We start from the raw sequence: 72,089 nt of genomic DNA, 5'->3' as shown, positions 1-72,089 counted from the left end.
TAGCCTTATTTCTGTGGAATCTGAGAACAGATATTTCGGATACCTTTGAAGACTATAGGGCCAAAGGATATAAACTCCGATAACAACGAGAAAGAAGCTTTCTGAGAAACTTCTTTGTGTTCTGTGAAATCATCTCACAGAGTTACAGCTTTCCCCTCAAGAAGCCTTTCGCTAAGACAGTTCTTGTGGAATTGGCAAAGTGATATTTGGAAGCCCATAGAGGGCAATTGTGAAAAAGGATATATCCTCAGATGAAATCTGGAAAGAAGCTTTCTGAGAAACTGCTTAGTGTTCTGTTAATTCATCTCACAGAGTTGCATCTGTATTTCGTGGATCTCTTTGCTAGCCTTATTTCTGTGGAATCTGAGAAGAGATATTTCGGATCCCTTTGATGAATATAGGGCCAAAGGATATAAACTCCGATAACAACGAGAAAGAAGCTTTCTGAGAAACTTCTTTGTGTTCTGTGAAATCATCTCACAGAGTTACAGCTTTCCCCACAAGAAGTCTTTCGCTAAGACATTTATTGTGGAATTGGCAAAGTGATATTTGGAAGCGCATAGAGGGCTATGGTGAAAAAGGAAATATACTCAGATGAAATCTGGAAAGAAGCTTTCTGAGAAACTGCTTAGTGTTCTGTTAATTCATCTCACAGAGTTACAGCTGTATTTCGTGGATCTCTTTGCTAGCCTTATTTCTGTGGAATCTGAGAACAGATATTTCGGATCCCTTTAAAGACTATAGGGCCAAAGGAAATAAACCCCGATAACAAAGAGAAAGAAACTTTCTGAGAAACTTCTTTGTGTTCTGTGAAATCATCTCACAGAGTTACAGCTTTCCCCACAAGAAGTCGTTCGCTAAGACATTTATTGTGGAATTGGCAAAGTGATATTTGGAAACGCATAGAGAGCTATGGTGAAAAAGGAAATATCCTCAGATGAAATCTGGAAAGAAGCTTTCTGAGAAACTGCTTAGTGTTCTGTTAATTCATCTCACAGAGTTACATCTGTATTTCGCGGATCTCTTTGCTAGCCTTATTTCTGTGGAATCTGAGAACAGATATTTCGGATACCTTTGAAGACTATAGGGCCAAAGGATATAAACTCCGATAACAACGAGAAAGAAGCTTTCTGAGAAACTTCTTTGTGTTCTGTGAAATCATCTCACAGAGTTACAGCTTTCCCCTCAAGAAGCCTTTCGCTAAGACAGTTCTTGTGGAATTGGCAAAGTGATATTTGGAAGCCCATAGAGGGCAATTGTGAAAAAGGAAATATCCTCAGATGAAATCTGGAAAGAAGCTTTCTGAGAAACTGCTTAGTGTTCTGTTAATTCATCTCACAGAGTTGCATCTGTATTTCGTGGATCTCTTTGCTAGCCTTATTTCTGTGGAATCTGAGAAGAGATATTTCGGATCCCTTTGATGAATATAGGGCCAAAGGATATAAACTCCGATAACAACGATAAAGAAGCTTTCTGAGAAACTTCTTTGTGTTCTGTGAAATCATCTCACAGAGTTACAGCTTTCCCCACAAGAAGTCTTTCGCTAAGACATTTATTGTGGAATTGGCAAAGTGATATTTGGAAGCGCATAGAGGGCTGTGGTGAAAAAGGAAATATCCTCAGATGAAATCTGGAAGGAAGCTTTCTGAGAAACTGCTTAGTGTTCTGTTAATTCATCTCACAGAGTTACATCTGTATTTCGTGGATCTCTTTGCTAGCCTTATTTCTGTGGAATCTGAGAACAGATATTTCGGATCCCTTTATAGACTATATGGCCAAAGGAAATAAACTCCGATAACAAAGAGAAAGAAACTTTCTGAGAAACTTCTTTGTGTTCTGTGAAATCATCTCACAGAGTTACAGCTTTCCCCACAAGAAGTCGTTCGCTAAGACATTTATTGTGGAATTGGCAAAGTGATATTTGGAAACGCATAGAGAGCTATGGTGAAAAAGGAAATATCCTCAGATGAAATCTGGAAAGAAGCTTTCTGAGAAACTGCTTAGTGTTCTGTTAATTCATCTCACAGAGTTACATCTGTATTTCGTGGATCTCTTTGTTAGCCTTATTTCTGTGGAATCTGAGAACAGATATTTCGGATCCCTTTGAAGACTATAGGGCCAAAGGATATAAACTCCGATAACAATGAGAAAGAAGCTTTCTGAGAAATTTGTTTGTGTTCTGTGAAATCATCTCACAGAGTTACAGCTTTCCCCTCAAGAAGCCTTTTGCTAAGACAGTTCTTGTGGAATTGGCAAAGTGATATTTGGAAGCCCTTAGAGGGCAATGGTGAAAAAGGAAATATCCTCAGATGAAATCTGGAAAGAAGCTTTCTGAGAAACTGCTTAGTGTTCTGTTAATTCATCTCACAGAGTTACATCTGTATTTCGCGGATCTCTTTGCTAGCCTTATTTCTGTGGAATCTGAGAACAGATATTTCGGATCCCTTTGAAGACTATAGGGCCAAAGGATATAAACTCCGATAACAACGAGAAAGAAGCTTTCTGAGAAACTTCTTTGTGTTCTGTGAAATCATCTCACAGAGTTACAGCTTTCCCCTCAAGAAGCCTTTTGCTAAGACAGTTCTTGTGGAATTGGTAAAGTGATATTTGGAAGCCCATAGAGGGCAATTGTGAAAAAGGAAATATCCTCAGATGAAATCTGGAAAGAAGCTTTCTGAGAAACTGCTTAGTGTTCTGTTAATTCATCTCACAGAGTTACATCTGTATTTCGTGGATCTCTTTGCTAGCCTTATTTCTGTGGAATCTGAGAAGAGATATTTCGGATCCCTTTGATGAATATAGGGCCAAAGGAAATAAACTCCGATAAGAAAGAGAAGGAAGCTTTCTGAGAAACTTCTTTGTGTTCTGTGAAATCATCTCACAGAGTTACAGCTTTCCCCTCAAGAAGCCTTTCGCTAAGACAGTTCTTGAGGAATTGGCAAAGTGATATTTGGAAGCCCATAGAGGGCTATGGTGAAAAAGGAAATATCCTCAGATGAAATCTGGAAAGAAGCTTTCTGAGAAACTGCTTAGTGTTCTGTTAATTCATCTCACAGAGTTACATCTTTATTTCGTGGCTCTCTTTGCTAGCCTTATTTCTCTGGAATCTGAGAACATATATTTTGGATCCCTTTAAAGACTATAGGGCCAAAGGAAATAAACTCCGATAACAAAGAGAAAGAAACTTTCTGAGAAACTTCTTTGTGTTCTGTGAAATCATCTCACAGACTTACAGCTTTCCCCACAAGAAGTCTTTCGCTAAGCATTTATTGTGGAATTGGCAAAGGGATATTTGGAAGCGCATAGAGGGCTATGGTGAAAAAGGAAATATCCTCAGATGAAATCTGGAAAGAAGCTTTCTGAGAAACTGCTTAGTGTTCTGTTAATTCATCTCACAGAGTTACATCTGTATTTCGTGGATCTCTTTGCTAGCCTTATTTCTGTGGAATCTGAGAACAGATATTTCGGATACCTTTGAAGACTATAGGGCCAAAGGATATAAACTCCGATAACAACGAGAAAGAAGCTTTCTGAGAAACTTCTTTGTGTTCTGTGAAATCATCTCACAGAGTTACAGCTTTCCCCTCAAGAAGCCTTTCGCTAAGACAGTTCTTGTGGAATTGGCAAAGTGATATTTGGAAGCCCATAGAGGGCAATTGTGAAAAAGGAAATATCCTCAGATGAAATCTGGAAAGAAGCTTTCTGAGAAACTGCTTAGTGTTCTGTTAATTCATCTCACAGAGTTGCATCTGTATTTCGTGGATCTCTTTGCTAGCCTTATTTCTGTGGAATCTGAGAAGAGATATTTCGGATCCCTTTGATGAATATAGGGCCAAAGGATATAAACTCCGATAACAACGAGAAAGAAGCTTTCTGAGAAACTTCTTTGTGTTCTGTGAAATCATCTCACAGAGTTACAGCTTTCCCCACAAGAAGTCTTTCGCTAAGACATTTATTGTGGAATTGGCAAAGTGATATTTGGAAGCGCATAGAGGGCTATGGTGAAAAAGGAAATATACTCAGATGAAATCTGGAAAGAAGCTTTCTGAGAAACTGCTTAGTGTTCTGTTAATTCATCTCACAGAGTTACAGCTGTATTTCGTGGATCTCTTTGCTAGCCTTATTTCTGTGGAATCTGAGAACAGATATTTCGGATCCCTTTAAAGACTATAGGGCCAAAGGAAATAAACCCCGATAACAAAGAGAAAGAAACTTTCTGAGAAACTTCTTTGTGTTCTGTGAAATCATCTCACAGAGTTACAGCTTTCCCCACAAGAAGTCGTTCGCTAAGACATTTATTGTGGAATTGGCAAAGTGATATTTGGAAACGCATAGAGAGCTATGGTGAAAAAGGAAATATCCTCAGATGAAATCTGGAAAGAAGCTTTCTGAGAAACTGCTTAGTGTTCTGTTAATTCATCTCACAGAGTTACATCTGTATTTCGTGGATCTCTTTGCTAGCCTTATTTCTGTGGAATCTGAGAACAGATATTTCGGATCCCTTTGAAGACTATAGGGCCAAAGGATATAAACTCCGATAACAAAGAGAAAGAAACTTTCTGAGAAACTTCTTTGTGTTCTGTGAAATCATCTCACAGAGTTACAGCTTTCCCCACAAGAAGTCTTTCGCTAAGACATTTATTGTGGAATTGGCAAAGTGATATTTGGAAGCGCATAGAGGGCTATGGTGAAAAAGGAAGTATCCTCAGATGAAATCTGGAAAGAAGCTTTCTGAGAAACTGCTTAGTGTTCTCTTAATTCATCTCACAGAGTTACATCTGTATTTCGTGGATCTCTTTGCTAGCCTTATTTCTGTCGAATCTGAGAACATATATTTTGGATCCCTTTAAAGACTATAGGGCCAAAGGAAATAAACTCCGATAACAAAGAGAAAGAAACTTTCTGAGAAACTTCTTTGTGTTCTGTGAAATCATCTCACAGACTTACAGCTTTCCCCACAAGAAGTCTTTCGCTAAGCATTTATTGTGGAATTGGCAAAGGGATATTTGGAAGCGCATAGAGGGCTATGGTGAAAAAGGAAATATCCTCAGATGAAATCTGGAAAGAAGCTTTCTGAGAAACTGCTTAGTGTTCTGTTAATTCATCTCACAGAGTTACATCTGTATTTCGTGGATCTCTTTGCTAGCCTTATTTCTGTGGAATCTGAGAACAGATATTTCGGATACCTTTGAAGACTATAGGGCCAAAGGATATAAACTCCGATAACAACGAGAAAGAAGCTTTCTGAGAAACTTCTTTGTGTTCTGTGAAATCATCTCACAGAGTTACAGCTTTCCCCTCAAGAAGCCTTTCGCTAAGACAGTTCTTGTGGAATTGGCAATGTGATATTTGGAAGCCCTTAGAGGGCAATGGTGAAAAAGGAAATATCCTCAGATGAAATCTGGAAAGAAGCTTTCTGAGAAACTGCTTAGTGTTCTGTTAATTCATCTCACTGAGTTATATCTGTATTTCGTGGATCTCTTTGCTAGCCTTATTTCTGTGGAATCTGAGAACAGATATTTCGGATCCCTTTAAAGACTATAGGGCCAAAGGAAATAAACTCCGATAACAAAGAGAAAGAAACTTTCTGAGAAACTTCTTTGTGTTCTGTGAAATCATCTCACAGAGTTACAGCTTTCCCCACAAGAAGTCTTTCGCTAAGACATTTATTGTGGAATTGGCAAAGTGATATTTGGAAGCGCATAGAGGGCTATGGTGAAAAAGGAAGTATCCTCAGATGAAATCTGGAAAGAAGCTTTCTGAGAAACTGCTTAGTGTTCTGTTAATTCATCTCACAGAGTTACATCTGTATTTCGTAGATCTCTTTGCTAGCCTTATTTCTGTGGAATCTGAGAACATATATTTTGGATCCCTTTAAAGACTATAGGGCCAAAGGAAATAAACTCCGATAACAAAGAGAAAGAAACTTTCTGAGAAACTTCTTTGTGTTCTGTGAAATCATCTCACAGACTTACAGCTTTCCCCACAAGAAGTCTTTCGCTAAGCATTTATTGTGGAATTGGCAAAGGGATATTTGGAAGCGCATAGAGGGCTATGGTGAAAAAGGAAATATCCTCAGATGAAATCTGGAAAGAAGCTTTCTGAGAAACTGCTTAGTGTTCTGTTAATTCATCTCACAGAGTTACATCTGTATTTCGTGGATCTCTTTGCTAGCCTTATTTCTGTGGAATCTGAGAACAGATATTTCGGATACCTTTGAAGACTATAGGGCCAAAGGATATAAACTCCGATAACAACGAGAAAGAAGCTTTCTGAGAAACTTCTTTGTGTTCTGTGAAATCATCTCACAGAGTTACAGCTTTCCCCTCAAGAAGCCTTTCGCTAAGACAGTTCTTGTGGAATTGGCAATGTGATATTTGGAAGCCCTTAGAGGGCAATGGTGAAAAAGGAAATATCCTCAGATGAAATCTGGAAAGAAGCTTTCTGAGAAACTGCTTAGTGTTCTGTTAATTCATCTCACTGAGTTATATCTGTATTTCGTGGATCTCTTTGCTAGCCTTATTTCTGTGGAATCTGAGAACAGATATTTCGGATCCCTTTAAAGACTATAGGGCCAAAGGAAATAAACTCCGATAACAAAGAGAAAGAAACTTTCTGAGAAACTTCTTTGTGTTCTGTGAAATCATCTCACAGAGTTACAGCTTTCCCCACAAGAAGTCTTTCGCTAAGACATTTATTGTGGAATTGGCAAAGTGATATTTGGAAGCGCATAGAGGGCTATGGTGAAAAAGGAAGTATCCTCAGATGAAATCTGGAAAGAAGCTTTCTGAGAAACTGCTTAGTGTTCTGTTAATTCATCTCACAGAGTTACATCTGTATTTCGTAGATCTCTTTGCTAGCCTTATTTCTGTGGAATCTGAGAACATATATTTTGGATCCCTTTAAAGACTATAGGGCCAAAGGAAATAAACTCCGATAACAAAGAGAAAGAAACTTTCTGAGAAACTTCTTTGTGTTCTGTGAAATCATCTCACAGACTTACAGCTTTCCCCACAAGAAGTCTTTCGCTAAGCATTTATTGTGGAATTGGCAAAGGGATATTTGGAAGCGCATAGAGGGCTATGGTGAAAAAGGAAATATCCTCAGATGAAATCTGGAAAGAAGCTTTCTGAGAAACTGCTTAGTGTTCTGTTAATTCATCTCACAGAGTTACATCTGTATTTCGTGGATCTCTTTGCTAGCCTTATTTCTGTGGAATCTGAGAACAGATATTTCGGATACCTTTGAAGACTATAGGGCCAAAGGATATAAACTCCGATAACAACGAGAAAGAAGCTTTCTGAGAAACTTCTTTGTGTTCTGTGAAATCATCTCACAGAGTTACAGCTTTCCCCTCAAGAAGCCTTTCGCTAAGACAGTTCTTGTGGAATTGGCAAAGTGATATTTGGAAGCCCATAGAGGGCAATTGTGAAAAAGGATATATCCTCAGATGAAATCTGGAAAGAAGCTTTCTGAGAAACTGCTTAGTGTTCTGTTAATTCATCTCACAGAGTTGCATCTGTATTTCGTGGATCTCTTTGCTAGCCTTATTTCTGTGGAATCTGAGAAGAGATATTTCGGATCCCTTTGATGAATATAGGGCCAAAGGATATAAACTCCGATAACAACGAGAAAGAAGCTTTCTGAGAAACTTCTTTGTGTTCTGTGAAATCATCTCACAGAGTTACAGCTTTCCCCACAAGAAGTCTTTCGCTAAGACATTTATTGTGGAATTGGCAAAGTGATATTTGGAAGCGCATAGAGGGCTATGGTGAAAAAGGAAATATACTCAGATGAAATCTGGAAAGAAGCTTTCTGAGAAACTGCTTAGTGTTCTGTTAATTCATCTCACAGAGTTACAGCTGTATTTCGTGGATCTCTTTGCTAGCCTTATTTCTGTGGAATCTGAGAACAGATATTTCGGATCCCTTTAAAGACTATAGGGCCAAAGGAAATAAACCCCGATAACAAAGAGAAAGAAACTTTCTGAGAAACTTCTTTGTGTTCTGTGAAATCATCTCACAGAGTTACAGCTTTCCCCACAAGAAGTCGTTCGCTAAGACATTTATTGTGGAATTGGCAAAGTGATATTTGGAAACGCATAGAGAGCTATGGTGAAAAAGGAAATATCCTCAGATGAAATCTGGAAAGAAGCTTTCTGAGAAACTGCTTAGTGTTCTGTTAATTCATCTCACAGAGTTACATCTGTATTTCGCGGATCTCTTTGCTAGCCTTATTTCTGTGGAATCTGAGAACAGATATTTCGGATACCTTTGAAGACTATAGGGCCAAAGGATATAAACTCCGATAACAACGAGAAAGAAGCTTTCTGAGAAACTTCTTTGTGTTCTGTGAAATCATCTCACAGAGTTACAGCTTTCCCCTCAAGAAGCCTTTCGCTAAGACAGTTCTTGTGGAATTGGCAAAGTGATATTTGGAAGCCCATAGAGGGCAATTGTGAAAAAGGAAATATCCTCAGATGAAATCTGGAAAGAAGCTTTCTGAGAAACTGCTTAGTGTTCTGTTAATTCATCTCACAGAGTTGCATCTGTATTTCGTGGATCTCTTTGCTAGCCTTATTTCTGTGGAATCTGAGAAGAGATATTTCGGATCCCTTTGATGAATATAGGGCCAAAGGATATAAACTCCGATAACAACGATAAAGAAGCTTTCTGAGAAACTTCTTTGTGTTCTGTGAAATCATCTCACAGAGTTACAGCTTTCCCCACAAGATGTCTTTCGCTAAGACATTTATTGTGGAATTGGCAAAGTGATATTTGGAAGCGCATAGAGGGCTGTGGTGAAAAAGGAAATATCCTCAGATGAAATCTGGAAGGAAGCTTTCTGAGAAACTGCTTAGTGTTCTGTTAATTCATCTCACAGAGTTACATCTGTATTTCGTGGATCTCTTTGCTAGCCTTATTTCTGTGGAATCTGAGAACAGATATTTCGGATCCCTTTATAGACTATATGGCCAAAGGAAATAAACTCCGATAACAAAGAGAAAGAAACTTTCTGAGAAACTTCTTTGTGTTCTGTGAAATCATCTCACAGAGTTACAGCTTTCCCCACAAGAAGTCGTTCGCTAAGACATTTATTGTGGAATTGGCAAAGTGATATTTGGAAACGCATAGAGAGCTATGGTGAAAAAGGAAATATCCTCAGATGAAATCTGGAAAGAAGCTTTCTGAGAAACTGCTTAGTGTTCTGTTAATTCATCTCACAGAGTTACATCTGTATTTCGTGGATCTCTTCGTTAGCCTTATTTCTGTGGAATCTGAGAACAGATATTTCGGATCCCTTTGAAGACTATAGGGCCAAAGGATATAAACTCCGATAACAATGAGAAAGAAGCTTTCTGAGAAATTTGTTTGTGTTCTGTGAAATCATCTCACAGAGTTACAGCTTTCCCCTCAAGAAGCCTTTTGCTAAGACAGTTCTTGTGGAATTGGCAAAGTGATATTTGGAAGCCCTTAGAGGGCAATGGTGAAAAAGGAAATATCCTCAGATGAAATCTGGAAAGAAGCTTTCTGAGAAACTGCTTAGTGTTCTGTTAATTCATCTCACAGAGTTACATCTGTATTTCGCGGATCTCTTTGCTAGCCTTATTTCTGTGGAATCTGAGAACAGATATTTCGGATCCCTTTGAAGACTATAGGGCCAAAGGATATAAACTCCGATAACAACGAGAAAGAAGCTTTCTGAGAAACTTCTTTGTGTTCTGTGAAATCATCTCACAGAGTTACAGCTTTCCCCTCAAGAAGCCTTTTGCTAAGACAGTTCTTGTGGAATTGGTAAAGTGATATTTGGAAGCCCATAGAGGGCAATTGTGAAAAAGGAAATATCCTCAGATGAAATCTGGAAAGAAGCTTTCTGAGAAACTGCTTAGTGTTCTGTTAATTCATCTCACAGAGTTACATCTGTATTTCGTGGATCTCTTTGCTAGCCTTATTTCTGTGGAATCTGAGAAGAGATATTTCGGATCCCTTTGATGAATATAGGGCCAAAGGAAATAAACTCCGATAAGAAAGAGAAGGAAGCTTTCTGAGAAACTTCTTTGTGTTCTGTGAAATCATCTCACAGAGTTACAGCTTTCCCCTCAAGAAGCCTTTCGCTAAGACAGTTCTTGAGGAATTGGCAAAGTGATATTTGGAAGCCCATAGAGGGCTATGGTGAAAAAGGAAATATCCTCAGATGAAATCTGGAAAGAAGCTTTCTGAGAAACTGCTTAGTGTTCTGTTAATTCATCTCACAGAGTTACATCTTTATTTCGTGGCTCTCTTTGCTAGCCTTATTTCTCTGGAATCTGAGAACATATATTTTGGATCCCTTTAAAGACTATAGGGCCAAAGGAAATAAACTCCGATAACAAAGAGAAAGAAACTTTCTGAGAAACTTCTTTGTGTTCTGTGAAATCATCTCACAGACTTACAGCTTTCCCCACAAGAAGTCTTTCGCTAAGCATTTATTGTGGAATTGGCAAAGGGATATTTGGAAGCGCATAGAGGGCTATGGTGAAAAAGGAAATATCCTCAGATGAAATCTGGAAAGAAGCTTTCTGAGAAACTGCTTAGTGTTCTGTTAATTCATCTCACAGAGTTACATCTGTATTTCGTGGATCTCTTTGCTAGCCTTATTTCTGTGGAATCTGAGAACAGATATTTCGGATACCTTTGAAGACTATAGGGCCAAAGGATATAAACTCCGATAACAACGAGAAAGAAGCTTTCTGAGAAACTTCTTTGTGTTCTGTGAAATCATCTCACAGAGTTACAGCTTTCCCCTCAAGAAGCCTTTCGCTAAGACAGTTCTTGTGGAATTGGCAAAGTGATATTTGGAAGCCCATAGAGGGCAATTGTGAAAAAGGAAATATCCTCAGATGAAATCTGGAAAGAAGCTTTCTGAGAAACTGCTTAGTGTTCTGTTAATTCATCTCACAGAGTTGCATCTGTATTTCGTGGATCTCTTTGCTAGCCTTATTTCTGTGGAATCTGAGAAGAGATATTTCGGATCCCTTTGATGAATATAGGGCCAAAGGATATAAACTCCGATAACAACGAGAAAGAAGCTTTCTGAGAAACTTCTTTGTGTTCTGTGAAATCATCTCACAGAGTTACAGCTTTCCCCACAAGAAGTCTTTCGCTAAGACATTTATTGTGGAATTGGCAAAGTGATATTTGGAAGCGCATAGAGGGCTATGGTGAAAAAGGAAATATACTCAGATGAAATCTGGAAAGAAGCTTTCTGAGAAACTGCTTAGTGTTCTGTTAATTCATCTCACAGAGTTACAGCTGTATTTCGTGGATCTCTTTGCTAGCCTTATTTCTGTGGAATCTGAGAACAGATATTTCGGATCCCTTTAAAGACTATAGGGCCAAAGGAAATAAACCCCGATAACAAAGAGAAAGAAACTTTCTGAGAAACTTCTTTGTGTTCTGTGAAATCATCTCACAGAGTTACAGCTTTCCCCACAAGAAGTCGTTCGCTAAGACATTTATTGTGGAATTGGCAAAGTGATATTTGGAAACGCATAGAGAGCTATGGTGAAAAAGGAAATATCCTCAGATGAAATCTGGAAAGAAGCTTTCTGAGAAACTGCTTAGTGTTCTGTTAATTCATCTCACAGAGTTACATCTGTATTTCGTGGATCTCTTTGCTAGCCTTATTTCTGTGGAATCTGAGAACAGATATTTCGGATCCCTTTGAAGACTATAGGGCCAAAGGATATAAACTCCGATAACAATGAGAAAGAAGCTTTCTGAGAAATTTGTTTGTGTTCTGTGAAATCATCTCACAGAGTTACAGCTTTCCCCTCAAGAAGCCTTTCGCTAAGACAGTTCTTGTGGAATTGGCAAAGTGATATTTGGAAGCCCTTAGAGGGCAATGGTGAAAAAGGAAATATCCTCAGATGAAATCTGGAAGGAAGCTTTCTGAGAAACTGCTTAGTGTTCTGTTAATTCATCTCACAGAGTTACATCTGTATTTCGCGGATCTCTTTGCTAGCCTTATTTCTGTGGAATCTGAGAACATATATTTTGGATCCCTTTAAAGACTATAGGGCCAAAGGAAATAAACTCCGATAACAAAGAGAAAGAAACTTTCTGAGAAACTTCTTTGTGTTCTGTGAAATCATCTCACAGACTTACAGCTTTCCCCACAAGAAGTCTTTCGCTAAGCATTTATTGTGGAATTGGCAAAGGGATATTTGGAAGCGCATAGAGGGCTATGGTGAAAAAGGAAATATCCTCAGATGAAATATGGAAAGAAGCTTTCTGAGAAACTGCTTAGTGTTCTGTTAATTCATCTCACAGAGTTACATCTGTATTTCGTGGATCTCTTTGCTAGCCTTATTTCTGTGGAATCTGAGAACAGATATTTCGGATACCTTTGAAGACTATAGGGCCAAAGGATATAAACTCCGATAACAACGAGAAAGAAGCTTTCTGAGAAACTTCTTTGTGTTCTGTGAAATCATCTCACAGAGTTACAGCTTTCCCCTCAAGAAGCCTTTCGCTAAGACAGTTCTTGTGGAATTGGCAAAGTGATATTTGGAAGCCCATAGAGGGCAATTGTGAAAAAGGAAATATCCTCAGATGAAATCTGGAAAGAAGCTTTCTGAGAAACTGCTTAGTGTTCTGTTAATTCATCTCACAGAGTTGCATCTGTATTTCGTGGATCTCTTTGCTAGCCTTATTTCTGTGGAATCTGAGAAGAGATATTTCGGATCCCTTTGATGAATATAGGGCCAAAGGATATAAACTCCGATAACAACGAGAAAGAAGCTTTCTGAGAAACTTCTTTGTGTTCTGTGAAATCATCTCACAGAGTTACAGCTTTCCCCACAAGAAGTCTTTCGCTAAGACATTTATTGTGGAATTGGCAAAGTGATATTTGGAAGCGCATAGAGGGCTATGGTGAAAAAGGAAATATACTCAGATGAAATCTGGAAAGAAGCTTTCTGAGAAACTGCTTAGTGTTCTGTTAATTCATCTCACAGAGTTACAGCTGTATTTCGTGGATCTCTTTGCTAGCCTTATTTCTGTGGAATCTGAGAACAGATATTTCGGATCCCTTTAAAGACTATAGGGCCAAAGGAAATAAACCCCGATAACAAAGAGAAAGAAACTTTCTGAGAAACTTCTTTGTGTTCTGTGAAATCATCTCACAGAGTTACAGCTTTCCCCACAAGAAGTCGTTCGCTAAGACATTTATTGTGGAATTGGCAAAGTGATATTTGGAAACGCATAGAGAGCTATGGTGAAAAAGGAAATATCCTCAGATGAAATCTGGAAAGAAGCTTTCTGAGAAACTGCTTAGTGTTCTGTTAATTCATCTCACAGAGTTACATCTGTATTTCGTGGATCTCTTTGCTAGCCTTATTTCTGTGGAATCTGAGAACAGATATTTCGGATCCCTTTGAAGACTATAGGGCCAAAGGATATAAACTCCGATAACAATGAGAAAGAAGCTTTCTGAGAAATTTGTTTGTGTTCTGTGAAATCATCTCACAGAGTTACAGCATTCCCCTCAAGAAGCCTTTCGCTAAGACAGTTCTTGTGGAATTGGCAAAGTGATATTTGGAAGCCCTTAGAGGGCAATGGTGAAAAAGGAAATATCCTCAGATGAAATCTGGAAAGAAGCTTTCTGAGAAACTGCTTAGTGTTCTTTAATTCATCTCACAGAGTTACATCTGTATTTCGCGGATCTCTTTGCTAGCCTTATTTCTGTGGAATCTGAGAACATATATTTTGGATCCCTTTAAAGACTATAGGGCCAAAGGAAATAAACTCCGATAACAAAGAGAAAGAAACTTTCTGAGAAACTTCTTTGTGTTCTGTGAAATCATCTCACAGACTTACAGCTTTCCCCACAAGAAGTCTTTCGCTAAGCATTTATTGTGGAATTGGCAAAGGGATATTTGGAAGCGCATAGAGGGCTATGGTGAAAAAGGAAATATCCTCAGATGAAATATGGAAAGAAGCTTTCTGAGAAACTGCTTAGTGTTCTGTTAATTCATCTCACAGAGTTACATCTGTATTTCGTGGATCTCTTTGCTAGCCTTATTTCTGTGGAATCTGAGAACAGATATTTCGGATACCTTTGAAGACTATAGGGCCAAAGGATATAAACTCCGATAACAACGAGAAAGAAGCTTTCTGAGAAACTTCTTTGTGTTCTGTGAAATCATCTCACAGAGTTACAGCTTTCCCCTCAAGAAGCCTTTCGCTAAGACAGTTCTTGTGGAATTGGCAAAGTGATATTTGGAAGCCCATAGAGGGCAATTGTGAAAAAGGAAATATCCTCAGATGAAATCTGGAAAGAAGCTTTCTGAGAAACTGCTTAGTGTTCTGTTAATTCATCTCACAGAGTTGCATCTGTATTTCGTGGATCTCTTTGCTAGCCTTATTTCTGTGGAATCTGAGAAGAGATATTTCGGATCCCTTTGATGAATATAGGGCCAAAGGATATAAACTCCGATAACAACGATAAAGAAGCTTTCTGAGAAACTTCTTTGTGTTCTGTGAAATCATCTCACAGAGTTACAGCTTTCCCCACAAGAAGTCTTTCGCTAAGACATTTATTGTGGAATTGGCAAAGTGATATTTGGAAGCGCATAGAGGGCTGTGGTGAAAAAGGAAATATCCTCAGATGAAATCTGGAAGGAAGCTTTCTGAGAAACTGCTTAGTGTTCTGTTAATTCATCTCACAGAGTTACATCTGTATTTCGTGGATCTCTTTGCTAGCCTTATTTCTGTGGAATCTGAGAACAGATATTTCGGATCCCTTTAAAGACTATAGGGCCAAAGGAAATAAACTCCGATAACAAAGAGAAAGAAACTTTCTGAGAAACTTCTTTGTGTTCTGTGAAATCATCTCACAGAGTTACAGCTTTCCCCACAAGAAGTCGTTCGCTAAGACATTTATTGTGGAATTGGCAAAGTGATATTTGGAAACGCATAGAGAGCTATGGTGAAAAAGGAAATATCCTCAGATGAAATCTGGAAAGAAGCTTTCTGAGAAACTGCTTAGTGTTCTGTTAATTCATCTCACAGAGTTACATCTGTATTTCGTGGATCTCTTTGTTAGCCTTATTTCTGTGGAATCTGAGAACAGATATTTCGGATCCCTTTGAAGACTATAGGGCCAAAGGATATAAACTCCGATAACAATGAGAAAGAAGCTTTCTGAGAAATTTGTTTGTGTTCTGTGAAATCATCTCACAGAGTTACAGCTTTCCCCTCAAGAAGCCTTTCGCTAAGACAGTTCTTGTGGAATTGGCAAAGTGATATTTGGAAGCCCTTAGAGGGCAATGGTGAAAAAGGAAATATCCTCAGATGAAATCTGGAAAGAAGCTTTCTGAGAAACTGCTTAGTGTTCTGTTAATTCATCTCACAGAGTTACATCTGTATTTCGCGGATCTCTTTGCTAGCCTTATTTCTGTGGAATCTGAGAACAGATATTTCGGATCCCTTTGAAGACTATAGGGCCAAAGGATATAAACTCCGATAACAACGAGAAAGAAGCTTTCTGAGAAACTTCTTTGTGTTCTGTGAAATCATCTCACAGAGTTGCAGCTTTCCCCTCAAGAAGCCTTTTGCTAAGACAGTTCTTGTGGAATTGGCAAAGTGATATTTGGAAGCCCATAGAGGGCAATGGTGAAAAAGGAAATATCCTCAGATGAAATCTGGAAAGAAGCTTTCTGAGAAACTGCTTAGTGTTCTGTTAATTCATCTCACAGAGTTACATCTGTATTTCGTGGATCTCTTTGCTAGCCTTATTTCTGTGGAATCTGAGAAGAGATATTTCGGATCCCTTTGATGAATATAGGGCCAAAGGAAATAAACTCCGATAAGAAAGAGAAGGAAGCTTTCTGAGAAACTTCTTTGTGTTCTGTGAAATCATCTCACAGAGTTACAGCTTTCCCCTCAAGAAGCCTTTCGCTAAGACAGTTCTTGAGGAATTGGCAAAGTGATATTTGGAAGCCCATAGAGGGCTATGGTGAAAAAGGAAATATCCTCAGATGAAATCTGGAAAGAAGCTTTCTGAGAAACTGCTTAGTGTTCTGTTAATTCATCTCACAGAGTTACATCTTTATTTCGTGGCTCTCTTTGCTAGCCTTATTTCTCTGGAATCTGAGAAGAGATATTTCGGATCCCTTTGAAGACTATAGGGCCAAAGGAAATAAACTCCGATAACAACGAGAAAGAAACTTTCTGAGAAACTTCTTTGTGTTCTGTGAAATCATCTCACAGATTTACAGCTTTCCCCACAAGAAGTCTTTCGCTAAGACATTTATTGTGGAATTGGCAAAGTGATATTTGGAAGCGCATAGAGGGCTATGGTGAAAAAGGAAATATCCTCAGATGAAATCTGGAAAGAAGCTTTCTGAGAAACTGCTTAGTGTTCTGTTAATTCATCTCACAGAGTTACATCTGTATTTCGCGGATCTCTTTGCTAGCCTTATTTCTGTGGAATCTGAGAACAGATATTTCGGATTCCTTTAAAGACTATAGGGCCAAAGGAAATAAACTCCGATAACAAAGAGAAAGAAACTTTCTGAGAAACTTCTTTGTGTTCTGTGAAATCATCTCACAGAGTTACAGCTTTCCCCACAAGAAGTCTTTCGCTAAGACATTTATTGTGGAATTGGCAAAGTGATATTTGGAAGCGCATAGAGGGCTATGGTGAAAAAGGAAATATCCTCAGATGAAATCTGGAAAGAAGCTTTCTGAGAAACTGCTTAGTGTTCTGTTAATTCATCTCACAGAGTTACATCTGTATTTCGCGGATCTCTTTGCTAGCCTTATTTCTGTGGAATCTGAGAACAGATATTTCGGATCCCTTTGAAGACTATAGGGCCAAAGGATATAAACTCCGATAACAATGAGAAAGAAGCTTTCTGAGAAACTTCTTTGTGTTCTGTGAAATCATCTCACAGAGTTACAGCTTTCCCCTCAAGAAGCCTTTCGCTAAGACAGTTCTTGTGGAATTGGCAAAGTGATATTTTGAATCCCATAGAGGGCAATGGTGAAAAAGGAAATATCCTCAGATGAAATCTGGAAAGAAGCTTTCTGAGAAACTGCTTAGTGTTCTGTTAATTCATCTCACAGAGTTACATCTGTATTTCGCGGATCTCTTTGCTAGCCTTATTTCTGTGGAATCTGAGAAGAGATATTTCGGATCCCTTTGAAGACTATAGGGCCAAAGGATATAAACTCCGATAACAACGAGAAAGAAGCTTTCTGAGAAACTTCTTTGTGTTCTGTGAAATCATCTCACAGAGTTACAGCTTTCCCCTCAAGAAGCCTTTCGCTAAGACAGTTCTTGTGGAATTGGCAATGTGATATTTGGAAGCCCTTAGAGGGCAATGGTGAAAAAGGAAATATCCTCAGATGAAATCTGGAAAGAAGCTTTCTGAGAAACTGCTTAGTGTTCTGTTAATTCATCTCACAGAGTTATATCTGTATTTCGTGGATCTCTTTGCTAGCCTTATTTCTGTGGAATCTGAGAACAGATATTTCGGATCCCTTTAAAGACTATAGGGCCAAAGGAAATAAACTCCGATAACAAAGAGAAAGAAACTTTCTGAGAAACTTCTTTGTGTTCTGTGAAATCATCTCACAGAGTTACAGCTTTCCCCACAAGAAGTCTTTCGCTAAGACATTTATTGTGGAATTGGCAAAGTGATATTTGGAAGCGCATAGAGGGCTATGGTGAAAAAGGAAGTATCCTCAGATGAAATCTGGAAAGAAGATTTCTGAGAAACTGCTTAGTGTTCTGTTAATTCATCTCACAGAGTTACATCTGTATTTCGTGGATCTCTTTGCTAGCCTTATTTCTGTGGAATCTGAGAACATATATTTTGGATCCCTTTAAAGACTATAGGGCCAAAGGAAATAAACTCCGATAACAAAGAGAAAGAAACTTTCTGAGAAACTTCTTTGTGTTCTGTGAAATCATCTCACAGACTTACAGCTTTCCCCACAAGAAGTCTTTCGCTAAGCATTTATTGTGGAATTGGCAAAGGGATATTTGGAAGCGCATAGAGGGCTATGGTGAAAAAGGAAATATCCTCAGATGAAATCTGGAAAGAAGCTTTCTGAGAAACTGCTTAGTGTTCTGTTAATTCATCTCACAGAGTTACATCTGTATTTCGGGGATCTCTTTGCTAGCCTTATTTCTGTGGAATCTGAGAACAGATATTTCGGATACCTTTGAAGACTATAGGGCCAAAGGATATAAACTCCGATAACAACGAGAAAGAAGCTTTCTGAGAAACTTCTTTGTGTTCTGTGAAATCATCTCACAGAGTTACAGCTTTCCCCTCAAGAAGCCTTTCGCTAAGACAGTTCTTGTGGAATTGGCAATGTGATATTTGGAAGCCCTTAGAGGGCAATGGTGAAAAAGGAAATATCCTCAGATGAAATCTGGAAAGAAGCTTTCTGAGAAACTGCTTAGTGTTCTGTTAATTCATCTCACAGAGTTATATCTGTATTTCGTGGATCTCTTTGCTAGCCTTATTTCTGTGGAATCTGAGAACAGATATTTCGGATCCCTTTAAAGACTATAGGGCCAAAGGAAATAAACTCCGATAACAAAGAGAAAGAAACTTTCTGAGAAACTTCTTTGTGTTCTGTGAAATCATCTCACAGAGTTACAGCTTTCCCCACAAGAAGTCTTTCGCTTAGACATTTATTGTGGAATTGGCAAAGTGATATTTGGAAGCGCATAGAGGGCTATGGTGAAAAAGGAAATATCCTCAGATGAAATCTGGAAAGAAGCTTTCTGAGAAACTGCTTAGTGTTCTGTTAATTCATCTCACAGAGTTGCATCTTTATTTCGTGGATCTCTTTGCTAGCCTTATTTCTGTGGAATCTGAGAAGAGATATTTCGGATCCCTTTGATGAATATAGGGCCAAAGGATATAAACTCCGATAACAACGAGAAAGAAGCTTTCTGAGAAACTTCTTTGTGTTCTGTGAAATCATCTCACAGAGTTACAGCTTTCCCCACAAGAAGTCTTTCGCTAAGACATTTATTGTGGAATTGGCAAAGTGATATTTGGAAGCGCATAGAGGGCTATGGTGAAAAAGGAAATATCCTCAGATGAAATCTGGAAAGAAGCTTTCTGAGAAACTGCTTAGTGTTCTGTTAATTCATCTCACAGAGTTACATCTGTATTTCGTGGATCTCTTTGCTAGCCTTATTTCTGTGGAATCTGAGAACAGATATTTCGGATCCCTTTAAAGACTATAGGGCCAAAGGAAATAAACTCCGATAACAAAGAGAAAGAAACTTTCTGAGAAACTTCTTTGTGTTCTGTGAAATCATCTCACAGAGTTACAGCTTTCCCCACAAGAAGTCTTTCGCTAAGACATTTATTGTGGAATTGGCAAAGTGATATTTGGAAGCGCATAGAGGGCTATGGTGAAAAAGGAAGTATCCTCAGATGAAATCTGGAAAGAAGATTTCTGAGAAACTGCTTAGTGTTCTGTTAATTCATCTCACAGAGTTACATCTGTATTTCGTGGATCTCTTTGCTAGCCTTATTTCTGTGGAATCTGAGAACATATATTTTGGATCCCTTTAAAGACTATAGGGCCAAAGGAAATAAACTCCGATAACAAAGAGAAAGAAACTTTCTGAGAAACTTCTTTGTGTTCTGTGAAATCATCTCACAGACTTACAGCTTTCCCCACAAGAAGTCTTTCGCTAAGCATTTATTGTGGAATTGGCAAAGGGATATTTGGAAGCGCATAGAGGGCTATGGTGAAAAAGGAAATATCCTCAGATGAAATCTGGAAAGAAGCTTTCTGAGAAACTGCTTAGTGTTCTGTTAATTCATCTCACAGAGTTACATCTGTATTTCGGGGATCTCTTTGCTAGCCTTATTTCTGTGGAATCTGAGAACAGATATTTCGGATACCTTTGAAGACTATAGGGCCAAAGGATATAAACTCCGATAACAACGAGAAAGAAGCTTTCTGAGAAACTTCTTTGTGTTCTGTGAAATCATCTCACAGAGTTACAGCTTTCCCCACAAGAAGTCGTTCGCTAAGACATTTATTGTGGAATTGGCAAAGTGATATTTGGAAACGCATAGAGAGCTATGGTGAAAAAGGAAATATCCTCAGATGAAATCTGGAAAGAAGCTTTCTGAGAAACTGCTTAGTGTTCTGTTAATTCATCTCACAGAGTTACATCTGTATTTCGTGGATCTCTTTGTTAGCCTTATTTCTGTGGAATCTGAGAACAGATATTTCGGATCCCTTTGAAGACCATAGGGCCAAAGGATATAAACTCCGATAACAATGAGAAAGAAGCTTTCTGAGAAATTTGTTTGTGTTCTGTGAAATCATCTCACAGAGTTACAGCTTTCCCCTCAAGAAGCCTTTCGCTAAGACAGTTCTTGTGGAATTGGCAAAGTGATATTTGGAAGCCCTTAGAGGGCAATGGTGAAAAAGGAAATATCCTCAGATGAAATCTGGAAAGAAGCTTTCTGAGAAACTGCTTAGTGTTCTGTTAATTCATCTCACAGAGTTACATCTGTATTTCGCGGATCTCTTTGCTAGCCTTATTTCTGTGGAATCTGAGAACAGATATTTCGGATCCCTTTGAAGACTATAGGGCCAAAGGATATAAATTCCGATAACAACGAGAAAGAATCTTTCTGAGAAACTTCTTTGTGTTCTGTGAAATCATCTCACAGAGTTACAGCTTTCCCCTCAAGAAGCCTTTTGCTAAAACAGTTCTTGTGGAATTGGCAAAGTGATATTTGGAAGCCCATAGAGGGCAATGGTGAAAAAGGAAATATCCTCAGATGAAATCTGGAAAGAAGCTTTCTGAGAAACTGCTTAGTGTTCTGTTAATTCATCTCACAGAGTTACATCTGTATTTCGTGGATCTCTTTGCTAGCCTTATTTCTGTGGAATCTGAGAAGAGATATTTCGGATCCCATTGATGAATATAGGGCCAAAGGAAATAAACTCCGATAAGAAAGAGAAGGAAGCTTTCTGAGAAACTTCTTTGTGTTCTGTGAAATCATCTCACAGAGTTACAGCTTTCCCCTCAAGAAGCCTTTCGCTAAGACAGTTCTTGAGGAATTGGCAAAGTGATATTTGGAAGCCCATAGAGGGCTATGGTGAAAAAGGAAATATCCTCAGATGAAATCTGGAAAGAAGCTTTCTGAGAAACTGCTTAGTGTTCTGTTAATTCATCTCACAGAGTTACATCTTTATTTCGTGGCTCTCTTTGCTAGCCTTATTTCTCTGGAATCTGAGAAGAGATATTTCGGATCCCTTTGAAACTATAGGGCCAAAGGAAATAAACTCCGATAACAACGAGAAAGAAACTTCTGAGAAACTTCTTTGTGTTCTGTGAAATCATCTCACAGATTTACAGCTTTCCCCACAAGAAGTCTTTCGCTAAGACATTTATTGTGGAATTGGCAAAGTGATATTTGGAAGCGCATAGAGGGCTATGGTGAAAAAGGAAATATCCTCAGATGAAATCTGGAAAGAAGCTTTCTGAGAAACTGCTTAGTGTTCTCTTAATTCATCTCACAGAGTTACATCTGTATTTCGCGGATCTCTTTGCTAGCCTTATTTCTGTGGAATCTGAGAACAGATATTTCGGATTCCTTTAAAGACTATAGGGCCAAAGGAAATAAACTCCGATAACAAAGAGAAAGAAACTTTCTGAGAAACTTCTTTGTGTTCTGTGAAATCATCTCACAGAGTTACAGCTTTCCCCACAAGAAGTCTTTCGCTAAGACATTTATTGTGGAATTGGCAAAGTGATATTTGGAAGCGCATAGAGGGCTATGGTGAAAAAGGAAATATCCTCAGATGAAATCTGGAAAGAAGCTTTCTGAGAAACTGCTTAGTGTTCTGTTAATTCATCTCACAGAGTTACATCTGTATTTCGCGGATCTCTTTGCTAGCCTTATTTCTGTGGAATCTGAGAACAGATATTTCGGATCCCTTTGAAGACTATAGGGCCAAAGGATATAAACTCCGATAACAATGAGAAAGAAGCTTTCTGAGAAACTTCTTTGTGTTCTGTGAAATCATCTCACAGAGTTACAGAAGCCTTTCGCTAAGACAGTTCTTGTTGAATTGGCAAAGTGATATTTTGAAGCCCATAGAGGGCAGTGGTGAAAAAGGAAATATCCTCAGATGAAATCTGGAAAGAAGCTTTCTGAAAAACTGCTTAGTGTTCTGTTAATTCATCTCACAGAGTTACATCTGTATTTCGTGGATCTCTTTGCTAGCCTTATTTCTGTGGAATCTGAGAACAGATATTTCGGATCCCTTTAAAGACTATAGGGCCAAAGGAAATAAACTCCGATAACAAAGAGAAAGAAACTTTCTGAGAAACTTCTTTGTGTTCTGTGAAATCATCTCACAGAGTTACAGCTTTCCCCACAAGAAGTCGTTCGCTAAGACATTTATTGTGGAATTGGCAAAGTGATATTTGGAAGCGCATAGAGGGCTATGGTGAAAAAGGAAATATCCTCAGATGAAATCTGGAAAGAAGCTTTCTGAGAAACTGCTTCGTGTTCTTTAATTCATCTCACAGCTTTACATCTGTATATCGTGGATCTCTTTGCTAGCCTTATTTCTGTGGAATCTGAGAACAGATATTTCGGATCCCTTTGAAGACTACAGGGCCAAAGGATATAAACTCCGATAACAACGAGAAAGAAGCTTTCTGAGAAACTTCTTTGTGTTCTGTGAAATCATCTCACAGAGTTACAGCTTTCCCCACAAGAAGTGTTTCGCTAAGTCATTTATTGTGGAATTGGCAAAGTGATATTTGGAAGCGCATAGAGTGCTATGGTGAAAAAGGAAATATCCTCAGATGAAATCTGGAAAGAAGCTTTCTGAGAAACTGCTTAGTGTTCTGTTAATTCATCTCACAGAGTTACATCTGTATTTCGCGGATCTCTTTGCTAGCCTTATTTCTGTGGAATCTGAGAACAGATATTTCGGATCCCTTTGAAGACTATAGGGCCAAAGGATATAAACTCCGATAACAATGAGAAAGAAGCTTTCTGAGAAACTTCTTTGTGTTCTGTGAAATCATCTCACAGAGGTACAGAAGCCTTTCGCTAAGACAGTTCTTGTTGAATTGGCAAAGTGATATTTTGAAGCCCATAGAGGGCAGTGGTGAAAAAGGAAATATCCTCAGATGAAATATGGAAAGAAGCTTTCTGAAAAACTGCTTAGTGTTCTGTTAATTCATCTCACAGAGTTACATCTGTATTTCGTGGATCTCTTTGCTAGCCTTATTTCTGTGGAATCTGAGAAGAGATATTTCGGATCCCTTTGATGAATATAGGGCCAAAGGAAATAAACTCCGATAAGAAAGAGAAGGAAGCTTTCTGAGAAACTTCTTTGTGTTCTGTGAAATCATCTCACAGAGTTACAGCTTTCCCCTCAAGAAGCCTTTCGCTAAGACAGTTCTTGAGGAATTGGCAAAGTGATATTTGGAAGCCCATAGAGGGCAGTGGTGAAAAAGGAAATATCCTCAAATGAAATCTGGAAAGAAGCTTTCTGAAAAACTGCTTAGTGTTCTGTTAATTCATCTCACAGAGTTACATCTGTATTTCGTGGATCTCTTTGCTAGCCTTATTTCTGTGGAATCTGAGAAGAGATATTTCGGATCCCTTTGAAGACTATAGGGCCAAAGGATATAAACTCCGATAACAACGAGAAAGAAGCTTTCTGAGAAACTACTTTGTGTTCTGTGAAATCATCTCACAGAGTTACAGCTTTCCCCACAAGAAGTCTTTCGCTAAGACATTTATTGTGGAATTGGCAAAGTGATATTTGGAAGCGCATAGAGGGCTATGGTGAAAAAGGAAATATCCTCAGATGAAATCTGCAAAGAAGCTTTCTGAGAAACTGCTTAGTGTTCTGTTAATTCATCTCACAGAGTTACATCTGTATTTCGCGGATCTCTTTGCTAGCCTTATTTCTGTGGAATCTGAGAACAGATATTTCGGATCCCTTTAAAGACTATAGGGCCAAAGGAAATAAACTACGATAACAAAGAGAAAGAAACTTTCTGAGAAACTTCTTTGTGTTCTGTGAAATCATCTCACAGAGTTACAGCTTTCCCCACAAGAAGTCTTTCGCTAAGACATTTATTGTGGAATTGGCAAAGTGATATTTGGAAGCGCATAGAGGGCTATGGTGAAAAAGGAAATATCCTCAGATGAAATCTGGAAAGAAGCTTTCTGAGAAACTGCTTAGTGTTCTGTTAATTCATCTCACAGAGTTACATCTGTATTTCGCGGATCTCTTTGCTAGCCTTATTTCTGGGGAATCTGAGAACAGATATTTCGGATCCCTTTGAAGACTATAGGGCCAAAGGATATAAACTCCGATAACAAAGAGAAAGAAACTTTCTGAGAAACTTCTTTGTGTTCTGTGAAATCATCTCACAGAGTTACAGCTTTCCCCACAAGAAGTCTTTCGCTAAGACATTTATTGTGGAATTGGCAAAGTGATATTTGGAAGCGCATAGAGGGCTATGGTGAAAAAGGAAATATCCTCAGATGAAATCTGGAAAGAAGCTTTCTGAGAAACTGCTTAGTGTTCTGTTAATTCATCTCACAGAGTTACATCTGTATTTCGTGGATCTCTTTGCTAGCCTTATTTCTGTGGAATCTGAGAAGAGATATTTCGGATCCCTTTGAAGACTATACGGCCAAAGGATATAAACTCCGATAACAACGAGAAAGAAGCTTTCGGAGAAACTACTTTGTGTTCTGTGAAATCATCTCACAGAGTTACAGCTTTCCCCACAAGAAGTCTTTCGCTAAGACATTTATTGTGGAATTGGCAAAGTGATATTTGGAAGCGCATAGAGGGCTATGGTGAAAAAGGAAATATCCTCAGATGAAATCTGGAAAGAAGCTTTCTGAGAAACTGCTTAGTGTTCTGTTAATTCATCTCACAGAGTTACATCTGTATTTCGCGGATCTCTTTGCTAGCCTTATTTCTGTGGAATCTGAGAACAGATATTTCGGATCCCTTTAAAGACTATAGGGCCAAAGGAAATAAACTACGATAACAAAGAGAAAGAAACTTTCTGAGAAACTTCTTTGTGTTCTGTGAAATCATCTCACAGAGTTACAGCTTTCTCCACAAGAAGTCTTTCGCTAAGACATTTATTGTGGAATTGGCAAAGTGATATTTGGAAGCGCATAGAGGGCTATGGTGAAAAAGGAAATATCCTCAGATGAAATCTGGAAAGAAGCTTTCTGAGAAACTGCTTAGTGTTCTGTTAATTCATCTCACAGAGTTACATCTGTATTTCGCAGATCTCTTTGCTAGCCTTATTTCTCTGGAATCTGAGAAGAGATATTTCGGATCCCTTTGAAGACTATAGGGCCAAAGGATATAAACTCCGATAACAACGAGAAAGAATCTTTCTGAGAAACTTCTTTGTGTTCTGTGAAATCATCTCACAGAGTTACAGCTTTCCCCACAAGAAGTCTTTCGCTAAGACATTTATTGTGGAATTGGCAAAGTGATATTTGGAAGCGCATAGAGGGCTATGGTGAAAAAGGAAATATCCTCAGATGAAATCTGGAAAGAAGCTTTCTGAGAAACTGCTTAGTGTTCTGTTAATTCATCTCACAGAGTTACATCTGTATTTCGTGGATCTCTTTGCTAGCCTTATTTCTGTGGAATCTGAGAAGAGATATTTCGGATCCCTTTGAAGACTATAAGGCCAAAGGATATAAACTCCGATAACAACGAGAAAGAAGCTTTCTGAGAAACTTCTTTGTGTTATGTGAAATCATCTCACAGAGTTACAGCTTTCCCCACAAGATGTCTTTCGCTAAGACATTTATTGTGGAATTGGCAAAGTGATATTTGGAAGCGCATAGAGGGCTATGGTGAAAAAGGAAATATCCTCAGATGAAATCTGGAAAGAAGCTTTCTGAGAAACTGCTTAGAGTTCTGTTAATTCATCTCACAGAGTTACATCTGTATTTCGCGGATCTCTTTGTTAGCCTTATTTCTGTGGAATCTGAGAACAGATATTTCGGATCCCTTTAAAGACTATAGGGCCAAAGGAAATAAACTACGATAACAAAGAGAAAGAAACTTTCTGAGAAACTTCTTTGTGTTCTGTGAAATCATCTCACAGAGTTACAGCTTTCCCCACAAGAAGTCTTTCGCTAAGACATTTATTGTGGAATTGGCAAAGTGATATTTGGAAGCGCATAGAGGGCTATGGTGAAAAAGGAAATATCCTCAGATGAAATCTGGAAAGAAGCTTTCTGAGAAACTGCTTAGTGTTCTGTTAATTCATCTCACAGAGTTACATCTGTATTTCGCGGATCTCTTTGCTAGCCTTATTTCTGTGGAATCTGAGAACAGATATTTCGGATCCCTTTAAAGACTATAGGGCCAAAGGAAATAAACTCCGATAACAAAGAGAAAGAAACTTTCTGAGAAACTTCTTTGTGTTCTGTGAAATCATCTCACAGAATTACAGCTTTCCCCACAAGAAGTCGTTCGCTAAGACATTTATTGTGGAATTGCCAAAGTGATATTTGGAAGCGCATAGAGAGCTATGGTGAAAAAGGAAATATCCTCAGATGAAATCTGGAAAGAAGCTTTCTGAGAAACTGCTTAGTGTTCTGTTAATTCATCTCACAGAGTTACATCTGTATTTCGCGGATCTCGTTGCTAGCCTTATTTCTGTGGAATCTGAGAACAGATATTTCGGATCCCTTTAAAGACTATAGGGCCAAAGGAAATAAACTACGATAACAAAGAGAAAGAAACTTTCTGAGAAACTTCTTTGTGTTCTGTGAAATCATCTCACAGAGTTACAGCTTTCTCCACAAGAAGTCTTTCGCTAAGACATTTATTGTGGAATTGGCAAAGTGATATTTGGAAGCGCATAGAGGGCTATGGTGAAAAAGGAAATATCCTCAGATGAAATCTGGAAAGAAGCTTTCTGAGAAACTGCTTAGTGTTCTGTTAATTCATCTCACAGAGTTACATCTGTATTTCGCAGATCTCTTTGCTAGCCTTATTTCTCTGGAATCTGAGAAGAGATATTTCGGATCCCTTTGAAGACTATAGGGCCAAAGGATATAAACTCCGATAACAACGAGAAAGAATCTTTCTGAGAAACTTCTTTGTGTTCTGTGAAATCATCTCACAGAGTTACAGCTTTCCCCACAAGAAGTCTTTCGCTAAGACATTTATTGTGGAATTGGCAAAGTGATATTTGGAAGCGCATAGAGGGCTATGGTGAAAAAGGAAATATCCTCAGATGAAATCTGGAAAGAAGCTTTCTGAGAAACTGCTTAGTGTTCTGTTAATTCATCTCACAGAGTTACATCTGTATTTCGTGGATCTCTTTGCTAGCCTTATTTCTGTGGAATCTGAGAAGAGATATTTCGGATCCCTTTGAAGACTATAAGGCCAAAGGATATAAACTCCGATAACAACGAGAAAGAAGCTTTCTGAGAAACTTCTTTGTGTTATGTGAAATCATCTCACAGAGTTACAGCTTTCCCCACAAGATGTCTTTCGCTAAGACATTTATTGTGGAATTGGCAAAGTGATATTTGGAAGCGCATAGAGGGCTATGGTGAAAAAGGAAATATCCTCAGATGAAATCTGGAAAGAAGCTTTCTGAGAAACTGCTTAGAGTTCTGTTAATTCATCTCACAGAGTTACATCTGTATTTCGCGGATCTCTTTGTTAGCCTTATTTCTGTGGAATCTGAGAACAGATATTTCGGATCCCTTTAAAGACTATAGGGCCAAAGGAAATAAACTACGATAACAAAGAGAAAGAAACTTTCTGAGAAACTTCTTTGTGTTCTGTGAAATCATCTCACAGAGTTACAGCTTTCCCCACAAGAAGTCTTTCGCTAAGACATTTATTGTGGAATTGGCAAAGTGATATTTGGAAGCGCATAGAGGGCTATGGTGAAAAAGGAAATATCCTCAGATGAAATCTGGAAAGAAGCTTTCTGAGAAACTGCTTAGTGTTCTGTTAATTCATCTCACAGAGTTACATCTGTATTTCGCGGATCTCTTTGCTAGCCTTATTTCTGTGGAATCTGAGAACAGATATTTCGGATCCCTTTAAAGACTATAGGGCCAAAGGAAATAAACTCCGATAACAAAGAGAAAGAAACTTTCTGAGAAACTTCTTTGTGTTCTGTGAAATCATCTCACAGAATTACAGCTTTCCCCACAAGAAGTCGTTCGCTAAGACATTTATTGTGGAATTGCCAAAGTGATATTTGGAAGCGCATAGAGAGCTATGGTGAAAAAGGAAATATCCTCAGATGAAATCTGGAAAGAAGCTTTCTGAGAAACTGCTTAGTGTTCTGTTAATTCATCTCACAGAGTTACATCTGTATTTCGCGGATCTCGTTGCTAGCCTTATTTCTGTGGAATCTGAGAACAGATATTTCGGATCCCTTTAAAGACTATAGGGCCAAAGGAAATAAACTACGATAACAAAGAGAAAGAAACTTTCTGAGAAACTTCTTTGTGTTCTGTGAAATCATCTCACAGAGTTACAGCTTTCTCCACAAGAAGTCTTTCGCTAAGACATTTATTGTGGAATTGGCAAAGTGATATTTGGAAGCGCATAGAGGGCTATGGTGAAAAAGGAAATATCCTCAGATGAAATCTGGAAAGAAGCTTTCTGAGAAACTGCTTAGTGTTCTGTTAATTCATCTCACAGAGTTACATCTGTATTTCGCGGATCTCTTTGCTAGCCTTATTTCTGTGGAATCTGAGAACAGATATTTCGGAACCCTTTGAAGACTATAGGGCCAAAGGATATAAACTCCGATAACAACGAGAAAGAATCTTTCTGAGAAACTTCTTTGTGTTCTGTGAAATCATCTAACAGAGTTACAGCTTTCCCCACAAGAAGTCTTTCGCTAAGACATTTATTGTGGAATTGGCAAAGTGATAATTGGAAGCGCATAGAGGGCTATGGTGAAAAAGGAAATATCCTCAGATGAAATCTGGAAAGAAGCTTTCTGAGAAACTGCTTAGTGTTCTGTCAATTCATCTCACAGAGTTACATCTGTATTTCGTGGATCTCTTTGCTAGCCTTATTTCTGTGGAATCTGAGAAGAGATATTTCGGATCCCTTTGAAGACTATAGGGCCAAAGGATATAAACTCCGATAACAACGAGAAAGAAGCTTTCTGAGAAACTTCTTTGTGTTCTGTGAAATCATCTCACAGAGTTACAGCTTTCCCCACAAGAAGCCTTTCGCTAAGACAGTTCTTGTGGAATTGGCAAAGTGATATTTGGAAGCCCATAGAGGGCAATGGTGAAAAAGGAAATATCCTCAGATGAAATCTGGAAAGAAGCTTTCTGAGAAACTGCTTAGTGTTCTGTTAATTCATCTCACAGAGTTACATCTGTATTTCGTGGATCTCTTTGCTAGCCTTATTTCTGTGGAATCTGAGAAGAGATATTTCGGATCCCTTTGATGAATATAGGGCCAAAGGAAATAAACTCCGATAAGAAAGAGAAGGAAGGTTTCTGAGAAACTTCTTTGTGTTCTGTGAAATCATCTCACAGAGTTACAGCTTTCCCCTCAAGAAGCCTTTCGCTAAGACAGTTCTTGAGGAATTGGCAAAGTGATATTCGGAAGCCCATAGAGGGCTATGGTGAAAAAGGAAATATCCTCAGATGAAATCTGGAAAGAAGCTTTCTGAGAAACTGCTTAGTGTTCTGTTAATTCATCTCACAGAGTTACATCTGTATTTCGTGGATCTCTTTGCTAGCCTTATTTCTGTGGAATCTGAGAAGAGATATTTCGGATCCCTTTGAAGACTATAGGGCCAAAGGATATAAACTCCGATAACAACGAGAAAGAATCTTTCTGAGAAACTTCTTTGTGTTCTGTGAAATCATCTCACAGAGTTACAGCTTTCCCCACAAGAAGTCTTTCGCTAAGACATTTATTGTGGAATTGGCAAAGTGATATTTGGAAGCGCATAGAGGGCTATGGTGAAAAAGGAAATATCCTCAGATGAAATCTGGAAAGAAGCTTTCTGAGAAACTGCTTAGTGTTCTGTTAATTCATCTCACAGAGTTACATCTGTATTTCGTGGATCTCTTTGCTAGCCTTATTTCTGTGGAATCTGCGAAGAGATATTTCGGATCCCTTTGAAGACTATAGGGCCAAAGGATATAAACTCCGATAACAACGAGAAAGAAGCTTTCTGAGAAACTTCTTTGTGTTCTGTGAAATCATCTCACAGAGTTACAGCTTTCCCCACAAGAAGTCTTTCGCTAAGACATTTATTGTGGAATTGGCAAAGTGATATTTGGAAGCGCCTAGAGGGCTATGGTGAAAAAGGAAATATCCTCAGATGAAATCTGAAAAGAAGCTTTCTGAGAAACTGCTTAGTGTTCTGTTAATTCATCTCACAGAGTTACATCTGTATTTCGCGGATCTCTTTGCTAGCCTTATTTCTGTTGGAATCTGAGAACAGATATTTCGGATCCCATTAAAGACTATAGGGCCAAAGGAAATAAACTACGATAACAAAGAGAAAGAAACTTTCTGAGAAACTTCTTTGTGTTCTGTGAAATCATCTCACAGAGTTACAGCTTTCCCCACAAGAAGTCTTTCGCTAAGACATTTATTGTGGAATTGGCAAAGTGATATTTGGAAGCGCATAGAGGGCTATGGTGAAAAAGGAAATATCCTCAGATGAAATCTGGAAAGAAGCTTTCTGAGAAACTGCTTAGTGTTCTGTTAATTCATCTCACAGAGTTACATCTGTATTTCGCGGATCTCTTTGCTAGCCTTATTTCTGTGGAATCTGAGAACAGATATTTCGGATCCCTTTGAAGACTATAGGGCCAAAGGATATAAACTCCGATAACAAAGAGAAAGAAGCTTTCGGAGAAACTTCTTTGTGTTCTGTGAAATCATCTCACAGAGTTACAGCTTTCCCCTCAAGAAGCCTTTCGCTAAGACAGTTCTTGTGGAATTGGCAATGTGATATTTGGAAGCCCATAGAGGGCAATGGTGAAAAAGGAAATATCCTCAGATGAAATCTGGAAAGAAGCTTTCTGAGAAACTGCTTCGTGTTCTGTTAATTCATCTCACAGAGTTACATCTGTATTTCGTGGATCTCTTTGCTAGCCTTATTTCTGTGGAATCTGAGAACAGATATTTCGGATCCCTTTGAAGACTATAGGGCCAAAGGATATAAACTCCCATAACAAAGAGAAAGAAACTTTCTGAGAAACTTCTTTGTGTTCTGTGAAATCATCTCACAGAGTTACAGCTTTCCCCACAAGAAGTCTTTCGCTAAGACATTTATTGTGGAATTGGCAAAGTGATATTTGGAAGCGCATAGAGGGCTATGGTGAAAAAGGAAATATCCTCAGATGAAATCTGGAAAGAAGCTTTCTGAGAAACTGCTTAGTGTTCTGTTAATTCATCTCACAGAGTTACATCTGTATTTCGCGGATCTCTTTGCTAGCCTTATTTCTGTGGAATCTGAGAACAGATATTTCGGATCCCTTTAAAGACTATAGGGCCAAAGGAAATAAACTACGATAACAAAGAGAAAGAAACTTTCTGAGAAACTTCTTTGTGTTCTGTGAAATCATCTCACAGAGTTACAGCTTTCCCCACAAGAAGTCTTTCGCTAAGACATTTATTGTGGAATTGGCAAAGTGATATTTGGAAGCGCATAGAGGGCTATGGTGAAAAAGGAAATATCCTCAGATGAAATCTGGAAAGAAGCTTTCTGAGAAACTGCTTAGTGTTCTGTTAATTCATCTCACAGAGTTACATCTGTATTTCGTGGATCTCTTTGCTAGCCTTATTTCTGTCGAATCTGAGAACAGATATTTCGGATCCCTTTGAAGAATATAGGGCCAAAGGATATAAACTCCGATAACAACGAGAAAGAAGCTTTCTGACAAACTTCTTTGTGTTCTGTGAAATCATCTCACAGAGTTACAGCTTTCCCCTCAAGAAGCCTTTCGCTAAGACAGTTCTTGTGGAATTGGCAAAGTGATATTTGGAAGCCCATAGAGGGCAATGGTGAAAAAGGAAATATCCTCAGATGAAATCTGGAAAGAAGCTTTCTGAGAAACTGCTTAGTGTTCTGTTAATTCATCTCACAGAGTTACATCTGTATTTCGTGGCTCTCTTTGCTAGCCTTATTTCTGTGGAATCTGAGAAGAGATATTTCGGATCCCTTTGATGAATATAGGTCCAAAGGAAATAAACTCCGATAAGAAAGAGAAGGAAGCTTTCTGAGAAACTTCTTTGTGTTCTGTGAAATCATCTCACAGAGTTACAGCTTTCCCCTCAAGAAGCCTTTCGCTAAGACAGTTCTTGAGGAATTGGCAAAGTGATATTTGGAAGCACATAGAGGGCTATGGTGAAAAAGGAAATATCCTCAGATGAAATCTGGAAAGAAGCTTTCTGAGAAACTGCTTAGTGTTCTGTTAATTCATCTCACAGAGTTACATCTGTATTTCGTGGATCTCTTTGCTAGCCTTATTTCTCTGGAATCTGAGAAGAGATACTTCGGATCCCTTTAAAGACTATAGGGCCAAAGGAAATAAACTCCGATAACAAAGAGAAAGAAACTTTCTGAGAAACTTCTTTGTGTTCTGTGAAATCATCTCACAGAGTTACAGCTTTCCCCACAAGAAGTCTTTCGCTAAGACATTTATTGTGGAATTGGCAAAGTGATATTTGGAAGCGCATAGAGGGCTATGGTGAAAAAGGAAATATCCTCAGATGAAATCTGGAAAGAAGCTTTCTGAGAAACTGCTTAGTGTTCTGTTAATTCATCTCACAGAGTTACATCTGTATTTCGCGGATCTCTTTGCTAGCCTTATTTCTGTGGAATCTGAGAACAGATATTTCGGATCCCTTTGAAGACTATAGGGCCAAAGGATATAAACTCCGATAACAAAGAGAAAGAAGCTTTCGGAGAAACTTCTTTGTGTTCTGTGAAATCATCTCACAGAGTTACAGCTTTCCCCTCAAGAAGCCTTTCGCTAAGACAGTTCTTGTGGAATTGGCAATGTGATATTTGGAAGCCCATAGAGGGCAATGGTGAAAAAGGAAATATCCTCAGATGAAATCTGGAAAGAAGCTTTCTGAGAAACTGCTTCGTGTTCTGTTAATTCATCTCACAGAGTTACATCTGTATTTCGTGGATCTCTTTGCTAGCCTTATTTCTGTGGAATCTGAGAACAGATATTTCGGATCCCTTTGAAGACTATAGGGCCAAAGGATATAAACTCCGATAACAATGAGAAAGAAGCTTTCTGAGAAATTTGTTTGTGTTCTGTGAAATCATCTAACAGAGTTACAGCTTTCCCCTCAAGAAGCCTTTCGCTAAGACAGTTCTTGTGGAATTGGCAAAGTGATATTTGGAAGCCCTTAGAGGGCAATGGTGAAAAAGGAAATATCCTCAGATGAAATCTGGAAAGAAGCTTTCTGAGAAACTGCTTAGTGTTCTGTTAATTCATCTCACAGAGTTACATCTGTATTTCGTGGATCTCTTTGCTAGCCTTATTTCTGTTGAATCTGAGAACAGATACTTCGGATCCCTTTGAAGACTATAGGGCCAAAGGATATAAACTCCGATAACAACGAGAAAGAAGCTTTCTGAGAAACTTCTTTGTGTTCTGTGAAATCATCTCACAGAGTTACAGCTTTCCCCTCAAGAAGCCTTTCGCTAAGACAGTTCTTGTGGAATTGGCAAAGTGATATTTGGAAGCCCATAGAGGGCAATGGTGAAAAAGGAAATATCCTCAGATGAAATCTGGAAAGAAGCTTTCTGAGAAACTGCTTAGTGTTCTGTTAATTCATCTCACAGAGTTACATCTGTATTTCGTGGATCTCTTTGCTAGCCTTATTTCTGTGGAATCTGAGAAGAGATATTTCGGATCCCTTTGATGAATATAGGTCCAAAGGAAATAAACTCCGATAAGAAAGAGAAGGAAGCTTTCTGAGAAACTTCTTTGTGTTCTGTGAAATCATCTCACAGAGTTACAGCTTTCCCCTCAAGAAGCCTTTCGCTAAGACAGTTCTTGAGGAATTGGCAAAGTGATATTTGGAAGCACATAGAGGGCTATGGTGAAAAAGGAAATATCCTCAGATGAAATCTGGAAAGAAGCTTTCTGAGAAACTGCTTAGTGTTCTGTTAATTCATCTCACAGAGTTACATCTGTATTTCGTGGATCTCTTTGCTAGCCTTATTTCTCTGGAATCTGAGAAGAGATACTTCGGATCCCTTTAAAGACTATAGGGCCAAAGGAAATAAACTCCGATAACAAAGAGAAAGAAACTTTCTGAGAAACTTCTTTGTGTTCTGTGAAATCATCTCACAGAGTTACAGCTTTCCCCACAAGAAGTCTTTCGCTAAGACATTTATTGTGGAATTGGCAAAGTGATATTTGGAAGCGCATAGAGGGCTATGGTGAAAAAGGAAATATCCTCAGATGAAATCTGGAAAGAAGCTTTCTGAGAAACTGCTTAGTGTTCTGTTAATTCATCTCACAGAGTTACATCTGTATTTCGTGGATCTCTTTGCTAGCCTTATTTCTGTGGAATCTGAGAAGAGATATTTCGGATCCCTTTGAAGACTATAGGGCCAAAGGATATAAACTCCGATAACAACGAGAAAGAAGCTTTCTGAGAAACTTCTTTGTGTTCTGTGAAATCATCTCACAGAGTTACAGCTTTCCCCACAAGATGTCTTTCGCTAAGACATATATTGTGGAATTGGCAAAGTGATATTTGGAAGCGCATAGAGGGCTATGGTGAAAAAGGAAATATCCTCAGATGAAATCTGGAAAGAAGCTTTCTGAGAAACTGCTTAGAGTTCTGTTAATTCATCTCACAGAGTTACATCTGTATTTCGCGGATCTCTTTGCTAGCCTTATTTCTGTGGAATCTGAGAACAGATATTTCGGATCCCTTTAAAGACTATAGGGCCAAAGGAAATAAACTACGATAACAAAGAGAAAGAAACTTTCTGAGAAACTTCTTTGTGTTCTGTGAAATCATCTCACAGAGTTACAGCTTTCCCCACAAGAAGTCTTTCGCTAAGACATTTATTGTGGAATTGGCAAAGTGATATTTGGAAGCGCATAGAGGGCTATGGTGAAAAAGGAAATATCCTCAGATGAAATCTGGAAAGAAGCTTTCTGAGAAACTGCTTAGTGTTCTGTTAATTCATCTCACAGAGTTACATCTGTATTTCGCGGATCTCTTTGCTAGCCTTATTTCTGTGGAATCTGAGAACAGATATTTCGGATCCCTTTAAAGACTATAGGGCCAAAGGAAATAAACTTCGATAACAAAGAGAAAGAAACTTTCTGAGAAACTTCTTTGTGTTCTGTGAAATCATCTCACAGAGTTACAGCTTTCCCCACAAGAAGTCTTTCGCTAAGACATTTATTGTGGAATTGGCAAAGTGATATTTGGAAGCGCATAGAGGGCTATGGTGAAAAAGGAAATATCCTCAGATGAAATCTGGAAAGTAGCTTTCTGAGAAACTGCTTAGTGTTCTGTTAATTCATCTCACAGAGTTACATCTGTATTTCGCGGATCTCTTTGCTAGCCTTATTTCTGTGGAATCTGAGAACAGATATTTCGGATCCCTTTGAAGACTATAGGGCCAAAGGATATAAACTCCGATAACAAAGAGCAAGAAGCTTTCGGAGAAACTTCTTTGTGTTCTGTGAAATCATCTCACAGAGTTACAGCTTTCCCCTCAAGAAGCCTTTCGCTAAGACAGTTCTTGTGGAATTGGCAATGTGATATTTGGAAGCCCATAGAGGGCAATGGTGAAAAAGGAAATATCCTCAGATGAAATCTGGAAAGAAGCTTTCTGAGAAACTGCTTCGTGTTCTGTTAATTCATCTCACAGAGTTACATCTGTATTTCGTGGATCTCTTTGCTAGCCTTATTTCTGTGGAATCTGAGAACAGATATTTCGGATCCCTTTAAAGACTATAGGGCCAAAGGAAATAAACTCCGATAACAAAGAGAAAGAAACTTTCTGAGAAACTTCTTTGTGTTCTGTGAAATCATCTCACAGAGTTACAGCTTTTCCCACAAGAAGTCGTTCGCTAAGATATTTATTGTGGAATTGCCAAAGTGATACTTGGAAGCGCATAGAGAGCTATGGTGAAAAAGGAAATATCCTCAGATGAAATCTGGAAAGAAGCTTTCTGAGAAACTGCTTAGTGTTCTGTTAATTCATCTCACAGAGTTACATCTGTATTTCGTGGATCTCTTTGCTAGGCTTATTTCTGTGGAATCTGAGAACAGATATTTCGGATCCCTTTAAAGACTATAGGGCCAAAGGAAATAAACTCCGATAACAAAGAGAAAGAAACTTTCTGAGAAACTTCTTTGTGTTCTGTGAAATCATCTCACAGACTTACAGCTTTCCCCACAAGAAGCCTTTCGCTAAGCATTTATTGTGGAATTGGCAGAGGGATATTTGGAAGCCCTTAGAGGGCAATGGTGAAAAAGGAAATATCCTCAGATGAAATCTGGAAAGAAGCTTTCTGAGAAACTGCTTAGTGTTCTGTTAATTCATCTCACAGAGTTACATCTGTATTTCGTGGATCTCTTTGCTAGCCTTATTTCTGTGGAATCTGAGAAGAGATATTTCGGATCCCTTTGATGAATATAGGTCCAAAGGAAATAAACTCCGATAAGAAAGAGAAGGAAGCTTTCTGAGAAACTTCTTTGTGTTCTGTGAAATCATCTCACAGAGTTACAGCTTTCCCCTCAAGAAGCCTTTCGCTAAGACAGTTCTTGAGGAATTGGCAAAGTGATATTTGGAAGCACATAGAGGGCTATGGTGAAAAAGGAAATATCCTCAGATGAAATCTGGAAAGAAGCTTTCTGAGAAACTGCTTAGTGTTCTGTTAATTCATCTCACAGAGTTACATCTGTATTTCGTGGATCTCTTTGCTAGCCTTATTTCTCTGGAATCTGAGAAGAGATACTTCGGATCCCTTTAAAGACTATAGGGCCAAAGGAAATAAACTCCGATAACAAAGAGAAAGAAACTTTCTGAGAAACTTCTTTGTGTTATGTGAAATCATCTCACAGAGTTACAGCTTTCCCCACAAGAAGTCTTTCGCTAAGACATTTATTGTGGAATTGGCAAAGTGATATTTGGAAGCGCATAGAGGGCTATGGTGAAAAAGGAAATATCCTCAGATGAAATCTGGAAAGAAGCTTTCTGAGAAACTGCTTAGTGTTCTGTTAATTCATCTCACAGAGTTACATCTGTATTTCGCGGATCTCTTTGCTAGCCTTATTTCTGTGGAATCTGAGAACAGATATTTCGGATCCCTTTAAAGACTATAGGGCCAAAGGAAATAAACTCCGATAAGAAAGAGAAGGAAGCTTTCTGAGAAACTTCTTTGTGTTCTGTGAAATCATCTCACAGAGTTACAGCTTTCCCCTCAAGAAGCCTTTCGCTAAGACAGTTCTTGAGGAATTGGCAAAGTGATATTTGGAAGCCCATAGAGGGCTACGGTGAAAAAGGAAATATCCTCAGATGAAATCTGTAAAGAAGCTTTCTGAGAAACTGCTTAGTGTTCTGTTAATTCATCTCACAGAGTTACATCTGTATTTCGTGGATCTCTTTGCTAGCCTTATTTCTGTGGAATCTGAGAACAGATATTTCGGATCCCTTTGAAGACTATAGGGCCAAAGGATATAAACTCCGATAACAACGAGAAAGAAGCTTTCTGAGAAACTTCTTTGTGTTCTGTGAAATCATCTCACAGAGTTACAGCTTTCCCCACAAGAAGTCTTTCGCTAAGACATTTATTGTGGAATTGGCAAAGTGATATTTGGAAGCGCATAGAGGGCTATGGTGAAAAAGGAAATATCCTCAGATGAAATCTGGAAAGAAGCTTTCTGAGAAACTGCTTAGTGTTCTGTTAATTCATCTCACAGAGTTACATCTGTATTTCGTGGATCTCTTTGCTAGCACTATTTCTGTGGAATCTGAGAAGAGATATTTCGGATCCCTTTGAAGACTATAGGGCCAAAGGATATAAACTCCGATAACAACGAGAAAGAAGCTTTCTGAGAAACTTCTTTGTGTTCTGTGAAATCATCTCACAGAGTTACAGCTTTCCCCACAAGAAGTCTTTCGCTAAGACATTTATTGTGGAATTGGCAAAGTGATATTTGGAAGCGCATAGAGGGCTATGGTGAAAAAGGAAATATCCTCAGATGAAATCTGGAAAGAAGCTTTCTGAGAAACTGCTTAGTGTTCTGTTAATTCATCTCACAGAGTTACATCTGTATTTCGCGGATCTCTTTGCTAGCCTTATTTCTGTTGGAATCTGAGAACAGATATTTCGGATCCCATTAAAGACTATCGGGCCAAAGGAAATAAACTACGATAACAAAGAGAAAGAAACTTTCTGAGAAACTTCTTTGTGTTCTGTGAAATCATCTCACAGAGTTACAGCTTTCCCCACAAGAAGTCTTTCGCTAAGACATTTATTGTGGAATTGGCAAAGTGATATTTGGAAGCGCATAGAGGGCTATGGTGAAAAAGGAAATATCCTCAGATGAAATCTGGAAAGAAGCTTTCTGAGAAACTGCTTAGTGTTCTGTTAATTCATCTCACAGAGTTACATCTGTATTTCGCGGATCTCTTTGCTAGCCTTATTTCTGTTGGAATCTGAGAACAGATATTTCGGATCCCATTAAAGACTATAGGGCCAAAGGAAATAAACTACGATAACAAAGAGAAAGAAACTTTCTGAGAAACTTCTTTGTGTTCTGTGAAATCATCTCACAGAGTTACAGCTTTCCCCACAAGAAGTCTTTCGCTAAGACATTTATTGTGGAATTGGCAAAGTGATATTTGGAAGCGCATAGAGGGCTATGGTGAAAAAGGAAATATCCTCAGATGAAATCTGGAAAGAAGCTTTCTGAGAAACTGCTTAGTGTTCTGTTAATTCATCTCACAGAGTTACATCTGTATTTCGCGGATCTCTTTGCTAGCCTTATTTCTGTGGAATCTGAGAACAGATATTTCGGATCCCTTTAAAGACTCTAGGGCCAAAGGAAATAAACTCCGATAACAAAGAGAAAGAAACTTTCTGAGAAACTTCTTTGTGTTCTGTGAAATCATCTCACAGAGTTACAGCTTTCCCCACAAGAAGTCTTTCGCTAAGACATTTATTGTGGAATTGGCAAAGTGATATTTGGAAGCGCATAGAGGGCTATGGTGAAAAAGGAAATATCCTCAGATGAAATCTGGAAAGAAGCTTTCTGAGAAACTGCTTAGTGTTCTGTTAATTCATCTCACAGAGTTACATCTGTATTTCGCGGATCTCTTTGCTAGCCTTATTTCTGTGGAATCTGAGAACAGATATTTCGGAACCCTTTGAAGACTATAGGGCCAAAGGAAATAAACTCCGATAAGAAAGAGAAGGAAGCTTTCTGAGAAACTTCTTTGTGTTCTGTGAAATCATCTCACAGAGTTACAGCTTTCCCCTCAAGAAGCCTTTCGCTAAGACAGTTCTTGTTGAATTGGCAAAGTGATATTTGGAAGCCCATAGAGGGCTATGGTGAAAAAGGAAATATCCTCAGATGAAATCTGGAAAGAAACTTTCTGAGAAACTGCTTCGTGTTCTGTTAATTCATCTCACAGAGTTACATCTGTATTTCGTGGATCTCTTTGCTAGCGTTATTTCTCTGGAATCTGAGAAGAGATATTTCGGATCCCTTTGAAGACTATAGGGCCAAAGGATATAAACTCCGATAACAACGAGAAAGAATCTTTCTGAGAAACTTCTTTGTGTTCTGTGAAATCGTCTCACAGAGTTACAGCTTTCCCCACAAGAAGTCTTTCGCTAAGACATTTATTGTGGAATTGGCAAAGTGATATTTGGAAGCGCATAGAGGGCTATGGTGAAAAAGGAAATATCCTCAGATGAAATCTGGAAAGAAGCTTTCTGAGAAACTGCTTAGTGTTCTGTTAATTCATCTCACAGAGTTACATCTGTATTTCGTGGATCTCTTTGCTAGCCTTATTTCTGTGGAATCTGAGAAGAGATATTTCGGATCCCTTTGAAGACTATAGGGCCAAAGGATATAAACTCCGATAACAAAGAGAAAGAAGCTTTCCGAGAAACTTCTTTGTGTTCTGTGAAATCATCTCACAGAGTTACAGCTTTCCCCACAAGATGTCTTTCGCTAAGACATATATTGTGGAATTGGCAAAGTGATATTTGGAAGCGCATAGACGGCTATGGTGAAAAAGGAAATATCCTCAGATGAAATCTGGAAAGAAGCTTTCTGAGAAACTGCTTAGAGTTCTGTTAATTCATCTCACAGAGTTACATCTGTATTTCGCGGATCTCTTTGCTAGCCTTATTTATGTGGAATCTGAGAACAGATATTTCGGATCCCTTTAAAGACTCTAGGGCCAAAGGAAATAAACTCCGATAACAAAGAGAAAGAAACTTTCTGAGAAACTTCTTTGTGTTCTGTGAAATCATCTCACAGAGTTACAGCTTTCCCCACAAGAAGTCTTTCGCTAAGACATTTATTGTGGAATTGGCAAAGTGATACTTGGAAGCGCATAGAGGGCTATGGTGAAAAAGGAAATATCCTCAGATGAAATCTGGAAAGAAGCTTTCTGAGAAACTGCTTAGTGTTCTGTTAATTCATCTCACAGAGTTACATCTGTATTTCGCGGATCTCTTTACTAGCCTTATTTCTGTGGAATCTGAGAACAGATATTTCGGATCCCTTTAAAGACTATAGGGCCAAAGGAAATAAACTCCGATAACAAAGAGAAAGAAACTTTCTGAGAAACTTCTTTGTGTTCTGTGAAATCATCTCACAGAGTTACAGCTTTCCCCACAAGAAGTCTTTCGCTAAGACATTTATTGTGGAATTGGCAAAGTGATATTTGGAAGCGCATAGAGGGCTATGGTGAAAAAGGAAATATCCTCAGATGAAATCTGGAAAGAAGCTTTCTGAGAAACTGCTTAGTGTTCTGTTAATTCATCTCACAGAGTTACATCTGTATTTCGCGGATCTCTTTGCTAGCCTTATTTCTCTGGAATCTGAGAACAGATATTTCGGATCCCTTTGAAGACTATAGGGCCAAAGGATATAAACTCCGATAACAAAGAGAAAGAAGCTTTCGGAGAAACTTCTTTGTGTTCTGTGAAATCATCTCACAGAGTTACAGCTTTCCCCTCAAGAAGCCTTTCGCTAAGGCAGTTCTTGTGGATTTGGCAATGTGATATTTGGAAGCCCACAGAGGGCAATGGTGAAAAAGGAAATATCCTCAGATGAAATCTGGAAAGAAGCTTTCTGAGAAACTGCTTCGTGTTCTGTTAATTCACCTCACAGAGTTACATCTGTATTTCGTGGATCTCTTTGCTAGCCTTATTTCTGTGGAATCTGAGAACAGATATTTCGGATCCCTTTAAAGACTATAGGGCCAAAGGAAATAAACTCCGATAACAAAGAGAAAGAAACTTTCTGAGAAACTTCTTTGTGTTCTGTGAAATCATCTCACAGAGTTACAGCTTTCCCCACAAGAAGTCGTTCGCTAAGATATTTATTGTGGAATTGCCAAACTGATATTTGGAAGCGCATAGAGAGCTATGGTGAAAAAGGAAATATCCTCAGATGAAATCTGGAAAGAAGCTTTCTGAGAAACTGCTTAGTGTTCTGTTAATTCATCTCACAGAGTTACATCTGTATTTCGTGGATCTCTTTGCTAGCCTTATTTCTGTGGAATCTGAGAACAGATATTTCGGATCCCTTTGAAGACTATAGGGCCAAAGGATATAAACTCCGATAACAATGAGAAAGAAGCTTTCTGAGAAATTTGTTTGTGTTCTGTGAAATCATCTCACAGAGTTACAGCTTTCCCCTCAAGAAGCCTTTCGCTGAGACAGTTCTTGTGGAATTGGCAAAGTGATATTTGGAAGCCCTTAGAGGGCAATGGTGAAAAAGGAAATATCCTCAGATGAAATCTGGAAAGAAGCTTTCTGAGAAACTGCTTAGTGTTCTGTTAATTCATCTCACAGAGTTACATCTGTATTTCGTGGATCTCTTTGCTAGCCTTATTTCTGTCGAATCTGAGAACAGATATTTCGTATCCCTTTGAAGACTATAGGGCCAAAGGATATAAACTCCGATAACAACGAGAAAGAAGCTTTCTGAGAAACTTCTTTGTGTTCTGTGAAATCATCTCACAGAGTTACAGCTTTCCCCTCAAGAAGCCTTTCGCTAAGACAGTTCTTGTGGAATTGGCAAAGTGATATTTGGAAGCCCATAGAGGGCAATGGTGAAAAAGGAAATATCCTCAGATGAAATCTGGAAAGAAGCTTTCTGAGAAACTGCTTAGTGTTCTGTTAATTCATCTCACAGAGTTACATCTGTATTTCGTGGATCTCTTTGCTAGCCTTATTTCTGTGGAATCTGAGAAGAGATATTTCGGATCCCTTTGATGAATATAGGTCCAAAGGAAATAAACTCCGATAAGAAAAAGAAGGAGGCTTTCTGAGAAATTTCTTTGTGTTCTGTGAAATCATCTCACAGAGTTACAGCTTTCCCCTCAAGAAGCCTTTCGCTAAGACAGTTCTTGAGGAATTGGCAAAGTGATATTTGGAAGCACATAGAGGGCTATGGTGAAAAAGGAAATATCCTCAGATGAAATCTGGAAAGAAGCTTTCTGAGAAACTGCTTAGTGTTCTGTTAATTCATCTCACAGAGTTACATCTGTATTTCGTGGATCTCTTTGCTAGCCTTATTTCTCTGGAATCTGAGAAGAGATACTTCGGATCCCTTTAAAGACTATAGGGCCAAAGGAAATAAACTCCGATAACAAAGAGAAAGAAACTTTCTGAGAAACTTCTTTGTGTTCTGTGAAATCATCTCACAGAGTTACAGCTTTCCCCACAAGAAGTCTTTCGCTAAGACATTTATTGTGGAATTGGCAAAGTGATATTTGGAAGCGCATAGAGGGGTATGGTGAAAAAGGAAATATCCTCAGATGAAATCTGGAAAGAAGCTTTCTGAGAAACTGCTTAGTGTTCTGTTAATTCATCTCACAGAGTTACATCTGTATTTCGCGGATCTCTTTGCTAGCCTTATTTCTGTGGAATCTGAGAACAGATATTTCGGATCCCTTTAAAGACTATAGGGCCAAAGGAAATAAACTCCGATAACAAAGAGAAAGAAACTTTCTGAGAAACTTCTTTGTGTTCTGTGAAATCATCTCACAGAGTTACAGCTTTCCCCACAAGAAGTCTTTCGCTAAGACATTTATTGTGGAATTGGCAAAGTGATATTTGGAAGCGCATAGAGGGCTATGGTGAAAAAGGAAATATCCTCAGATGAAATCTGGAAAGAAGCTTTCTGAGAAACTGCTTAGTGTTCTGTTAATTCATCTCACAGAGTTACATCTGTATTTCGCGGATCTCTTTGCTAGCCTTATTTCTCTGGAATCTGAGAACAGATATTTCGGATCCCTTTGAAGACTATAGGGCCAAAGGATATAAACTCCGATAACAATGAGAAAGAAGCTTTCTGAGAAATTTGTTTGTGTTCTGTGAAATCATCTCACAGAGTTACAGCTTTCCCCTCAAGAAGCCTTTCGCTAAGACAGTTCTTGTGGAATTGGCAAAGTGATATTTGGAAGCCCTTAGAGGGCAATGGTGAAAAAGGAAATATCCTCAGATGAAATCTGGAAAGAAGCTTTCTGAGAAACTGCTTAGTGTTCTGTTAATTCATCTCACAGAGTTACATCTGTATTTCGTGGATCTCTTTGCTAGCCTTATTTCTGTTGAATCTGAGAACAGATATTTCGGATCCCTTTGAAGACTATAGGGCCAAAGGATATAAACTCCGATAACAACGAGAAAGAAGCTTTCTGAGAAACTTCTTTGTGTTCTGTGAAATCATCTCACAGAGTTACAGCTTTCCCCTCAAGAAGCCTTTCGCTAAGACAGTTCTTGTGGAATTGGCAAAGTGATATTTGGAAGCCCATAGAGGGCAATGGTGAAAAAGGAAATATCCTCAGATGAAATCTGGAAAGAAGCTTTCTGAGAAACTGCTTAGTGTTCTGTTAATTCATCTCACAGAGTTACATCTGTATTTCGTGGATCTCTTTGCTAGCCTTATTTCTGTGGAATCTGAGAAGAGATATTTCGGATCCCTTTGATGAATATAGGTCCAAAGGAAATAAACTCCGATAAGAAAGAGAAGGAAGCTTTCTGAGAAACTTCTTTGTGTTCTGTGAAATCATCTCACAGAGTTACAGCTTTCCCCACAAGAAGTCTTTCGCTAAGACATTTATTGTGGAATTGGCAAAGTGATATTTGGAAGCGCATAGAGGGCTATGGTGAAAAAGGAAATATCCTCAGATGAAATCTGGAAAGAAGCTTTCTGAGAAACTGCTTAGTGTTCTGTTAATTCATCTCACAGAGTTACATCTGTATTTCGCGGATCTCTTTGCTAGCCTTATTTCTGTGGAATCTGAGAACAGATATTTTGGATCCCTTTAAAGACTATAGGGCCAAAGGAAATAAACTCCGATAACAAAGAGAAAGAAACTTTCTGAGAAACTTCTTTGTGTTCTGTGAAATCATCTCACAGAGTTACAGCTTTCCCCACAAGAAGTCTTTCGCTAAGACATTTATTGTGGAATTGGCAAAGTGATATTTGGAAGCGCATAGAGGGCTATGGTGAAAAACGAAATATCCTCAGATGAAATCTGGAAAGAAGCTTTCTAAGAAACTGCTTAGTGTTCTGTTAATTCATCTCACAGAGTTACATCTGTATTTCGCGGATCTCTTTGCTAGCCTTATTTCTGTGGAATCTGAGAACAGATATTTCGGATCCCTTTGAAGACTATAGGGCCAAAGGATATAAACTCCGATAACAATGAGAAAGAAGCTTTCTGAGAAACTTCTTTGTGTTCTGTGAAATCATCTCACAGAGTTACAGCTTTCCCCGTAAGAAGCCTTTCGCTAAGACAGTTCTTGTTGAATTGGCAAAGTGATATTTTGAAGCCCATAGAGGGCAGTGGTGAAAAAGGAAATATCCTCAGATGAAATCTGGAAAGAAGCTTTCTGAGAAACTGCTTAGTGTTCTGTTAATTCATCTCACAGAGTTACATCTGTATTTCGTGGATCTCTTTGCTAGCCTTATTTCTGTGGAATCTGAGAACAGATATTTCGGATCCCTTTAAAGACTATAGGGCCAAAGGAAATAAACTCCGATAACAAAGAGAAAGAAACTTTCTGAGAAACTTCTTTGTGTTCTGTGAAATCATCTCACAGAGTTACAGCTTTCCCCAAAAGAAGTCTTTCGCTAAGACATTTATTGTGGAATTGGCAAAGTGATATTTGGAAGCGCATAGAGGGCTATGGTGAAAAAGGAAATATCCTCAGATGAAATCTGGAAAGAAGCTTTCTGAGAAACTGCTTAGTGTTCTGTTAATTCATCTCACAGAGTTACATCTGTATTTCGCGGATCTCTTTGCTAGCCTTATTTCTGTCGAATCTGAGAACAGATATTTCGGATCCCTTTGAAGACTATAGGGCCAAAGGATATAAACTCCGATAACAATGAGAAAGAAGCTTTCTGAGAAACTTCTTTGTGTTCTGTGAAATCATCTCACAGAGTTACAGCTTTCCCCTCAAGAAGCCTTTCGCTAAGACAGTTCTTGTGGAATTGGCAAAGTGATATTTTGAAGTCCATAGAGGGCAATGGTGAAAAAGTAAATATCCTCAGATGAAATCTGGAAAGAAGCTTTCTGAGAAACTGCTTAGTGTTCTGTTAATTCATCTCACAGAGTTACATCTGTATTTCGTGGCTCTCTTTGCTAGCCTTATTTCTGTGGAATCTGAGAAGAGATATTTCGGATCCCTTTGAAGACTATAGGGCCAAAGTATATAAACTCCGATAACAACGAGAAAGAAGCTTTCTGAGAAACTTCTTTGTGTTCTGTGAAATCATCTCACAGAGTTACAGCTTTCCCCTCAAGAAGCCTATCGCTAAGACAGTTCTTGTGGAATTGGCAATGTGATATTTGGAAGCCCTTAGAGGGCAATGGTGAAAAAGGAAATATCCTCAGATGAAATCTGGAAAGAAGCTTTCTGAGAAACTGCTTCGTGTTCTGTTAATTCACCTCACAGAGTTACATCTGTATTTCGTGGATCTCTTTGCTAGCCTTATTTCTGTGGAATCTGAGAACAGATATTTCGGATCCCTTTAAAGACTATAGGGCCAAAGGAAATAAACTCCGATAACAAAGAGAAAGAAACTTTCTGAGAAACTTCTTTGTGTTCTGTGAAATCATCTCACAGAGTTACAGCTTTCCCCACAAGAAGTCGTTCGCTAAGATATTTATTGTGGAATTGCCAAAGTGATATTTGGAAGCGCATAGAGAGCTATGGTGAAAAAGGAAATATCCTCAGATGAAATCTGGAAAGAAGCTTTCTGAGAAACTGCTTAGTGTTCTGTTAATTCATCTCACAGAGTTACATCTGTATTTCGTGGATCTCTTTGCTAGCCTTATTTCTGTGGAATCTGAGAACAGATATTTCGGATCCCTTTGAAGACTATAGGGCCAAAGGATATAAACTCCGATAACAATGAGAAAGAAGCTTTCTGAGAAATTTGTTTGTGTTCTGTGAAATCATCTCACAGAGTTACAGCTTTCCCCTCAAGAAGCCTTTCGCTGAGACAGTTCTTGTGGAATTGGCAAAGTGATATTTGGAAGCCCTTAGAGGGCAATGGTGAAAAAGGAAATATCCTCAGATGAAATCTGGAAAGAAGCTTTCTGAGAAACTGCTTAGTGTTCTGTTAATTCATCTCACAGAGTTACATCTGTATTTCGTGGATCTCTTTGCTAGCCTTATTTCTGTCGAATCTGAGAACAGATATTTCGTATCCCTTTGAAGACTATAGGGCCAAAGGATATAAACTCCGATAACAACGAGAAAGAAGCTTTCTGAGAAACTTCTTTGTGTTCTGTGAAATCATCTCACAGAGTTACAGCTTTCCCCTCAAGAAGCCTTTCGCTAAGACAGTTCTTGTGGAATTGGCAAAGTGATATTTGGAAGCGCATAGAGGGCAATGGTGAAAAAGGAAATATCCTCAGATGAAATCTGGAAAGAAGCTTTCTGAGAAACTGCTTAGTGTTCTGTTAATTCATCTCACAGAGTTACATCTGTATTTCGTGGATCTCTTTGCTAGCCTTATTTCTGTGGAATCTGAGAAGAGATATTTCGGATCCCTTTGATGAATATAGGTCCAAAGGAAATAAACTCCCATAAGAAAAAGAAGGAAGCTTTCTGAGAAATTTCTTTGTGTTCTGTGAAATCATCTCACAGAGTTACAGCTTTCCCCTCAAGAAGCCTTTCGCTAAGACAGTTCTTGAGGAATTGGCAAAGTGATATTTGGAAGCACATAGAGGGCTATGGTGAAAAAGGAAATATCCTCAGATGAAATCTGGAAAGAAGCTTTCTGAGAAACTGCTTAGTGTTCTGTTAATTCATCTCACAGAGTTACATCTGTATTTCGTGGTTCTCTTTGCTAGCCTTATTTCTCTGGAATCTGAGAAGAGATACTTCGGATCCCTTTAAAGACTATAGGGCCAAAGGAAATAAACTCCGATAACAAAGAGAAAGAAACTTTCTGAGAAACTTCTTTGTGTTCTGTGAAATCATCTCACAGAGTTACAGCTTTCCCCACAAGAAGTCTTTCGCTAAGACATTTATTGTGGAATTGGCAAAGTGATATTTGGAAGCGCATAGAGGGCTATGGTGAAAAAGGAAATATCCTCAGATGAAATCTGGAAAGAAGCTTTCTGAGAAACTGCTTAGTGTTCTGTTAATTCATCTCACAGAGTTACATCTGTATTTCGCGGATCTCTTTGCTAGCCTTATTTCTGTGGAATCTGAGAACAGATATTTCGGATCCCTTTAAAGACTATAGGGCCAAAGGAAATAAACTACGATAACAAAGAGAAAGAAACTTTCTGAGAAACTTCTTTGTGTTCTGTGAAATCATCTCACAGAGTTACAGCTTTCCCCACAAGAAGTCTTTCGCTAAGACATTTATTGTGGAATTGGCAAAGTGATATTTGGAAGCGCATAGAGGGCTATGGTGAAAAAGGAAATATCCTCAGATGAAATCTGGAAAGAAGCTTTCTGAGAAACTGCTTAGTGTTCTGTTAATTCATCTCACAGAGTTACATCTGTATTTCGCGGATCTCTTTGCTAGCCTTATTTCTCTGGAATCTGAGAACAGATATTTCGGATCCCTTTGAAGACTATAGGGCCAAAGGATATAAACTCCGATAACAATGAGAAAGAAGCTTTCTGAGAAATTTGTTTGTGTTCTGTGAAATCATCTCACAGAGTTACAGCTTTCCCCTCAAGAAGCCTTTCGCTAAGACAGTTCTTGTGGAATTGGCAAAGTGATATTTGGAAGCCCTTAGAGGGCAATGGTGAAAAAGGAAATATCCTCAGATGAAATCTGGAAAGAAGCTTTCTGAGAAACTGCTTAGTGTTCTGTTAATTCATCTCACAGAGTTACATCTGTATTTCGTGGATCTCTTTGCTAGCCTTATTTCTGTTGAATCTGAGAACAGATATTTCGGATCCCTTTGAAGACTATAGGGCCAAAGGATATAAACTCCGATAACAACGAGAAAGAAGCTTTCTGAGAAACTTCTTTGTGTTCTGTGAAATCATCTCACAGAGTTACAGCTTTCCCCTCAAGAAGCCTTTCGCTAAGACAGTTCTTGTGGAATTGGCAAAGTGATATTTGGAAGCCCATAGAGGGCAATGGTGAAAAAGGAAATATCCTCAGATGAAATCTGGAAAGAAGCTTTCTGAGAAACTGCTTAGTGTTCTGTTAATTCATCTCACAGAGTTACATCTGTATTTCGTGGATCTCTTTGCTAGCCTTATTTCTGTGGAATCTGAGAAGAGATATTTCGGATCCCTTTGATGAATATAGGTCCAAAGGAAATAAACTCCGATAAGAAAGAGAAGGAAGCTTTCTGAGAAACTTCTTTGTGTTCTGTGAAATCATCTCACAGAGTTACAGCTTTCCCCACAAGAAGTCTTTCGCTAAGACATTTATTGTGGAATTGGCAAAGTGATATTTGGAAGCGCATAGAGGGCTATGGTGAAAAAGGAAATATCCTCAGATGAAATCTGGAAAGAAGCTTTCTGAGAAACTGCTTAGTGTTCTGTTAATTCATCTCACAGAGTTACATCTGTATTTCGCGGATCTCTTTGCTAGCCTTATTTCTGTGGAATCTGAGAACAGATATTTCGGATCCCTTTAAAGACTATAGGGCCAAAGGAAATAAACTCCGATAACAAAGAGAAAGAAACTTTCTGAGAAACTTCTTTGTGTTCTGTGAAATCATCTCACAGAGTTACAGCTTTCCCCACAAGAAGTCTTTCGCTAAGACATTTATTGTGGAATTGGCAAAGTGATATTTGGAAGCGCATAGAGGGCTATGGTGAAAAAGGAAATATCCTCAGATGAAATCTGGAAAGAAGCTTTCTGAGAAACTGCTTAGTGTTCTGTTAATTCATCTCACAGAGTTACATCTGTATTTCGCGGATCTCTTTGCTAGCCTTATTTCTCTGGAATCTGAGAACAGATATTTCGGATCCCTTTGAAGACTATAGGGCCAAAGGATATAAACTCCGATAACAATGAGAAAGAAGCTTTCTGAGAAATTTGTTTGTGTTCTGTGAAATCATCTCACAGAGTTACAGCTTTCCCCTCAAGAAGCCTTTCGCTAAGACAGTTCTTGTGGAATTGGCAAAGTGATATTTGGAAGCCCTTAGAGGGCAATGGTGAAAAAGGAAATATCCTCAGATGAAATCTGGAAAGAAGCTTTCTGAGAAACTGCTTAGTGTTCTGTTAATTCATCTCACAGAGTTACATCTGTATTTCGTGGATCTCTTTGCTAGCCTTATTTCTGTTGAATCTGAGAAGAGATATTTCGGATCCCTTTGAAGACTATAGGGCCAAAGGATATAAACTCCGATAACAACGAGAAAGAAGCTTTCTGAGAAACTTCTTTGTGTTCTGTGAAATCATCTCACAGAGTTACAGCTTTCCCCTCAAGAAGCCTTTCGCTAAGACAGTTCTTGTGGAATTGGCAAAGTGATATTTGGAAGCCCATAGAGGGCAATGGTGAAAAAGGAAATATCCTCAGATGAAATCTGGAAAGAAGCTTTCTGAGAAACTGCTTAGTGTTCTGTTAATTCATCTCACAGAGTTACATCTGTATTTCGTGGATCTCTTTGCTAGCCTTATTTCTGTGGAATCTGAGAAGAGATATTTCGGATCCCTTTGATGAATATAGGTCCAAAGGAAATAAACTCCGATAAGAAAGAGAAGGAAGCTTTCTGAGAAACTTCTTTGTGTTCTGTGAAATCATCTCACAGAGTTACAGCTTTCCCCACAAGAAGTCTTTCGCTAAGACATTTATTGTGGAATTGGCAAAGTGATATTTGGAAGCGCATAGAGGGCTATGGTGAAAAAGGAAATATCCTCAGATGAAATCTGGAAAGAAGCTTTCTGAGAAACTGCTTAGTGTTCTGTTAATTCATCTCACAGAGTTACATCTGTATTTCGCGGATCTCTTTGCTAGCCTTATTTCTGTGGAATCTGAGAACAGATATTTCGGATCCCTTTAAAGACTATAGGGCCAAAGGAAATAAACTCCGATAACAAAGAGAAAGAAACTTTCTGAGAAACTTCTTTGTGTTCTGTGAAATCATCTCACAGAGTTACAGCTTTCCCCACAAGAAGTCTTTCGCTAAGACATTTATTGTGGAATTGGCAAAGTGATATTTGGAAGCGCATAGAGGGCTATGGTGAAAAACGAAATATCCTCAGATGAAATCTGGAAAGAAGCTTTCTAAGAAACTGCTTAGTGTTCTGTTAATTCATCTCACAGAGTTACATCTGTATTTCGCGGATCTCTTTGCTAGCCTTATTTCTGTGGAATCTGAGAACAGATATTTCGGATCCCTTTGAAGACTATAGGGCCAAAGGATATAAACTCCGATAACAATGAGAAAGAAGCTTTCTGAGAAACTTCTTTGTGTTCTGTGAAATCATCTCACAGAGTTACAGCTTTCCCCGTAAGAAGCCTTTCGCTAAGACAGTTCTTGTTGAATTGGCAAAGTGATATTTTGAAGCCCATAGAGGGCAGTGGTGAAAAAGGAAATATCCTCAGATGAAATCTGGAAAGAAGCTTTCTGAGAAACTGCTTAGTGTTCTGTTAATTCATCTCACAGAGTTACATCTGTATTTCGTGGATCTCTTTGCTAGCCTTATTTCTGTGGAATCTGAGAACAGATATTTCGGATCCCTTTAAAGACTATAGGGCCAAAGGAAATAAACTCCGATAACAAAGAGAAAGAAACTTTCTGAGAAACTTCTTTGTGTTCTGTGAAATCATCTCACAGACTTACAGCTTTCCCCACAAGAAGTCTTTCGCTAAGACATTTATTGTGGAATTGGCAAAGTGATATTTGGAAGCGCATAGAGGGCTATGGTGAAAAAGGAAATATCCTCAGATGAAATCTGGAAAGAAGCTTTCTGAGAAACTGCTTAGTGTTCTGTTAATTCATCTCACAGAGTTACATCTGTATTTCGCGGATCTCTTTGCTAGCCTTATTTCTGTCGAATCTGAGAACAGATATTTCGGATCCCTTTGAAGACTATAGGGCCAAAGGATATAAACTCCGATAACAACGAGAAAGAAGCTTTCTGAGAAACTTCTTTGTGTTCTGTGAAATCATCTCACAGAGTTACAGCTTTCCCCTCAAGAAGCCTTTCGCTAAGACAGTTCTTGTGGAATTGGCAAAGTGATATTTTGAAGCCCATAGAGGGCAATGGTGAAAAAGGAAATATCCTCAGATGAAATCTGGAAAGAAGCTTTCTGAGAAACTGCTTAGTGTTCTGTTAATTCATCTCACAGAGTTACATCTGTATTTCGTGGCTCTCTTTGCTAGCCTTATTTCTGTGGAATCTGAGAAGAGATATTTCGGATCCCTTTGAAGACTATAGGGCCAAAGGATATAAACTCCGATAACAACGAGAAAGAAGCTTTCTGAGAAACTTCTTTGTGTTCTGTGAAATCATCTCACAGAGTTACAGCTTTCCCCTCAAGAAGCCTTTCGCTAAGACAGTTTTTGTGGAATTGGCAATGTGATATTTGGAAACCCTTAGAGGGCAATGGTGAAAAAGGAAATATCCTCAGATGAAATCTGGAAAGAAGCTTTCTGAGAAACTGCTTAGTGTTCTGTTAATTCATCTCACAGAGTTACATCTGTATTTCGTGGATTTCTTTCCTAGCCTTATTTCTGTGGAATCTGAGAACAGATATTTCGGATCCCTTTAAAGACTATAGGGCCAAAGGAAATAAACTCCGATAACAAAGAGAAAGAAACTTTCTGAGAAACTTCTTTGTGTACTGTGAAATCATCTCACAGAGTTACAGCTTTCCCCACAAGAAGTCTTTCGCTAAGTCATTTATTGTGGAATTGGCAAAGTGATATTTGGAAGCGCATAGAGGGCTATGGTGAAAAACGAAATATCCTCAGATGAAATCTGGAAAGAAGCTTTCTAAGAAACTGCTTAGTGTTCTGTTAAATCATCTCACAGAGTTACATCTGTATTTCGCGGATCTCTTTGCTAGCCTTATTTCTGTGGAATCTGAGAACAGATATTTCGGATCCCTTTGAAGACTATAGGGCCAAAGGATATAAACTCCGATAACAATGAGAAAGAAGCTTTCTGAGAAACTTCTTTGTGTTCTGTGAAATCATCTCACAGAGTTACAGCTTTCCCCGTAAGAAGCCTTTCGCTAAGACAGTTCTTGTTGAATTGGCAAAGTGATATTTTGAAGCCCATAGAGGGCAGTGGTGAAAAAGGAAATATCCTCAGATGAAATCTGGAAAGAAGCTTTCTGAGAAACTGCTTAGTGTTCTGTTAATTCATCTCACAGAGTTACATCTGTATTTCGTGGATCTCTTTGCTAGCCTTATTTCTGTGGAATCTGAGAACAGATATTTCGGATCCCTTTAAAGACTATAGGGCCAAAGGAAATAAACTCCGATAACAAAGAGAAAGAAACTTTCTGAGAAACTTCTTTGTGTTCTGTGAAATCATCTCACAGAGTTACAGCTTTCCCCACAAGAAGTCTTTCGCTAAGACATTTATTGTGGAATTGGCAAAGTGATATTTGGAAGCGCATAGAGGGCTATGGTGAAAAAGGAAATATCCTCAAATGAAATCTGGAAAGAAGCTTTCTGAGAAACTGCTTAGTGTTCTGTTAATTCATCTCACAGAGTTACATCTGTATTTCGCGGATCTCTTTGCTAGCCTTATTTCTGTGGAATCTGAGAACAGATATTTCGGATCCCTTTGAAGACTATAGGGCCAAAGGATATAAACTCCGATAACAATGAGAAAGAAGCTTTCTGAGAAACTTCTTTGTGTTCTGTGAAATCATCTCACAGAGTTACAGCTTTCCCCTCAAGAAGCCTTTCGCTAAGACAGTTCTTGTGGAATTCGCAAAGTGATATTTGGAAGCCCATAGAGGGCAATGGTGAAAAAGGAAATATCCTCAGATGAAATCTGGAAAGAAGCTTTCTGAGAAACTGCTTCGTGTTCTGTTAATTCATCTCACAGAGTTACATCTGTATTTCGTAGCTCTCTTTGCTAGCCTTATTTCTGTGGAATCTGAGAAGAGATATTTCGGATCCCTTTGAAGACTATAGGGCCAAAGGATATAAACTCCGATAACAACGAGAAAGAAGCTTTCTGAGAAACTTCTTTGTGTTCTGTGAAATCATCTCACAGAGTTACAGCTTTCCCCTCAAGAAGCCTTTCGCTAAGACAGTTCTTGTGGAATTGGCAATGTGATATTTGGAAGCCCTTAGAGGGCAATGGTGAAAAAGGAAATATCCTCAGATGAAATCAGGAAAGAAGCTTTCTGAGAAACTGCTTAGTGTTCTGTTAATTCATCTCACAGAGTTACATCTGTATTTCGTGGATCTCTTTGCTAGCCTTATTTCTGTGGAATCTGAGAACAGATATTTCGGATCCCTTTAAAGACTATAGGGCCAAAGGAAATAAACTCCGATAACAAAGAGAAAGAAACTTTCTGAGAAACTTCTTTGTGTTCTGTGAAATCATCTCACAGAGTTACAGCTTTCCCCACAAGAAGTCTTTCGCTAAGACATTTATTGTGGAATTGGCAAAGTGATATTTGGAAGCGCATAGAGTGCTATGGTGAAAAAGGAAATATCCTCAGATGAAATATGGAAAGAAGCTTTCTGAGAAAATGCTTAGTGTTCTGTTAATTCATCTCACAGAGTTACATCTGTATTTCGTGGATCTCTTTGCTAGCCTTATTTCTGTGGAATCTGAGAACAGATATTTTGGATCCCTTTAAAGACTATAGGGCCAAAGGAAATAAACTCCTATAACAAAGAGAAAGAAACTTTCTGAGAAACTTCTTTGTGTTCTGTGAAATCATCTCACAGACTTACAGCTTTCCCCACAAGAAGTCTTTCGCTAAGCATTTATTGTGGAATTGGCAAAGGGATATTTGGAAGCGCATAGAGGGCTATGGTGAAAAAGGAAATATCCTCAGATGAAATCTGGAAAGAAGCTTTCTGAGAAACTGCTTAGTGTTCTGTTAATTCATCTCACAGAGTTACATCTGTATTTCGTGGATCTCTTTGCTAGCCTTATTTCTGTGGGATCTGAGAACAGATATTTCGGATACCTTTGAAGACTATAGGGCAAAAGGATATAAACTCCGATAACAACGAGAAAGAAGCTTTCTGAGAAACTTCTTTGTGTTCTGTGAAATCATCTCACAGAGTTACAGCTTTCCCCTCAAGAAGCCTTTCGCTAAGACAGTTCTTGTTGAATTGGCAAAGTGATATTTGGAAGCCCATAGAGGGCAGTGGTGAAAAAGGAAATATCCTCAGATGAAATCTGGAAAGAAGCTTTCTGAGAAACTGCTTAGTGTTCTGTTAATTCATCTCACAGAGTTACATCTGTATTTCGTGGATCTCTTTGCTAGCCTTATTTCTGTGGAATCTGAGAACAGATATTTCGGATCCCTTTAAAGACTATAGGGCCAAAGGAAATAAACTCCGATAACAAAGAGAAAGAAACTTTCTGAGAAACTGCTTTGTGTTCTGTGAAATCATCTCACAGAGTTACAGCTTTCCCCACAAGAAGTCTTTCGCTAAGACATTTATTGTGGAATTGGCAAAGTGATATTTGGAAGCGCATAGAGGGCTATGGTGAAAAAGGAAATATCCTCAGATGAAATCTGGAAAGAAGCTTTCTGAGAAACTGCTTAGTGTTCTGTTAATTCATCTCACAGAGTTACATCTGTATTTCGCGGATCTCTTTGCTAGCCTTATTTATGTGGAATCTGAGAACAGATATTTCGGATCCCTTTGAAGACTATAGGGCCAAAGGATATAAACTCCGATAACAATGAGAAAGAAGCTTTCTGAGAAACTTCTTTGTGTTCTGTGAAATCATCTCACAGAGTTACAGCTTTCCCCTCAAGAAGCCTTTCGCTAAGACAGTTCTTGTGGAATTGGCAACGTGATATTTTGAATCCCATAGAGGGCAATGGTGAAAAAGGAAATATCCTCAGATGAAATCTGGAAAGAAGCTTTCTGAGAAACTGCTTAGTGTTCTGTTAATTCATCTCACAGAGTTACATCTGTATTTCGTGGCTCTCTTTGCTAGCCTTATTTCTGTGGAATCTGAGAAGAGATATTTCGGATCCCTTTGAAGACTATAGGGCCAAAGGATATAAACTCCGATAACAACGAGAAAGAAGCTTTCTGAGAAACTTCTTTGTGTTCTGTGAAATCATCTCACAGAGTTACAGCTTTCCCCTCAAGAAGCCTTTCGCTAAGACAGTTCTTGTGGAATTGGCAATGTGATATTTGGAAGCCCTTAGAGGGCAATGGTGAAAAAGGAAATATCCTCAGATGAAATCTGGAAAGAAGCTTTCTGAGAAACTGCTTAGTGTTCTGTTAATTCATCTCACAGAGTTATATCTGTATTTCGTGGATCTCTTTGCTAGCCTTATTTCTGTGGAATCTGAGAACAGATATTTCGGATCCCTTTAAAGACTATAGGGCCAAAGGAAATAAACTCCGATAACAAAGAGAAAGAAACTTTCTGAGAAACTTCTTTGTGTTCTGTGAAATCATCTCACAGAGTTACAGCTTTCCCCACAAGAAGTCTTTCGCTAAGACATTTATTGTGGAATTGGCAAAGTGATATTTGGAAGCGCATAGAGGGCTATGGTGAAAAAGGAAGTATCCTCAGATGAAATCTGGAAAGAAGCTTTCTGAGAAACTGCTTAGTGTTCTCTTAATTCATCTCACAGAGTTACATCTGTATTTCGTGGATCTCTTTGCTAGCCTTATTTCTGTCGAATCTGAGAACATATATTTTGGATCCCTTTAAAGACTATAGGGCCAAAGGAAATAAACTCCGATAACAAAGAGAAAGAAACTTTCTGAGAAACTTCTTTGTGTTCTGTGAAATCATCTCACAGACTTACAGCTTTCCCCACAAGAAGTCTTTCGCTAAGCATTTATTGTGGAATTGGCAAAGGGATATTTGGAAGCGCATAGAGGGCTATGGTGAAAAAGGAAATATCCTCAGATGAAATCTGGAAAGAAGCTTTCTGAGAAACTGCTTAGTGTTCTGTTAATTCATCTCACAGAGTTACATCTGTATTTCGTGGATCTCTTTGCTAGCCTTATTTCTGTGGAATCTGAGAACAGATATTTCGGATACCTTTGAAGACTATAGGGCCAAAGGATATAAACTCCGATAACAACGAGAAAGAAGCTTTCTGAGAAACTTCTTTGTGTTCTGTGAAATCATCTCACAGAGTTACAGCTTTCCCCTCAAGAAGCCTTTCGCTAAGACAGTTCTTGTGGAATTGGCAATGTGATATTTGGAAGCCCTTAGAGGGCAATGGTGAAAAAGGAAATATCCTCAGATGAAATCTGGAAAGAAGCTTTCTGAGAAACTGCTTAGTGTTCTGTTAATTCATCTCACTGAGTTATATCTGTATTTCGTGGATCTCTTTGCTAGCCTTATTTCTGTGGAATCTGAGAACAGATATTTCGGATCCCTTTAAAGACTATAGGGCCAAAGGAAATAAACTCCGATAACAAAGAGAAAGAAACTTTCTGAGAAACTTCTTTGTGTTCTGTGAAATCATCTCACAGAGTTACAGCTTTCCCCACAAGAAGTCTTTCGCTAAGACATTTATTGTGGAATTGGCAAAGTGATATTTGGAAGCGCATAGAGGGCTATGGTGAAAAAGGAAGTATCCTCAGATGAAATCTGGAAAGAAGCTTTCTGAGAAACTGCTTAGTGTTCTGTTAATTCATCTCACAGAGTTACATCTGTATTTCGTAGATCTCTTTGCTAGCCTTATTTCTGTGGAATCTGAGAACATATATTTTGGATCCCTTTAAAGACTATAGGGCCAAAGGAAATAAACTCCGATAACAAAGAGAAAGAAACTTTCTGAGAAACTTCTTTGTGTTCTGTGAAATCATCTCACAGACTTACAGCTTTCCCCACAAGAAGTCTTTCGCTAAGCATTTATTGTGGAATTGGCAAAGGGATATTTGGAAGCGCATAGAGGGCTATGGTGAAAAAGGAAATATCCTCAGATGAAATCTGGAAAGAAGCTTTCTGAGAAACTGCTTAGTGTTCTGTTAATTCATCTCACAGAGTTACATCTGTATTTCGTGGATCTCTTTGCTAGCCTTATTTCTGTGGAATCTGAGAACAGATATTTCGGATACCTTTGAAGACTATAGGGCCAAAGGATATAAACTCCGATAACAACGAGAAAGAAGCTTTCTGAGAAACTTCTTTGTGTTCTGTGAAATCATCTCACAGAGTTACAGCTTTCCCCTCAAGAAGCCTTTCGCTAAGACAGTTCTTGTGGAATTGGCAAAGTGATATTTGGAAGCCCATAGAGGGCAATTGTGAAAAAGGATATATCCTCAGATGAAATCTGGAAAGAAGCTTTCTGAGAAACTGCTTAGTGTTCTGTTAATTCATCTCACAGAGTTGCATCTGTATTTCGTGGATCTCTTTGCTAGCCTTATTTCTGTGGAATCTGAGAAGAGATATTTCGGATCCCTTTGATGAATATAGGGCCAAAGGATATAAACTCCGATAACAACGAGAAAGAAGCTTTCTGAGAAACTTCTTTGTGTTCTGTGAAATCATCTCACAGAGTTACAGCTTTCCCCACAAGAAGTCTTTCGCTAAGACATTTATTGTGGAATTGGCAAAGTGATATTTGGAAGCGCATAGAGGGCTATGGTGAAAAAGGAAATATACTCAGATGAAATCTGGAAAGAAGCTTTCTGAGAAACTGCTTAGTGTTCTGTTAATTCATCTCACAGAGTTACAGCTGTATTTCGTGGATCTCTTTGCTAGCCTTATTTCTGTGGAATCTGAGAACAGATATTTCGGATCCCTTTAAAGACTATAGGGCCAAAGGAAATAAACCCCGATAACAAAGAGAAAGAAACTTTCTGAGAAACTTCTTTGTGTTCTGTGAAATCATCTCACAGAGTTACAGCTTTCCCCACAAGAAGTCGTTCGCTAAGACATTTATTGTGGAATTGGCAAAGTGATATTTGGAAACGCATAGAGAGCTATGGTGAAAAAGGAAATATCCTCAGATGAAATCTGGAAAGAAGCTTTCTGAGAAACTGCTTAGTGTTCTGTTAATTCATCTCACAGAGTTACATCTGTATTTCGCGGATCTCTTTGCTAGCCTTATTTCTGTGGAATCTGAGAACAGATATTTCGGATACCTTTGAAGACTATAGGGCCAAAGGATATAAACTCCGATAACAACGAGAAAGAAGCTTTCTGAGAAACTTCTTTGTGTTCTGTGAAATCATCTCACAGAGTTACAGCTTTCCCCTCAAGAAGCCTTTCGCTAAGACAGTTCTTGTGGAATTGGCAAAGTGATATTTGGAAGCCCATAGAGGGCAATTGTGAAAAAGGAAATATCCTCAGATGAAATCTGGAAAGAAGCTTTCTGAGAAACTGCTTAGTGTTCTGTTAATTCATCTCACAGAGTTGCATCTGTATTTCGTGGATCTCTTTGCTAGCCTTATTTCTGTGGAATCTGAGAAGAGATATTTCGGATCCCTTTGATGAATATAGGGCCAAAGGATATAAACTCCGATAACAACGATAAAGAAGTTTTCTGAGAAACTTCTTTGTGTTCTGTGAAATCATCTCACAGAGTTACAGCTTTCCCCACAAGAAGTCTTTCGCTAAGACATTTATTGTGGAATTGGCAAAGTGATATTTGGAAGCGCATAGAGGGCTGTGGTGAAAAAGGAAATATCCTCAGATGAAATCTGGAAGGAAGCTTTCTGAGAAACTGCTTAGTGTTCTGTTAATTCATCTCACAGAGTTACATCTGTATTTCGTGGATCTCTTTGCTAGCCTTATTTCTGTGGAATCTGAGAACAGATATTTCGGATCCCTTTATAGACTATAGGGCCAAAGGAAATAAACTCCGATAACAAAGAGAAAGAAACTTTCTGAGAAACTTCTTTGTGTTCTGTGAAATCATCTCACAGAGTTACAGCTTTCCCCACAAGAAGTCGTTCGCTAAGACATTTATTGTGGAATTGGCAAAGTGATATTTGGAAACGCATAGAGAGCTATGGTGAAAAAGGAAATATCCTCAGATGAAATCTGGAAAGAAGCTTTCTGAGAAACTGCTTAGTGTTCTGTTAATTCATCTCACAGAGTTACATCTGTATTTCGTGGATCTCTTTGTTAGCCTTATTTCTGTGGAATCTGAGAACAGATATTTCGGATCCCTTTGAAGACTATAGGGCCAAAGGATATAAACTCCGATAACAATGAGAAAGAAGCTTTCTGAGAAATTTGTTTGTGTTCTGTGAAATCATCTCACAGAGTTACAGCTTTCCCCTCAAGAAGCCTTTTGCTAAGACAGTTCTTGTGGAATTGGCAAAGTGATATTTGGAAGCCCTTAGAGGGCAATGGTGAAAAAGGAAATATCCTCAGATGAAATCTGGAAAGAAGCTTTCTGAGAAACTGCTTAGTGTTCTGTTAATTCATCTCACAGAGTTACATCTGTATTTCGCGGATCTCTTTGCTAGCCTTATTTCTGTGGAATCTGAGAACAGATATTTCGGATCCCTTTGAAGACTATAGGGCCAAAGGATATAAACTCCGATAACAACGAGAAAGAAGCTTTCTGAGAAACTTCTTTGTGTTCTGTGAAATCATCTCACAGAGTTACAGCTTTCCCCTCAAGAAGCCTTTTGCTAAGACAGTTCTTGTGGAATTGGTAAAGTGATATTTGGAAGCCCATAGAGGGCAATTGTGAAAAAGGAAATATCCTCAGATGAAATCTGGAAAGAAGCTTTCTGAGAAACTGCTTAGTGTTCTGTTAATTCATCTCACAGAGTTACATCTGTATTTCGTGGATCTCTTTGCTAGCCTTATTTCTGTGGAATCTGAGAAGAGATATTTCGGATCCCTTTGATGAATATAGGGCCAAAGGAAATAAACTCCGATAAGAAAGAGAAGGAAGCTTTCTGAGAAACTTCTTTGTGTTCTGTGAAATCATCTCACAGAGTTACAGCTTTCCCCTCAAGAAGCCTTTCGCTAAGACAGTTCTTGAGGAATTGGCAAAGTGATATTTGGAAGCCCATAGAGGGCTATGGTGAAAAAGGAAATATCCTCAGATGAAATCTGGAAAGAAGCTTTCTGAGAAACTGCTTAGTGTTCTGTTAATTCATCTCACAGAGTTACATCTTTATTTCGTGGCTCTCTTTGCTAGCCTTATTTCTCTGGAATCTGAGAACATATATTTTGGATCCCTTTAAAGACTATAGGGCCAAAGGAAATAAACTCCGATAACAAAGAGAAAGAAACTTTCTGAGAAACTTCTTTGTGTTCTGTGAAATCATCTCACAGACTTACAGCTTTCCCCACAAGAAGTCTTTCGCTAAGCATTTATTGTGGAATTGGCAAAGGGATATTTGGAAGCGCATAGAGGGCTATGGTGAAAAAGGAAATATCCTCAGATGAAATCTGGAAAGAAGCTTTCTGAGAAACTGCTTAGTGTTCTGTTAATTCATCTCACAGAGTTACATCTGTATTTCGTGGATCTCTTTGCTAGCCTTATTTCTGTGGAATCTGAGAACAGATATTTCGGATACCTTTGAAGACTATAGGGCCAAAGGATATAAACTCCGATAACAACGAGAAAGAAGCTTTCTGAGAAACTTCTTTGTGTTCTGTGAAATCATCTCACAGAGTTACAGCTTTCCCCTCAAGAAGCCTTTCGCTAAGACAGTTCTTGTGGAATTGGCAAAGTGATATTTGGAAGCCCATAGAGGGCAATTGTGAAAAAGGAAATATCCTCAGATGAAATCTGGAAAGAAGCTTTCTGAGAAACTGCTTAGTGTTCTGTTAATTCATCTCACAGAGTTGCATCTGTATTTCGTGGATCTCTTTGCTAGCCTTATTTCTGTGGAATCTGAGAAGAGATATTTCGGATCCCTTTGATGAATATAGGGCCAAAGGATATAAACTCCGATAACAACGAGAAAGAAGCTTTCTGAGAAACTTCTTTGTGTTCTGTGAAATCATCTCACAGAGTTACAGCTTTCCCCACAAGAAGTCTTTCGCTAAGACATTTATTGTGGAATTGGCAAAGTGATATTTGGAAGCGCATAGAGGGCTATGGTGAAAAAGGAAATATACTCAGATGAAATCTGGAAAGAAGCTTTCTGAGAAACTGCTTAGTGTTCTGTTAATTCATCTCACAGAGTTACAGCTGTATTTCGTGGATCTCTTTGCTAGCCTTATTTCTGTGGAATCTGAGAACAGATATTTCGGATCCCTTTAAAGACTATAGGGCCAAAGGAAATAAACCCCGATAACAAAGAGAAAGAAACTTTCTGAGAAACTTCTTTGTGTTCTGTGAAATCATCTCACAGAGTTACAGCTTTCCCCACAAGAAGTCGTTCGCTAAGACATTTATTGTGGAATTGGCAAAGTGATATTTGGAAACGCATAGAGAGCTATGGTGAAAAAGGAAATATCCTCAGATGAAATCTGGAAAGAAGCTTTCTGAGAAACTGCTTAGTGTTCTGTTAATTCATCTCACAGAGTTACATCTGTATTTCGTGGATCTCTTTGCTAGCCTTATTTCTGTGGAATCTGAGAACAGATATTTCGGATCCCTTTGAAGACTATAGGGCCAAAGGATATAAACTCCGATAACAATGAGAAAGAAGCTTTCTGAGAAATTTGTTTGTGTTCTGTGAAATCATCTCACAGAGTTACAGCTTTCCCCTCAAGAAGCCTTTCGCTAAGACAGTTCTTGTGGAATTGGCAAAGTGATATTTGGAAGCCCTTAGAGGGCAATGGTGAAAAAGGAAATATCCTCAGATGAAATCTGGAAGGAAGCTTTCTGAGAAACTGCTTAGTGTTCTGTTAATTCATCTCACAGAGTTACATCTGTATTTCGCGGATCTCTTTGCTAGCCTTATTTCTGTGGAATCTGAGAACATATATTTTGGATCCCTTTAAAGACTATAGGGCCAAAGGAAATAAACTCCGATAACAAAGAGAAAGAAACTTTCTGAGAAACTTCTTTGTGTTCTGTGAAATCATCTCACAGACTTACAGCTTTCCCCACAAGAAGTCTTTCGCTAAGCATTTATTGTGGAATTGGCAAAGGGATATTTGGAAGCGCATAGAGGGCTATGGTGAAAAAGGAAATATCCTCAGATGAAATATGGAAAGAAGCTTTCTGAGAAACTGCTTAGTGTTCTGTTAATTCATCTCACAGAGTTACATCTGTATTTCGTGGATCTCTTTGCTAGCCTTATTTCTGTGGAATCTGAGAACAGATATTTCGGATACCTTTGAAGACTATAGGGCCAAAGGATATAAACTCCGATAACAACGAGAAAGAAGCTTTCTGAGAAACTTCTTTGTGTTCTGTGAAATCATCTCACAGAGTTACAGCTTTCCCCTCAAGAAGCCTTTCGCTAAGACAGTTCTTGTGGAATTGGCAAAGTGATATTTGGAAGCCCATAGAGGGCAATTGTGAAAAAGGAAATATCCTCAGATGAAATCTGGAAAGAAGCTTTCTGAGAAACTGCTTAGTGTTCTGTTAATTCATCTCACAGAGTTGCATCTGTATTTCGTGGATCTCTTTGCTAGCCTTATTTCTGTGGAATCTGAGAAGAGATATTTCGGATCCCTTTGATGAATATAGGGCCAAAGGATATAAACTCCGATAACAACGAGAAAGAAGCTTTCTGAGAAACTTCTTTGTGTTCTGTGAAATCATCTCACAGAGTTACAGCTTTCCCCACAAGAAGTCTTTCGCTAAGACATTTATTGTGGAATTGGCAAAGTGATATTTGGAAGCGCATAGAGGGCTATGGTGAAAAAGGAAATATACTCAGATGAAATCTGGAAAGAAGCTTTCTGAGAAACTGCTTAGTGTTCTGTTAATTCATCTCACAGAGTTACAGCTGTATTTCGTGGATCTCTTTGCTAGCCTTATTTCTGTGGAATCTGAGAACAGATATTTCGGATCCCTTTAAAGACTATAGGGCCAAAGGAAATAAACCCCGATAACAAAGAGAAAGAAACTTTCTGAGAAACTTCTTTGTGTTCTGTGAAATCATCTCACAGAGTTACAGCTTTCCCCACAAGAAGTCGTTCGCTAAGACATTTATTGTGGAATTGGCAAAGTGATATTTGGAAACGCATAGAGAGCTATGGTGAAAAAGGAAATATCCTCAGATGAAATCTGGAAAGAAGCTTTCTGAGAAACTGCTTAGTGTTCTGTTAATTCATCTCACAGAGTTACATCTGTATTTCGTGGATCTCTTTGCTAGCCTTATTTCTGTGGAATCTGAGAACAGATATTTCGGATCCCTTTGAAGACTATAGGGCCAAAGGATATAAACTCCGATAACAATGAGAAAGAAGCTTTCTGAGAAATTTGTTTGTGTTCTGTGAAATCATCTCACAGAGTTACAGCATTCCCCTCAAGAAGCCTTTCGCTAAGACAGTTCTTGTGGAATTGGCAAAGTGATATTTGGAAGCCCTTAGAGGGCAATGGTGAAAAAGGAAATATCCTCAGATGAAATCTGGAAAGAAGCTTTCTGAGAAACTGCTTAGTGTTCTTTAATTCATCTCACAGAGTTACATCTGTATTTCGCGGATCTCTTTGCTAGCCTTATTTCTGTGGAATCTGAGAACATATATTTTGGATCCCTTTAAAGACTATAGGGCCAAAGGAAATAAACTCCGATAACAAAGAGAAAGAAACTTTCTGAGAAACTTCTTTGTGTTCTGTGAAATCATCTCACAGACTTACAGCTTTCCCCACAAGAAGTCTTTCGCTAAGCATTTATTGTGGAATTGGCAAAGGGATATTTGGAAGCGCATAGAGGGCTATGGTGAAAAAGGAAATATCCTCAGATGAAATATGGAAAGAAGCTTTCTGAGAAACTGCTTAGTGTTCTGTTAATTCATCTCACAGAGTTACATCTGTATTTCGTGGATCTCTTTGCTAGCCTTATTTCTGTGGAATCTGAGAACAGATATTTCGGATACCTTTGAAGACTATAGGGCCAAAGGATATAAACTCCGATAACAACGAGAAAGAAGCTTTCTGAGAAACTTCTTTGTGTTCTGTGAAATCATCTCACAGAGTTACAGCTTTCCCCTCAAGAAGCCTTTCGCTAAGACAGTTCTTGTGGAATTGGCAAAGTGATATTTGGAAGCCCATAGAGGGCAATTGTGAAAAAGGAAATATCCTCAGATGAAATCTGGAAAGAAGCTTTCTGAGAAACTGCTTAGTGTTCTGTTAATTCATCTCACAGAGTTGCATCTGTATTTCGTGGATCTCTTTGCTAGCCTTATTTCTGTGGAATCTGAGAAGAGATATTTCGGATCCCTTTGATGAATATAGGGCCAAAGGATATAAACTCCGATAACAACGATAAAGAAGCTTTCTGAGAAACTTCTTTGTGTTCTGTGAAATCATCTCACAGAGTTACAGCTTTCCCCACAAGAAGTCTTTCGCTAAGACATTTATTGTGGAATTGGCAAAGTGATATTTGGAAGCGCATAGAGGGCTGTGGTGAAAAAGGAAATATCCTCAGATGAAATCTGGAAGGAAGCTTTCTGAGAAACTGCTTAGTGTTCTGTTAATTCATCTCACAGAGTTACATCTGTATTTCGTGGATCTCTTTGCTAGCCTTATTTCTGTGGAATCTGAGAACAGATATTTCGGATCCCTTTAAAGACTATAGGGCCAAAGGAAATAAACTCCGATAACAAAGAGAAAGAAACTTTCTGAGAAACTTCTTTGTGTTCTGTGAAATCATCTCACAGAGTTACAGCTTTCCCCACAAGAAGTCGTTAGCTAAGACATTTATTGTGGAATTGGCAAAGTGATATTTGGAAACGCATAGAGAGCTATGGTGAAAAAGGAAATATCCTCAGATGAAATCTGGAAAGAAGCTTTCTGAGAAACTGCTTAGTGTTCTGTTAATTCATCTCACAGAGTTACATCTGTATTTCGTGGATCTCTTTGTTAGCCTTATTTCTGTGGAATCTGAGAACAGATATTTCGGATCCCTTTGAAGACTATAGGGCCAAAGGATATAAACTCCGATAACAATGAGAAAGAAGCTTTCTGAGAAATTTGTTTGTGTTCTGTGAAATCATCTCACAGAGTTACAGCTTTCCCCTCAAGAAGCCTTTCGCTAAGACAGTTCTTGTGGAATTGGCAAAGTGATATTTGGAAGCCCTTAGAGGGCAATGGTGAAAAAGGAAATATCCTCAGATGAAATCTGGAAAGAAGCTTTCTGAGAAACTGCTTAGTGTTCTGTTAATTCATCTCACAGAGTTACATCTGTATTTCGCGGATCTCTTTGCTAGCCTTATTTCTGTGGAATCTGAGAACAGATATTTCGGATCCCTTTGAAGACTATAGGGCCAAAGGATATAAACTCCGATAACAACGAGAAAGAAGCTTTCTGAGAAACTTCTTTGTGTTCTGTGAAATCATCTCACAGAGTTGCAGCTTTCCCCTCAAGAAGCCTTTTGCTAAGACAGTTCTTGTGGAATTGGCAAAGTGATATTTGGAAGCCCATAGAGGGCAATGGTGAAAAAGGAAATATCCTCAGATGAAATCTGGAAAGAAGCTTTCTGAGAAACTGCTTAGTGTTCTGTTAATTCATCTCACAGAGTTACATCTGTATTTCGTGGATCTCTTTGCTAGCCTTATTTCTGTGGAATCTGAGAAGAGATATTTCGGATCCCTTTGATGAATATAGGGCCAAAGGAAATAAACTCCGATAAGAAAGAGAAGGAAGCTTTCTGAGAAACTTCTTTGTGTTCTGTGAAATCATCTCACAGAGTTACAGCTTTCCCCTCAAGAAGCCTTTCGCTAAGACAGTTCTTGAGGAATTGGCAAAGTGATATTTGGAAGCCCATAGAGGGCTATGGTGAAAAAGGAAATATCCTCAGATGAAATCTGGAAAGAAGCTTTCTGAGAAACTGCTTAGTGTTCTGTTAATTCATCTCACAGAGTTACATCTTTATTTCGTGGCTCTCTTTGCTAGCCTTATTTCTCTGGAATCTGAGAAGAGATATTTCGGATCCCTTTGAAGACTATAGGGCCAAAGGAAATAAACTCCGATAACAACGAGAAAGAAACTTTCTGAGAAACTTCTTTGTGTTCTGTGAAATCATCTCACAGATTTACAGCTTTCCCCACAAGAAGTCTTTCGCTAAGACATTTATTGTGGAATTGGCAAAGTGATATTTGGAAGCGCATAGAGGGCTATGGTGAAAAAGGAAATATCCTCAGATGAAATCTGGAAAGAAGCTTTCTGAGAAACTGCTTAGTGTTCTGTTAATTCATCTCACAGAGTTACATCTGTATTTCGCGGATCTCTTTGCTAGCCTTATTTCTGTGGAATCTGAGAACAGATATTTCGGATTCCTTTAAAGACTATAGGGCCAAAGGAAATAAACTCCGATAACAAAGAGAAAGAAACTTTCTGAGAAACTTCTTTGTGTTCTGTGAAATCATCTCACAGAGTTACAGCTTTCCCCACAAGAAGTCTTTCGCTAAGACATTTATTGTGGAATTGGCAAAGTGATATTTGGAAGCGCATAGAGGGCTATGGTGAAAAAGGAAATATCCTCAGATGAAATCTGGAAAGAAGCTTTCTGAGAAACTGCTTAGTGTTCTGTTAATTCATCTCACAGAGTTACATCTGTATTTCGCGGATCTCTTTGCTAGCCTTATTTCTGTGGAATCTGAGAACAGATATTTCGGATCCCTTTGAAGACTATAGGGCCAAAGGATATAAACTCCGATAACAATGAGAAAGAAGCTTTCTGAGAAACTTCTTTGTGTTCTGTGAAATCATCTCACAGAGTTACAGCTTTCCCCTCAAGAAGCCTTTCGCTAAGACAGTTCTTGTGGAATTGGCAAAGTGATATTTTGAATCCCATAGAGGGCAATGGTGAAAAAGGAAATATCCTCAGATGAAATCTGGAAAGAAGCTTTCTGAGAAACTGCTTAGTGTTCTGTTAATTCATCTCACAGAGTTACATCTGTATTTCGCGGATCTCTTTGCTAGCCTTATTTCTGTGGAATCTGAGAAGAGATATTTCGGATCCCTTTGAAGACTATAGGGCCAAAGGATATAAACTCCGATAACAACGAGAAAGAAGCTTTCTGAGAAACTTCTTTGTGTTCTGTGAAATCATCTCACAGAGTTACAGCTTTCCCCTCAAGAAGCCTTTCGCTAAGACAGTTCTTGTGGAATTGGCAATGTGATATTTGGAAGCCCTTAGAGGGCAATGGTGAAAAAGGAAATATCCTCAGATGAAATCTGGAAAGAAGCTTTCTGAGAAACTGCTTAGTGTTCTGTTAATTCATCTCACAGAGTTATATCTGTATTTCGTGGATCTCTTTGCTAGCCTTATTTCTGTGGAATCTGAGAACAGATATTTCGGATCCCTTTAAAGACTATAGGGCCAAAGGAAATAAACTCCGATAACAAAGAGAAAGAAACTTTCTGAGAAACTTCTTTGTGTTCTGTGAAATCATCTCACAGAGTTACAGCTTTCCCCACAAGAAGTCTTTCGCTAAGACATTTATTGTGGAATTGGCAAAGTGATATTTGGAAGCGCATAGAGGGCTATGGTGAAAAAGGAAGTATCCTCAGATGAAATCTGGAAAGAAGATTTCTGAGAAACTGCTTAGTGTTCTGTTAATTCATCTCACAGAGTTACATCTGTATTTCGTGGATCTCTTTGCTAGCCTTATTTCTGTGGAATCTGAGAACATATATTTTGGATCCCTTTAAAGACTATAGGGCCAAAGGAAATAAACTCCGATAACAAAGAGAAAGAAACTTTCTGAGAAACTTCTTTGTGTTCTGTGAAATCATCTCACAGACTTACAGCTTTCCCCACAAGAAGTCTTTCGCTAAGCATTTATTGTGGAATTGGCAAAGGGATATTTGGAAGCGCATAGAGGGCTATGGTGAAAAAGGAAATATCCTCAGATGAAATCTGGAAAGAAGCTTTCTGAGAAACTGCTTAGTGTTCTGTTAATTCATCTCACAGAGTTACATCTGTATTTCGTGGATCTCTTTGCTAGCCTTATTTCTGTGGAATCTGAGAACAGATATTTCGGATCCCTTTGAAGACTATAGGGCCAAAGGATATAAACTCCGATAACAACGAGAAAGAAGCTTTCTGAGAAACTTCTTTGTGTTCTGTGAAATCATCTCACAGAGTTACAGCTTTCCCCTCAAGAAGCCTTTCGCTAAGACAGTTCTTGTGGAATTGGCAATGTGATATTTGGAAGCCCTTAGAGGGCAATGGTGAAAAAGGAAATATCCTCAGATGAAATCTGGAAAGAAGCTTTCTGAGAAACTGCTTAGTGTTCTGTTAATTCATCTCACAGAGTTATATCTGTATTTCGTGGATCTCTTTGCTAGCCTTATTTCTCTGGAATCTGAGAACAGATATTTCGGATCCCTTTAAAGACTATAGGGCCAAAGGAAATAAACTCCGATAACAAAGAGAAAGAAACTTTCTGAGAAACTTCTTTGTGTTCTGTGAAATCATCTCACAGAGTTACAGCTTTCCCCACAAGAAGTCTTTCGCTTAGACATTTATTGTGGAATTGGCAAAGTGATATTTGGAAGCGCATAGAGGGCTATGGTGAAAAAGGAAATATCCTCAGATGAAATCTGGAAAGAAGCTTTCTGAGAAACTGCTTAGTGTTCTGTTAATTCATCTCACAGAGTTGCATCTTTATTTCGTGGATCTCTTTGCTAGCCTTATTTCTGTGGAATCTGAGAAGAGATATTTCGGATCCCTTTGATGAATATAGGGCCAAAGGATATAAACTCCGATAACAACGAGAAAGAAGCTTTCTGAGAAACTTCTTTGTGTTCTGTGAAATCATCTCACAGAGTTACAGCTTTCCCCACAAGAAGTCTTTCGCTAAGACATTTATTGTGGAATTGGCAAAGTGATATTTGGAAGCGCATAGAGGGCTATGGTGAAAAAGGAAATATCCTCAGATGAAATCTGGAAAGAAGCTTTCTGAGAAACTGCTTAGTGTTCTGTTAATTCATCTCACAGAGTTACATCTGTATTTCGTGGATCTCTTTGCTAGCCTTATTTCTGTGGAATCTGAGAACAGATATTTCGGATCCCTTTAAAGACTATAGGGCCAAAGGAAATAAACTCCGATAACAAAGAGAAAGAAACTTTCTGAGAAACTTCTTTGTGTTCTGTGAAATCATCTCACAGAGTTACAGCTTTCCCCACAAGAAGTCGTTCGCTAAGACATTTATTGTGGAATTGGCAAAGTGATATTTGGAAACGCATAGAGAGCTATGGTGAAAAAGGAAATATCCTCAGATGAAATCTGGAAAGAAGCTTTCTGAGAAACTGCTTAGTGTTCTGTTAATTCATCTCACAGAGTTACATCTGTATTTCGTGGATCTCTTTGTTAGCCTTATTTCTGTGGAATCTGAGAACAGATATTTCGGATCCCTTTGAAGACCATAGGGCCAAAGGATATAAACTCCGATAACAATGAGAAAGAAGCTTTCTGAGAAATTTGTTTGTGTTCTGTGAAATCATCTCACAGAGTTACAGCTTTCCCCTCAAGAAGCCTTTCGCTAAGACAGTTCTTGTGGAATTGGCAAAGTGATATTTGGAAGCCCTTAGAGGGCAATGGTGAAAAAGGAAATATCCTCAGATGAAATCTGGAAAGAAGCTTTCTGAGAAACTGCTTAGTGTTCTGTTAATTCATCTCACAGAGTTACATCTGTATTTCGCGGATCTCTTTGCTAGCCTTATTTCTGTGGAATCTGAGAACAGATATTTCGGATCCCTTTGAAGACTATAGGGCCAAAGGATATAAACTCCGATAACAACGAGAAAGAATCTTTCTGAGAAACTTCTTTGTGTTCTGTGAAATCATCTCACAGAGTTACAGCTTTCCCCTCAAGAAGCCTTTTGCTAAAACAGTTCTTGTGGAATTGGCAAAGTGATATTTGGAAGCCCATAGAGGGCAATGGTGAAAAAGGAAATATCCTCAGATGAAATCTGGAAAGAAGCTTTCTGAGAAACTGCTTAGTGTTCTGTTAATTCATCTCACAGAGTTACATCTGTATTTCGTGGATCTCTTTGCTAGCCTTATTTCTGTGGAATCTGAGAAGAGATATTTCGGATCCCATTGATGAATATAGGGCCAAAGGAAATAAACTCCGATAAGAAAGAGAAGGAAGCTTTCTGAGAAACTTCTTTGTGTTCTGTGAAATCATCTCACAGAGTTACAGCTTTCCCCTCAAGAAGCCTTTCGCTAAGACAGTTCTTGAGGAATTGGCAAAGTGATATTTTGAAGCCCATAGAGGGCTATGGTGAAAAAGGAAATATCCTCAGATGAAATCTGGAAAGAAGCTTTCTGAGAAACTGCTTAGTGTTCTGTTAATTCATCTCACAGAGTTACATCTTTATTTCGTGGCTCTCTTTGCTAGCCTTATTTCTCTGGAATCTGAGAAGAGATATTTCGGATCCCTTTGAAACTATAGGGCCAAAGGAAATAAACTCCGATAACAACGAGAAAGAAACTTCTGAGAAACTTCTTTGTGTTCTGTGAAATCATCTCACAGATTTACAGCTTTCCCCACAAGAAGTCTTTCGCTAAGACATTTATTGTGGAATTGGCAAAGTGATATTTGGAAGCGCATAGAGGGCTATGGTGAAAAAGGAAATATCCTCAGATGAAATCTGGAAAGAAGCTTTCTGAGAAACTGCTTAGTGTTCTCTTAATTCATCTCACAGAGTTACATCTGTATTTCGCGGATCTCTTTGCTAGCCTTATTTCTGTGGAATCTGAGAACAGATATTTCGGATTCCTTTAAAGACTATAGGGCCAAAGGAAATAAACTCCGATAACAAAGAGAAAGAAACTTTCTGAGAAACTTCTTTGTGTTCTGTGAAATCATCTCACAGAGTTACAGCTTTCCCCACAAGAAGTCTTTCGCTAAGACATTTATTGTGGAATTGGCAAAGTGATATTTGGAAGCGCATAGAGGGCTATGGTGAAAAAGGAAATATCCTCAGATGAAATCTGGAAAGAAGCTTTCTGAGAAACTGCTTAGTGTTCTGTTAATTCATCTCACAGAGTTACATCTGTATTTCGCGGATCTCTTTGCTAGCCTTATTTCTGTGGAATCTGAGAACAGATATTTCGGATCCCTTTGAAGACTATAGGGCCAAAGGATATAAACTCCGATAACAATGAGAAAGAAGCTTTCTGAG

Source organism: Macaca nemestrina, chromosome 19 (genome assembly GCF_043159975.1).
Source record: "Macaca nemestrina isolate mMacNem1 chromosome 19, mMacNem.hap1, whole genome shotgun sequence".
NCBI lineage: Eukaryota > Metazoa > Chordata > Mammalia > Primates > Cercopithecidae > Macaca > Macaca nemestrina.
The sequence above is the reverse complement of the archived record's forward strand: the minus strand, read 5'-3'. Positions refer to the sequence as shown.